Source organism: Strix uralensis, chromosome Z (genome assembly GCF_047716275.1).
Source record: "Strix uralensis isolate ZFMK-TIS-50842 chromosome Z, bStrUra1, whole genome shotgun sequence".
Classification (NCBI taxonomy): domain Eukaryota; kingdom Metazoa; phylum Chordata; class Aves; order Strigiformes; family Strigidae; genus Strix; species Strix uralensis.
This window is the reverse complement of record NC_134012.1, coordinates 52764238-52828160: the sequence shown is the minus strand read 5'-3', so window position 1 is coordinate 52828160 and position 63923 is coordinate 52764238. Positions and strand designations below refer to the sequence as shown.

At 37.8% G+C, this 63923-nt stretch overlaps 1 protein-coding gene across 4 annotated transcripts; it reads left to right on the top strand.

The window, feature by feature from the left end:
• The first annotated feature begins 3375 nt into the window (after window positions 1-3375).
• Window positions 3376-51224, top strand: CEP120 (centrosomal protein 120). 4 transcript variants are annotated; one of them, XM_074855247.1, is made up of 21 exons: window positions 3376-3568; window positions 5021-5177; window positions 6090-6204; window positions 6962-7103; window positions 9226-9374; window positions 10579-10776; window positions 12850-13077; window positions 13339-13546; window positions 14572-14685; window positions 15905-16082; window positions 18834-18983; window positions 22184-22366; window positions 24678-24774; window positions 24865-25017; window positions 25670-25759; window positions 26251-26343; window positions 27955-28116; window positions 31275-31397; window positions 33184-33282; window positions 40761-40906; window positions 41597-43735. In XM_074855247.1, exons 1-21 carry the CDS (start codon window positions 3517-3519, stop codon window positions 41832-41834), a joined length of 3075 nt encoding a protein of 1024 aa, XP_074711348.1. In that variant the 5' UTR covers window positions 3376-3516; the 3' UTR covers window positions 41835-43735. The 4 variants fall into 4 exon arrangements, with proteins under 4 accessions (XP_074711348.1, XP_074711350.1, XP_074711349.1 ...); XM_074855249.1 differs by lacking the exons at window positions 40761-40906; window positions 41597-43735 and adding an exon at window positions 51151-51224; XM_074855248.1 differs by lacking the exon at window positions 14572-14685.
• The last annotated feature ends 12699 nt before the right edge of the window (window positions 51225-63923 follow it).

Here is a 63923-nt window from a genome sequence, read left to right as displayed (position 1 = left end):
AACATTGGCGTGCAACCCCCAGGCTTATCTCTAAGCAAGCCTGATTTTATGCCTTTCCCCCTTGAAATCTAATTTAAAACTTCTTCAATGAGCTGTGCTAACTCCTGCACAAAGTTCTTTTTCCCCCTTTCAGAAAGGTGTACCCCATCTGTTGCCAGCAGGCCTGGTGTCATGTAGACTGATCCATGATCAAAAACCACCAAATTTTGCCAGTGACATCAGTCTCAGAGCCAGGTATTGATATGACGGATCTTCCTGTTTCTTCCTTTATCATTCTCTGCAACTGGTAGCATAGAAGAGAACACTACTTTTGCTCCTGATACCTTAACCAGTGGCCCCAAGGCCCTGAAATCTGATTGCACTTGGACTTCTTATTGCAATTTAATTGCTGCCTACATGAGAAATCAATAATGGATAATCATCCAAGGGCCGTACCATGGTAGGAAGTTTCCTTGTCACATCTTTAACCCTGGCCCCAGGGAGTCAGCAGACTTCTCTGAGAAGTGGGTTCAGCTGGCATATTGGACCTTCTGTTCCTATCAGAAGTGAGTCTCCCATGACAATGACCCATCTTTTTTCTATATGGAAGCAGTTTTGACGCAGGGCGTAGGCCTCAGCGACACCTCCAACCTAGATGAACCATTGTCCTTGTCATTGTTCGGTTCCACTTGCAGAGCCTCATACCTGTTACGCAAGGGCAGCTGCAAAGGTGGCGTGGTCACAGAAGAGATGTGCCTGCTGTGCTGGGCAGGAACTTGTCACCATTGCCCCTATCCCTTAAGTCACCACATTCTGCTGGGTGAAGAGAGGATAGGGAAGTCTCCATACCATACATCCTGTCTGACTGACAGGTCAGTCCCAGGGAAGGTAGGATGCAGTTTCAATAGTCTCTCTCTCTCTAGCACTCTCTAATACTCCTTGATCTACTCACCTCCTCCTGCAGCTCTGTCACTAAGCAGGGGCGTTCCTCTACCTGAGCATACCTTCCACAGGTGTGCTCACTCCTGGTGTCTGGTACTGGCAAAAGAGCAGGGCATAACCTGCAGTCTGGCACCTGGGCAGGCAAATGCACAAGATGAGATACAGCTAGGCAAGACTATGAAAGCATAAGAAAAAGCCTTTGGTGGTGATTAAGAAGATTAGACAAAGATGGTGTACTGCAAAACAAATGAAGCTGATAAGACCAAGGAGGTCCTAATGTCTTCTTACTGTCTTTCCCCCTCTGCTTTTTTTTTAAAGTCTTTACTGGAAAAGGTTAATGGTGATGAGGCTCTTGGCACAGTTAATACCTGTAACATAAAAATACAAGTCAGGCTAGGGCTGGAAGAGAATGTCTAAGGATAAAGTTTCATAAGGTAGGTGACCTGATTTAATGGCTTGCTGTTGCCAAAAGGGGAGATCCCACATGCTTTCCCATGCGCAGACACAAAGACCCATAAACCAGTGTTGTTAGCCACATGCTGTCATTCTTTTGTGCTGGCTCTGGCATTTGTCTGACCCCATACTGAACCAGTTCAGCTTGCTAAATGGTCAAAAAGCAAATGCAGTAACAGTTACAAGAAGTGATTGTTTTTCCATCCGTAGTTCACAAGAAGAAAGTGGAGAACGTGCAGGAAAACACACAGTAATTCTGCTGTAGAAAACACTAAGGTGGCCTTCCCTGATACAGTTTATCCATCTACAGGCACTGTCAACAAAGAAGGGTGAGGGCTAATTAAGAGTTCAGAGAAGGGCAACAGAAATTAATAAAATCACAGAAAAATATGACTAACAGAAGGAATTTTGGGACTTGAGATTATTTTTTCCAAGAAAGACAGCTGAGAAAAACGACAACAGTCTTTATTCAGGTAAGCAGTACATAATAAAGCAAAGGAATTAAAAAGGAAAGAACCTGACTATGAAGACTGTCCCCAGAGGAAGATACCAGTCTGGGGTGCTGGTCTGCAGAGGAGGTAAGAATGAAAGTGGAAAAATCTTTCATGGGATTAGGAAGGTTAGAGAAACAAAATATGGGAACATACAAAGTGAGGAAAAGCCAAAAATAGAAGGGAACAAAAAGTGATGAAATATAGCTGACTGTTGTAAGGTAAAGGAGATGCCCAACTGAGGGATAATTTTTAATTAGTTTTTTTCAGACAGAAAGCATTACTTTCTAGAATAAACAATTTATTTTTTTAGATCTTTATTTACTGATATAGTAGTTTCTTCTGATTACAAACTGCAGGACTGTGATATAGAATAAACCCATTTAAGTCACCAGAAGAAGACATTATTTCCAGTAAGCACACCAAAAGAAATCAATTTTCAAATAAAAAAGCTGCCAGGTAAATTGTATATTTTTATCATCTGTGATTGTGTTCCATCCCAGCCAAAATTACTCACTTTTCAGAGGTCTGCCTCCATGTGTTCTTTAAAAAGTATATAGAACCTGGTTTGCAGAAGCTGTCAGTGATGAAAATTTAAGAACCCAGACTGTAAATGTAGAGAGTTGTCATGCCAAATGCAGTGTTATACAATAGAAGATGCCACAACAAAAAGCACCAGCCAGAACTCTACTCAGGCAGATTCAACTCAGAAATAAGGAAAACGCATTTACAGTGTTTCAGAACCAGAATAAACTGCAAAAAGAAAGTGGTTTCCCTCTCCTGATGTTTGTAAACTGTGACTTGGTATCTTTCTGGAATTTGTTACTAAAACACAAGGATTTTATGTCAGTGCAAAGTTTTCGACAGGCTATCTAATAAAATGGTAAACATAAAAATGGTTATTACTTCATATGGAAGACAGAATACCTTAAAAAATTATCTAAGCATGACAAAGCTGCATTTTGCTAGAACTAGATTCAAATTGCCCCGCACTGCCACTCATCACGGTGGGAAAAAAATAATGAAACTTCGCTGGTTTTGGACAGGATGTCTTTACAGCGGCCGGTATTTGTCGACTGCCAATGCAAAGTTCTTGTGAAAACTACAATGTCGTATTTGTATTTTTATTTATGTGTAAGAGGTTTTCGACTACTTTTTCTTCAGTCGATACTGCGCACAACGCTGGTTTCTCGCCGCGCGTGCGCCGGCACCGCCGGTGGCGAGGTAGTTAAGGGGCTGAGTTACGGCAAAGAGCAGCTGCTTAGCTGTACCTCCGCCCTCTCCTGAAACGCCCCATTTCCAAGCCAGAAAACAGACGGATGACGCGAGGCAGCCCGACATGCCCTCGGGGGTAGCTGCGCGCCACAACCAGATGCCGCCGGCAGCGTCCGGCAGGGCGGGGGGGGGGGGCGGGGGGGGGGGGCGGGGCGGGCCCACAGCGCTCCGCGCCGGAAGTGGCGCGCGGTGCGGCGGGCGGGGCCACCGTTGCTAGGCGGAAGTGCGGCGGCAGGCGGCGGTTGGCGTTTAAAGGCTCCGAGGCGGTAAAAGGGTGGCAAGTGGCGGCGGGGGTTTTGGTCTGCTTTTCGTCGTGCCTCCTGAGCGGCTGCGATTCCCCGTCCCCGCCCCAGCAGCCCCCGGGCAGAGCGGGGAGATGGTCTCCAGGGTCGCCGATCGGCTGCTGATCGTCGTCTCAGTCCTGGAAGGTAAATGGGGGGTGGTCGCTACCTCCGAATGTGTCTTCTTAGATGGAGCGAGCGGGGTAAGCCAAGCTGTACTTAATGAGCTGTCTACGTTAATAAAGCTATGGGCGGACATCTCTTACAGCCGGGACATACTGTCCTCAGTTTGTTTGTGGAGGTATTTACCCAGAGTATTATTTAAAATGAATGATGAAAGTATTCTTTCTCTCCTGAAAATAATTCTCTCTTTTTCATTGAAAATTCGCCTGGCCTGTGTTGTTGTTTAAACCCCATATCGCTGCTGTTCCCAGTGGGTGCGGAGGGCCGTCTGCCGCTGTTCCCTCAGAACCGAGCCCGTGGGCAGCCGAAGGCAGCCCTGCACCGCATCGTCCTCTTTCTCCGGCTACGGACCGCGGCGTCGCTAGCCCGACCCCGCGGGCTGCGGAGGCGCCGTAATCGCTGCCGAGTCCTGGGGTCTCTAGCTGCGCCACGCTGCAGGAAAGCTTTGGGCCCAAACGTTGGGTGTCTTACGATGATCGGGGTCGTTTCAAGTGTCTACCACTTTTTTTTAAGTAGCATTCTGGTGTTTCTATCCCCTATTAGCAGTCTGCAGTAAGCGGTTTTTTTAGTGTTTAGTACTTAGCTAATCGTTCTTCATCTTGTATTTCTAGAGATTATACACTTACTGAGGTGTTATTAGTGTGTGAGTATGAGGTTTTTGCTTGTTCAGTTGTTTTTTCCTGTTTTGGGTTGTTTGGGGTTTTTTTTGGCTGAGTGCCTTCTCTTTGTCAAGTAAATTCTGTTATGTCTGTCCATTTGTAGTTTGTCAAGGTAGCTTTAAAATAAGATCCTGTCTTATGACATGCATATAGCCCCTCCTCACATTGTGATATATGTAAATTTTAGAAGTGTTGGCTTCATTTTGTCATTTTTTAATCAGAATATGGGATGATGCTGAACCCAGGACAAATTCTGTACAACTCTGGGCACTCTCCTAATCTAGTAGTGTTTTGGTTATTTTGTTGTTTTTTTTTTTTCCAGCAACGATTAGTTGGAAAAACACCTTTCAGTGCTTTCATTAGATCGTGTTTTGCTGCTTTGATATGGGACAGTGATAAAATCTGCAGTAGAGGCAAAACATTCAATCTGTGTCTCTCACCTGTTCATGTGATCTATTCCCAATCATAGATTTAATAAAATTAAATCATACTAGTTGCCTAGTTTCTTTCTCTCTTTATTCTTTTTTACTTAAATGTCTCCTGTTTGAGGATGCTTCATAAATAGTCTGTTTCATGTTATGTTCGTCTTTCTTCTGCATAGTAGGAAGACATTTTTTTTGTATGAAGAACATAGCTTTAGAGGAAGCACAGGAAAGATGATGTGGGAAATGTACTTTCATGTAATTGGTTTATGGCACAAATCTGAGCTCTCACTTCTTTTTTAGTGATGGCACGTCACAATTACACTCTTTTACAGGACGCTATTTTCCAAAACGACCCAAGCATGTGCTTATAGTTGAAGCAAAGTTTGATGGTGAACAGTTGGCTACTGATCCTGTAGAGCATACTGATCAGCCAGAATTTGCTACGGAATTAGCTTGGGAACTTGATAGGAAAGCACTTCATCAACACAGGTAACATTGGAAAGTTAAGTCTAATTTGGAGATAAAATTTCATTTTCTTGTGCTTACAGCTACTGAAATATAATCTTGGTGTTAACGTCGTCTGATTTTTTTTATAAACTTTGTTTTAGCTGTACACTGATCTACTATAATGTTGCCACAGCAAACAAAAGTAGTATGTGTCAAGATAAGTGATATTAAAGAAATTCTAAAGGATATGTTTTTATGCTACTGAAAAAACCCCCAAGAGCTTAAAGCAAATTAACAGTGCTTTAGTTCAAGCCTTGGATTCAAGCTTTCTTATGTATAGTGACATAGAATTAACTTCAAGCCTAAAAAGCCTACATAAAGTATTTTTGAAAATGTCAAATAGAAGGGCTGAGAAATTGGATGTTTCCATAGCTGTCGTTTGGTTTTGACATTATATTATTACCTCTGCGTTTTCAAAGACATTAAAAAGGCCGTATTGTCATTGATGTTTGACAAAAGAAAAACACCTAAATGTACCTTGTGCTAAACATCTTATCTCTATTTCTAAGTATGGTTAGGTGCTTTGCACAAAAATCTTTTGCATAAGTCCTATATTTAAGGTACTGTCACAAGTGAAATTCCAGTTTCACGTGTGGTGCAATGCTTAGTTCTTGTGCGTGGATGAGATTGAATTTATTTGTCACTAATGTCTTTTTAACGGCACTTGAGGCTCCGTGAGACTCCAATATGGTCCTTTTACAAAATTTATCAACTTGTTCATTCTCTTACTTAAGTACAAATTTTCAGATGTTCAATATAAACTCAGTTTCTGACCTACTAAAACTAGTTATGTAACTATTGTAGCATTGGTATGCTTGAAACATGAATTATTTTTGTGAACTAATTGGAGAGTTAACTTTTACATTCTGTATTTCAACTGATTTATTCTTTCAGGCTGCAGCGTACACCCATCAAACTCCAGTGTTTTGCACTGGATTCTGTATCTTCAGCTAAAGAGAATATAGGCTATATTGTACTTGATTTAAGGGCTGTGCAGGAAAAGAAACAGGTATGTTATGGGGTATAAAGCTTTAAAAATTTATGTTTTGACACAGAACATGGTCAAATGAAAATACTTTTGTAGCAATCTTGCAGTTATGAATTTGAGAATTGGAACACTTGTAAGCGATACTTTTAAGCAATTCCATAATTTAATTGCCTGGAAAAATTTATCAAAGCAACTGACACTGAGCAATTGTATTGAGTGTCCATCATCAAATCAAGTCTTAAGTTTTTCTAATGGGCCTCTACGAAGATGTGTTAGGTGATCAGAAGTTCTAGCCCTTTAACACAGCATAGAGTAAACATGATATAATTGTTTATAAAAATGTAATTAATGAAAATTCTGTGTTGTGCTTGACGAAAATGTAACTCTGATATGGGTCATAACAGGACCCTGGTGTCTTATTTCGACATCATGCCTCTTAAGGATTTGTGACCCTCATAACTTACTGTGTACTTTTCAGTTGTGAACTTGAAGATTTTCTCTTCTAATTAAAGATTTATGACATTTTTCTTGCTAATGTGTTAACTGAATAAATCGGTGGAAAAGAGTATGTTCAGCTTGTCTTCCAGGAGTCATTCTATATAATCTTTTCATATAATAGCATACTCAAAACAGACCAAATGTTTGGAAATAAAAACCAAGATATATTTCTGTAGATGATGAATTAGAAATGCTAGAGCAAGTCTATTTTTTCTGTAACAATATTATATTATTTTCATGGTTTTTTAAATGCTTTTGGTTTTTGTTTTTTATCATGTAGGCAGCAAAATGGTATCCTCTGCTTAGTAACAAGTACACTAAATTTAAATCTGAAATACAAGTAGGTGTTGTGTTGGAGACTGATTCAAAAGCACTGGTTGATGGTTTTAAAGCAAAGGAGGCACCCCTTAGACAAGGGAGGGGTAAGTAACTTAATAAGAATATCACTCACTTTGGATTAAAAATGTTCCTGTGCCAGATGAACATATCACTTGTTGCAAATGCATTGTTTTAAGTCTCAATAGTATTTTAATTTCATAGCGTTTCCAATACAAATAATTTACAGCTGAATAGTGTACCTTGTGGTAATAACTTTACAAGGATGATTTACTGTGATAATTGTGTGATTGCAAACCAACTGATCTTTAAAATAAGGATGAGGAACCCAATTTACTCCCATGGGCATTTTACTTTTATTTCAGGCCTTTAGAAAGTTCTGTAATGAAAGAAATGAGAAGAGCTTCTGTACAGAATGCAGCTTCAGTAGTTTGGGCTTGGAATTATAAATCAGTGCAATATTTCATTTGCCGGGTAGGCTGCTTCTCTCTTCTGATGGGTTTTTCATCTAATCTAAATCATGCAGTACTTAAGTTATGTTGTATAAATTATTGGAGTAACATCTACCTTAAATGAACTGTTGGGACTCATTCCTCTTCTGGATTCCCTTGTACATTCCTCTCAAAAGTGATGAGTAAAATCTGTCAAAAATCTAATAGAACTCAAATATTAACACTAGTATAAGTCTTTTATATGTGGTGCTTTTCAGTCATTTTTTTAATCTGGGATTTTTTTAATGCAATTTATTAAAAAAAAGGTAAAACAAATCCTTAGAAACTTGATTTAAAAACCGGAAAAGGCACCCAAAGCAAACAGATTTACCTCCCCCTTCATCCCCTGCCCCAAAGCCTATCTACTTCACTTCTAAAAACTGAACCTCTTGTTACAACAAATTTTCTCCTATTTATTTTACAATACTTCATATTCATGCTCTGAAGGTAACTTTTTCCTAATTCTAAATTCATCATCTACTTACGATCTGTTGCTGTGGTTTTGTAAAAGCAAAGTGGTCAGTGGCAGTGTTTTAAAAGGTTTCTGGCCCAGACATTGACAACTTGACGGCACTGCAAGAGTCGTTAAGACAATATTGGAAGTTCCAGTGTAATCACTTAGTTTACTCAATCCTTTTAGGTTCACAGCAAAGCACAGGGAGTTATGCATTCTGTAAAGTTTGCAAAGGAGGCAAGGCATTACGTAAATGATTTGGTAATCTGCACTTCCCTTGTGATCTTTCTGCCTGCAGGCTCTCCTACCACTCATGACACTGGCAAAAATACAAGAAATCCCTTCTGTGTTCACCCAGCACTGACTTGCACTTGATGCTTTCTGTTGAATAATTGATACAAACAAGTCTGCCAGCTTTTCCCTTTCTTCTGTCATCTCAAAATTAGTCAATATCATATTTAGGCAATGGAGGAAAACAAATGTGTAGATTTTCACAAGTTTAAAGTTAATGTTCCAAGCATTGGGTATGGCAAAACTAGACTACCTGGTTCTAGTCTAGTCAGATAGTTAAGGAGATGTTTTCCTTTTAGGATTCCTAGAATTTGATTTTTTTGTTGTTGTTCTTCACTGACCTAAGGGGTCTAAAGTTTCCAGTGTTTGAAACAGAGCCTTTTGGTTCACAACCAAAAGTGCTGTGCGATTATTACTATTTGGCATGACCTGAGGTGCTTTGAAATGTATTTAATTACTGGCACTATAAAGTAGATACCAATAAACAGTGTTTTATGCACTGAAGGCTTCAGATGAAAAATCTTTAAACGAAACGTTCCAAAAGTCTGTGGAATGAGACATCATACTTCTTTCAACAATTGAACAAGTTGTTATATGCAGTTATTTTCTTGCATTTCCTTTAATGAGTAAAATAAACACCGTGGTAGACTCTAACATAATGAAATAAACTTCTAGTCACTGTAATGTTACTCACTATAACATTAAATAAAAATATGCGCTAGCATTCTATCTAGTGTTCAAAGTAACATCTGTACCCACTGAATAGAAATTAAATTTAGAATTTTTTTGTAGTTATACCTAAGTATAATTAGGGATCTTTTTATGTTGATATGCTTTGGAACCAAGCATCAAGGTCTTTATTTGTACTTTTTCTTTCCACATTTGCAATAATTAGAATTACAGTTATATATAAGATTCCTGCAGCAATTAATAAGGTCACAAATTACTTAATATTTTATTCTTCTCTCTTAGCATCTGTCCTTCGTTCCGGGCTAGACCCTAAAAGTATTGTACCAATCTTGAATGAAGAAGAGGGCTATCATCAAATTGGACCAGCAGAGTATTGCAGAGACTACTTTGTCTTGTCTGTAACCATTGCATTTGCCACACAGTTGGAACAGGTTTGTTTCCTTGCTATGTGTAGTTATTAAGAAGTACTATCCTACGTTTGTATTTTTGCCCTCCCATGCCTTATTTCTAGTTAGAATTTTTTGGTTGTCTTGGAAGTTTCTTGCAATACATAGCCTTGTACTATATTGATACAATATGCATTAATATGAATTTCAAAACTTTGTGCAGTGTATACATATAAAATTACAGATGAAAGATGAGAATTTTTTTGGAGCACTAGAATTGCATTTACTTTAAATTATGCACTTGTATGAAATGCATACATTTATATTACAAAATAGTATAAAAAGTATGTGTATGGATATCATCAGTCTTCAATGTGGTGCCCATGTGCTGAAGTTCAAACAAGACAAAATAGCTTTCAGATCCATAAGATACATGAAATGGTAGAGTTTATATGTTGCGTAAGGGAAGGACTTATTAGCTTGGATGAAGTGCCATGCTAATGTGATTATTTCAAGTTTAGACCTCAGCTGCTGTGTTTATGCTGTACTGTACCACACTGATACACGTTGTCTGATTTAGAAACGTAGCTATGGCCAAGTTACTGTGAAAGTCACTACTCCAAGCCATTGTGATTTTAACTGATCCATAACTCATAGTGTATGATAAACTCTCCTCAGTCTTGTTACCTTTTTTCAGACAAAATAAATTTCCATGTCAGAATTATAGAGCCTTGTGAAGTAAATTTACTGTGGTCACTTGGGTAGCTTGTGCCTTTTTAGGTATTGAACTCACAGCTGCAGTGGCTACAGGATGAAGTAGCTGTTTCTGGCAGTCCAGTCTTTTATTCAATCACATAAATTCTTACATAACTCAGTATCTAATCTGCATTGTGTATTGACACTATAAATATTTTGTGGAGGCATTGCTTATTTCTGAATATTTGTGCAGTGCATCATTGAATCTATGATGTCAGTTACCTTTGGTGCCAGTAAATCTTAAAGGTGATGCAAAATGGATCATTTTGCAAATTATTGGTATGCTTGTAAAGTAAGATTTTTTTTTTTAATTCAGTTTGAGTGTTAATATAAAAGCTTTTACTTTATGTGTGTAGTACAAGCTAGGATTTAGGTCAGCTGCTCAGTAATTTGAGATCATTGTAAGGTCTTTAATTTCCAGGCTAATTCTTAAGGATTACTGTAACTGTACATTAGTGAAAGATACATTCTTCTTTTCTGCATCTTTTTTTAGTTAGTTCCTAGTACTATGAAGCTTCCTGAACGACAGCCTGAGTTTTTTTTCTATTACTCATTACTGGGAAATGATGTCACAAATGAACCTTTTACTGATTTAATTAATCCAAACTTTGAGCCAGAAAGAGCTTCAGTTCGAATACGTAGTACAGCTGATGTCCTTCAAGTTTATCTTTCTGCACAGTCAAAATTGCAGGTAAGCTGTTTCTTTTCAAATGTGAACAAAAATAAATGAAAATAAAAAATCGACATGGCTCAGGCTGAAACTTGAAAGCATCTGTCTTTCCAAAACTAGGTTGTATTACAGTATTTTGGCTCAGATGTAAGTTGGTTCCTGATAGGAGGGGAAACCTAGCAGCAAGTTTCTCAGCTCAGATGGAGTGAAGTCTCTTTATTACAGTCGCTGCAATAAGCTGGGTTACATATCATGATAAAAGGTATTGCTGAAACATGATATTCCCAGTGAAATAATGTGGCATTCTCAAGAGCTCTGAGACCTGCTCTGCAGTCAGACCACCTGTAACCCATAGTCCTGCTTTGTGCTGCCTATGATAAAGTCACCACCACCAGCTGCTCAGGTTGTTCTTGCCTAAGTTCTAAAATCACTGTCCTCAGCACTCTGTGAATAGTAAGGGAGGTCTGGCTTTTTTCCCTACTCCTTAGCCAGATACTATTTTTAAATACATTACAGCCATATTTGGGCTGTTACAGGATATTGCTTATCTTTAGTTACCCCTTGAAATGGGGGACATGGTTTAGTGGTGCAGATGGAGTGTTAGGTTTACGGTTGGACGCCAGTGATCTTAAGGGTCTTTTCCAACCTAAATGATTCTATGATTATAAATACTGGGTACTATTGAAAGTGTTTATGCTAATCTGTGTCTGGCTCACACTTAACTCTTGAAGAAGCAAGAGACTGTTTGGTTGAGGGTAGGGTTTCTAATAACAAAGCAGGTAAATAAGACAGTGTTAGCTATACAGACTCTTGGATCTGGACCCTTTTATTTTTCTTTGAACTTCTACAGATCCTTCTAGCTTTGTTATCCGGGTTAATTTAAGAATGCTTCTGTTTAAACCTTGCATTGTTTCAGATTTTTTTGTTTCAACTTCAAATATTTTTCTAATGACAGTTCTTGAAGAAACATATGCACTGATGTATTTGGAACTTCATCATAGTCTATGGTCTTGAAATAAAGTATTTAATATAGCATATATTATATATATGTACACATACAGAGAATTATGAGTGTTTTCATCATGTTAAAAACAAGTTTTTGAACAAGAGTTGTTGTGAAGTTAGATCCACATCTTGATTTACAGTTTTCTTTCTCTGACTTCCTACTCAGCTTCTTAAAATTTAGGATATAGGATCAGAGCACTGTATTCCAATCCTTAATACTTAACATTTTTTTCTGAAAATGGGGACTTGAGTTGTAAAAGGTGCTAGCTGCTAGACTGGGGGTTGTATGTGTGTATGTATGTTGTGTGTGATTGATTGTATTTGTATATATGTGTGTATGTACATATATATACACACCTAAGTGTGTATATTGGCAGCTGACACCTTTTAGCATTGAAGTATATATTAAGTGTAATAAATATTAAGGATCAGAATACAGTGTTCTGATGTGCTAAAACAAAACTGAAGTGACACTTATTTGGGAAAGAGTAAGTTGGTATGTAAGTTTCAAAGAGTAACTTTGAGGAAGATAAATTACCTTAGAGTGTTGTTTAAGTTCCATCTTCCCTTCACAGCGTAATTTATATATGTAAGAAAGAAAGAGTTGAGTCAAGTTTTGAGAAAGGAATAATAATTCTTAGCAGGAATTAAGAACACAGTTCCCTAATTCCAAAAATCCTTACTATCTAAGCGGTGTCTAAATATATGTGTGAAGACTGAGCTTTCAAATAACTTTTTCCTTTAACTTAGTCATGCATTCTATATGCCTGTACATTAAGAGCAAGAATCTGTGCTGTGTTTAGAAGCTGCAGACTATTGAATTCGTCCTCCAGAAGGGATGATGTAACAGGTCCTCAGAGGGGCAGCGCAGTCATCTGCTAGTATGCTAGCACTGGGCAAATCCTACCTGCTTAATACTGAAATTTCATAGCTGCTGTTTTAGTGCTCAAAACCCTTCTCAGCATACAGGGACTAGACTAGGGACAATGGTTTTAATTTGTCATGTTTATGCTACTTTCAGTAGAGGATGGACAGTTCAAGTGGAAATGCACATGCCAGTTATTTTCTAGCACTTTTGTATGTATACAGATTCATCTTTGCTGTGGGGACCAGTCTCTTGGAAGTGCTGAAATACCCCTGTCTGGACTGCTGAAGAAAGGAAATGTGGAGATTGATCAATACCCTGTGACAATAGAAGGAGCATTTGTCCTTGTTCCACCAAATAGAGCTAAACAGAAACTGCCACAGTTGCCTTCGAATATGGCTCCTACTGTTGGGGTATCTGTAGCTCTGCAAAGCGAGAGCCTGAGTGTCCAGGTAGAGCTTACTTGTTTGTTGTTGGTTTAGACACTATTGCATAGTTTCATGTTAAAAAAAAAAAAAAAGGTATTCCTAAGTCCTATTTGACAGTTCCATATGTAAAAGAAAACCTGAAAGAATAAGTTGCTTTCTATGAATAATCCTTTAATTGCATATTTTTTCTATGTCAGAAAAATAATCTCAAACTTTAAAACATTGTAGACAGAGTTTTTCAATGCGAGCCATGATCAATAAAAAAATCTGTATCATTTCATTCAGCCTTTGATTCCCTTAAATGCTCCAGCTGAACCTAAACAGCCACAGGAGAAAGTTCTTTCACATACTAGTGGAAGAACAGAGGCCCTGCAGCAGAGATCCCAGAATGTCCTGTCTCAAGCTAACCGGTCTTCTTCGACAGAAGATGACGCAACAGAAAGTGAAGTGGAAAGTCTGAAGTTTGAAAAAGGGACAAAAATAAAGAAAAAGGGTATGTGGTATATAATTTTTTCCTCAGTTGTCAAGTGTGGTCTTGGATCATGTGCTACTCATTTGTGGTGATAGATTTCAGGCAATTAAGATTTATGTGTAACAAATAACAGGAGGAGCATGAATGTTGTAATTTGTACATGGTGGTTGTTGAAAACACATGGAAGGGCCAGACTGGGGATATGGTGGTATGTAGATTAGAAGTGATGTGGATGGTCATCAGCTTGAAAAATAATACCAGAAGTGTTTGGAATTCCCTGAATTTGAGAGTGGGAATGTTCAGTACAGTACCCATGAAGAAACTGACTTGCTCAATGAGAAGATGAAGTGGCTTAATGTTGACATTTATTAAATAGAAGGTCAGGGGATATGTAGGATTTTAAAGATTTCTAATGAATTTACTCTGTGGATAACAAATTGTGAAAACAAACATTCATACTGTACAGATCCATGGACAAAACCAAGCAACTGGGGGGTTTTTTGTTTGTTTTTACATTATCCTTTTATAGGGACTTAATAGTTCACATCACCTTCTAAGACTTCCCTTGTTTTGTTTTTGATTTGAGGACTGGTTGGGGAGAAGTCAAAGAGGAACAGAGATGAGAGAGGAAGAAACATTATAATAATAGAGTAAAGCTCAGAAGAAAGAATTTTAGTTTGCTAAACATTACTGAACATGTGTCTTGAGATGATTTATGAATAAAGCCAAATGATTATTTTTCTAATGATACTTGTATTACTGTTCTTTTGGGATTGGTCCTAAAGACACCCAGTTCTGCAGAGGAGTATCTGTGTCCTAGAACATGCTCTCAGGATTTGTCTGCTAATTCAGCTGAATTTTTCTTCTAGTCCTAACTGGTCTTCTCTAAGCAAGGGTTGGAACGTATCAAGAAAATTTATTGTGAACCAGGCAGAACATGCGGTTAAGAAATCAAGGATTGTGCTTTTTTATTAATAGTAATAATAATTTTATAACTCCCTGTGTTGGTAAGATGTAAAACATGTAATTTCACACTTATCTTTCAGGGGTGACAGCTGAGTCTTGCCAGGAGATTAACAATCAGTATACTGAAGAGCTTCCAGATTTCAAATCACAGAGCAGAGCAAAGTCACCTCTATTGTCAGATCTGCAAAATTCCAGTAATGCAAAATTCATCGAATTTAGTACATTGAATGAAATTTGAATCTAGTAGCAGCTTAAATGAATTTTAACAGTAGGCTGTATGCAACTTTTGTTCTTTTGTCTGTGACAGCCTTAAAGTTTTATTCAGCCATTTCATTGCACCAAGCAATCTAGTGACATTTTAGCAGAACCACTGAAAACTATTTCCTTCCTATGTTGCGCTAATTAGCTCATGTTGAAGTATTACTGAATTTTTCTTTTTTGTATTATTGTTAATGCAAATAAAACACTCAAAACCAAGCAGGAAGAAATGCTAGGAATGATGTGTTTCTTTAAAAATTAGAAAAATGGAAACATTTTAGGTAGTTATAAAGAAAGAGGATCAAAACAACTACCACTTAAAGACAATTGAGTGTTTATCTGACAGTTTCTTTGCCTCTCTTTGCTTTACTATCTTAAACATTTTTTGAGGATACCTTTTGGAGACCCTGTCTGTAAAACTTGTAGTTTGACCTTTTTACTCTTTGAGGGTAGTATTGGGTCCCAGTGCAAAGACTTGAGAAGCCTGGATGCATTTAGACAGGCACTCACTGCAACTTCTGCTTCCTAAATTATAAAATGGATGTCACAGTAGGTGGGTTCTGATCAGAGGACATAAGCAGGTGTGCTTTTACAGACCTAGCTAGAGCATTTTAGTTTATTTAATAGTTAAACTTCTGCTTCGGACCAATACTTGATGCTGCCTTACATGAGCACTGTAATTGACCTGGTACTCTTGTCTTTTTCAGTCCCAAGCTAAAGAGGTTAGTTAATTCAAAGCAAATTAAGTTACTACAAAAGTCTGTTTTTTTTTTTTGTAAGCCCACCTCTTATGCATGCCTATCAAGTTGGCTTGGAACAGTTATGTAAACTGTTGAAACTGAAGTCTTATAGCATTCTTCTAAAGAATTTAATATCTTGTATCTTAGTCTAAACTTTTCTGCAGTGAGATACTTACATAGCTTTGAAGACTCATTAAAAAAAGGAAAAAAGTTACAGAGTCTTTTAGGAGGATTTCCAGTATATTGGGTTTTGGTGCTTTTTCTTTGGAAGCAGTAACACAAATACAGTGGCTAATTTTTATAGCATTAGCTTATATTACAAGGAATTGAAATCTCTTGGGGAAGCAAGCTCTCTATACTTGCATTTAACAAATAAATTATTAAAAATGTGCACAAATTCTCTCTGTGTTTTCAGCTGGTAGTGCTCCAGTAGCTGCATCTCAACCCCATCCTGTGGATGCATCCAGTTCTTCTGAGCCTGTGTCAGCACAGAAAATTGTCATTCCAGCAGCCTCTCATCATTTTTGCTTTTCAATAGACTTACGAAGTATACATGGTCTGGAAGTTGGTTTTCCAATAAATTGCATTTTAAGGTACAGTTTTTTTTGTTGATCTTATTCTTTGCAATAACAGTATCTTTCCTTTCAATACAAAGCCTTCATAATCTGAATGATTGCTGGCAGTATGCCACCGGATGCCTTTTATGTAGCTGATTTTCAGTAGTGAAATATTTTGGAATGTTCATGTGGCTCATCACTAAATTTCTGAGCATTAAAGATAGTATGTAACACATCACCTGCACTGTAAATTGAGCTTGAATATCTGAGCTCGGACAATACAGATCCTCATTCAGTCTGTAGAGGAAAAGAAGGGTTACTTGTCTTTTTACTTTCTACCTGCCTTTCCAGCTGATCAAAGGAGTGATTTCTGTAGCTTTCCATGTCTTCATCAAGAACTCCTTATAGTGTTTCAGTAAGAGACAGATCACCTGGTTTCTGTGTGACACTGAATCTAAAGGAAGCACATTCTAGAACCAATGTAGTAAATGCATTATTATTTTGAGAGGTAGTATCAGGGTTTATTGATAGTCATTGCATGCAAGAAGCAAGGATTAGTAGGGAGAAGTAGTACCTTTTCTTACATTAACTTGTGGAGTTATAAAAAAGACAAGCTTTTTGTAATGCATGAGTTTTGTGCCTGAAGCAAAAGTAGAGAACTACCAGTGCTAATCGGGAACAATTGCTTAGAGATTAGTTTGTTACTGCTGTCAACATGAAAGTATGGGAGCACTTGTGGAGAATAAGCAGATGTTAGTTGGGACGTAAATGTGAAGTTGGAGGAATAAGAACTAAAAAGGTGCAGTACCAATTAAAAGGGTGTTGAAACCTGTATCTGTATGCAGGTTAGGGTTTGGTTGGTTTTTTTAACATTGCCAGTGATGAGTGAAACTTTCTTTTATCAACTTGTTTGTTTTGTTTTAGGTTTTCCTTAGAGTTTAGGATCAAGAGTTTGTAGATACAGGGATGATTTTATTGTTTAAAAAAATTAATAAATTCCTACTTGTGGAATATTAGTTACTGATGACATATGAGAATTCCGTGGTTTATAGACATTTTTAGTTTGCCTTCTAGTTTCCATTAGGGCCCTTCTGGTGCACATGATGAAGCATATTGCTGAATAGTGATTCGTTCTGAGAGGGTTGAATATTTGTGGCTGTGGAGGTGCACCTGCATTTGCTTTGTATTTGTTGTTCTGACAGAGTTTGGTATGATACAGCTTTAACTGATCAGCGGGAAGTCTATTCATGTTAATGATTCTTGGAGCTTAAGCTTTGTTTGAACTATGGTGAAAAGGGGTTGAGGTGTAGGGGTGGAATATTTTAAAACACAACTAATATTAGATTGCATCATTTAATAGTGTTATGTATAGACTATATTATTAAATGGTATGTGGCAAACAACATACAATGGATGAAAATTCATCACATAAAAGTTTTTTCACACATTCCAAAAATTAATATCACAGAATAATCTAGGTTGGAAAAGACCTTGAAGATCATCTAGTCCAACCGTTAACCTAACACTGACAGATCCCAACTACACCATATCCCTCAGCGCTATGTCGACCTGACTCTTAAACACCTCCAGGGATGGGGACTCCACCACCTCCCTGGGCAGCCCATTCCAACATATAACAACCCATTCTGGAAAGAAATGCTTCCTAATATCCAGTCTAAACCTTCCCTGGCGCATCTTGAGGCCATTCCCTCTTGTCCTATTGCTTGTTACTTGGTTAAAAAGACTCATCCCCAGCTCTCTGCAGCCTCCTTTCAGGTAGTTGTAGAGGGCGATGAGGTCTCCCCTCAGCCTCCTCCAGGCTGAACAACCCCAGGTCCCTCAGCCACTCCTCATAAGACAATTTGTTTCAGAACAGTGACAACAAATAAGTTCTGCTGTTTCATGCACTTCAGTTTTTACAGTCAGAAATGTATGTATGACAAACTGAAAAGGAGAAACATTCAAACAGATAAAAGCTAAGAGAAGTTGCAGGGTGGAAAATGGCCTTTTCAGTGTATATTTGGAGCATTATTTCATTGAGGTCTAAACAAGCTCTTTAAACTGTTCTGCACAAACAGTTGAAGTATGGAATTTTATAAGGGGCAGCATTGGATGCAGCATTTATTTTATTAGTATCTTAGCTGATAGCTGGCATCATCATTTTGAGCTAAGCAGAGTTCAAGAGTTTCTTGGCCTCCCCTTTGTTGTAATTTATCATATACTGAATCATGCCAGTAGAGTAGTTTCAGGCTACATTGTAAATCATATTGATAAAATGATTTAACCTTTGGTGAATTAAAATGTGGGAATTTAAATTCTTTAGATGTGACTGAAATTTTCAAATGGTTCTGACACTCTGTATAAAAGTATACTTAATTATCAGTTATTGTGTGGTAGACCAGTCTTAGCTGTAAATTCAGTTATAAATGTTCTCAAGTAGCAATCTGCTTCTGAATATAGTATTCCTTTCTCCTCTGCTCACTTTGTGTAATAACTTCAGAATTTCAATAAAATATTCATATGCTTGTGATCATACAGGTTATTACAGCTTTTTTGTCAACAGCAAATATCAATGAAGCTGGATCAGGGCTGAAGTAAATGAAAACACAAATATTTGAAAACTAAATTCTATTGTTGGACCTACTTGTGCAAGTTTTGCTAACTCTAATACAAGTCATGCCTCAGTAAAAGAGGTATAAACTGGTTTTCTTGTTGCAGAAGGTAAAAAAAAAAAAGTATGTATATCCTAAATCATTATTTGATTAATTTTGTTACTGTTTTTGTTAGGTACTCATATCCATTTTTTGGCAGTGCAGCACCTATTATGACAAGCCCACCTGTAGAAGTCAGAAAGAACATGGAAGTCTTTCTTCCACAGTCCTACTGTGCATTTGACTTTGCAACTATACCTCATCAGCTTCAAGATACATTCTTCAGGTGATAACTTGCATTCTTTTTATCTTAATTACACTTTTTCTAATTTTTGTTGTAAATGAAGTTGCAAGTTCAGATTTTTTCCACAGAATCATCTAGGTTGGAAAAATCCATGAAGATCATCTACTCCAAGTATTAACCTAACACTGACAGTTCCCAACTACACCATATCCCTAAGCACTATGTCGACTCTACTCTTAAACACCTCCAGGGATGGGGACTCCACCACCTCCCTGGGCAGCCCATTCCAATGCCTAACAACCCATTCTGAAAAGAAGTACTTCCTGATATCCAGTCTAAACCTTCCCTGATGCAGCTTGAGGCCATTCCCTCTTGTCCCTTCAGGTAGTTGTAGAGGACGATGAGGTCTCCCCTCAGCCTCCTCTTCTCCAGACTAAAGCCCCCTGTTCCCTCAGCCCATCCTCGTATGACATGTGCTCCAGACCCTTCACCAGCTTCGTTGCCCTTCTTTGGACACGCTCGAGTAATTCAATGTCCTTTTTGTAGTGAGGGGCCCAAAACTGAACACGGTAATCGAGGTGCGGCCTCACCAGTGCCGAGTACAGGGGCAAGATCCCTTCCCTGTCCCTGCTGGCCACGCTATTTCTGATCCAAGCCAGGATACCATTGGCCTTCTTGGCCGCCTGGGCACACTGTTGGCTCCTGTTCAGCCGGCTGTCAACCAACACCCCCAGGTCCCTCTCTGACTGGCAGCTCTCCAGCCACTCCTCCCCAAGCCTGTAGCGCTGCTGGGGGTTGTTGTGGCCCAAGTGCAGCACCCGGCATTTGGCCTTATTGAAACTCCTACAGTTGGCCTTAGCCCATGGCTCCAGCCTGTCCAGATCTCTCTGCAGAGCCTCCCTACCCTCGAGCAGATCAACACTCCCACCCAACTTGGTGTCATCTGCAACCTTAGTGAGGGTGCACTCGATCCCCTCGTCTAGATCATCAATAAAGATGTTAAACAGGAGTGGCCCCAAAAGCGAGCCCTGGGGGACACCACTTGTGAACCAGCCACCAACCGGATTTAACTCCGTTCACCACAACTCTTTGTGCCCGGCCATCCAGCCAGTTTTTTACCCAGCAAAGCGTGTGCCCATCCAAGCCACAAGCAGCCAGTTTTGCCAGGAGAATGCTGTGGGAAACGGTGTCAAAGGCCTCACTAAAGTCAAAGTAGACAACATCCACAGCCTTTCCCTCATCCAATAAGCAGGTCTCCCTGTCGTAGAAGGAGATCAGGTTTGTCAAGCAGGACCTGCCTTTCATAAACCCATGCTGACTGGGCCTGATCATTTGGTTGTCCCGCATGTGTTGTGTGATGGTACTCAGGATGAGCGGCTCCATCAGCTTCCTGGGCAGCAAAGTCAAGCTGAGAGGCCTGTAATTTCCCGGATCATCCTTCCGACTCCTCTTATATATGGGTGTCACATTGGCCAATTTCCAATCTGTCGGAACCTCCCCAGTCAGCCAGGACTGCTGGTAAATGATGGAAAGAGGCTTGGCGAGCACCCCAGCCAGCTCCTTCAGCACCCTTGGGTGTATCCCATCCGGTCCCATAGACTTGTGTGTGTCTGAGTGATGCAGTAGGTCACTGACTGTCTTCTCCTGGATTGTGGGGGGATTGTTCTCCCAGTCTCTGTCTTCTGGCTGAGGAGGCTGGATTCCCTCACTACAACTAGTCTTGTTATTAAAGTCTGAGGCAAAGAAGGCATTAAGCACCTCAGCCTTTTCCTCATCACTTGTTGCCATGTTTCCTCCTGCGTCTAGCAGGGGATGGAGGCTCTCCCTGTTCTTTCTTTTGCTGTTGACATACTTATAGAAACATTTCTTGTTATCCTTGACTGCTGGATAACATTAATCTGGCTATTAATTTCTAGCTGGGCTTTAGACCGCCTGATTTCCGCCCTGCATAGCCTCACAGCCTCTTTGTAATCATTGTGAGTCGCTAGCCCCTTCTTCCAAAGGCCGTAAACTCTCCTTTTCTCCCTGACTTGCAGCCAAAGCTCCCTGTTTAGCCAGGGTGGTCTTCTCTGTTGCCAGCTTCTCTTACAGCACCTGGGGACCACCTGCTCCTGTGCCATTAAGACTTCCTTCTTGAAGAGTGCCCAGTCTTCCTGAACTCCTGTACCGTTCAGGACCATCTCCCAAGGGATCCTTTCAAGCAGGTGACTAAACAAGTCAAAGTCAGCCCTTTGGAAGTCCAGCATCTCAGTTCTGCTGCCCCCTCTCCTGGCCTCTCTCAGAATAGAGAACTCTATTATTTCATGATCGCTGTGCCCTAGTCGGCCTCCAACCGCCACATCATCCACCAGTCCTTCTCTGTTCACAAAGAGGAGATCCAGCAGGGCACCTTCTCTGGTCGGTTTGCTCACCAGCTGTGTCAGGAAATTATCTTCCAGACATTCCAGGATCTACACATCTTTACTTAAGATCATCAGTTTCAGAAATTAGTAAAGAATCCAAGTGCTAATGTCCATGAATATTTAATAGACTGCTCTTCCAGTTTCCCTGTTACTTACATTTAAAGTGAGGGACTCTAAAATTCTTGCTTTTCTCTCTTGAGTATATATGAAGGGATCATTAGTTACAGAAACGTGCTGTTCCTGTAAATTATTAAATTAAAGGTTGATAGCATAGTTTTAACAAAGCATTACTTCAAATGAAATAGGTACGTTTTTTGTTTTTAATATATGATGACTATCTGATGTCTTTGAAAATACATCAGGTACCCAGGAAGCTGAGTACAGTTGAGCACTGTGGCACAATTTTCCCAGTAGTCCCACCAGCTTTCAATAACAGATTAAGATGTGGGATAAAGAATCATCAAATAGTGGCATTTTGAAAGAAGTGGAGTATTCTATAAGTGGCAGTGACTAAAATTTATTTATAAGTATTTATAAATGAAGATCATTTAGGTCTGTTAAGATTATTCAGTTAATCGCTTTCACTGCAGTATTGTTCTTTCTAATAATTGGAGAAAGGAATGAGACCAAATCTGACCAAAGTGAGTAAGTGGTAGAGAAGATACCAGTCAGTCAGTCTCATACCTCTCTGAGAGGCAGTAAACCAATGTCATTGACAATTGTGACCATCACTGGTTTGGGAAGTTACTTTTAGGACATGACATCCTTTTCACAAATGAATAGGAATGCTTTCTCTTTTTTGTGTTCATGCCTGACACGAAAATCACTTCTTTGTTTCAGATTACCTCTGCTGGTTGAATTGTGGCACAAGGATAAAACAGCTAAAGACTTACTTCTAGGGGTGGCCAGACTTCAGCTTTCAAATGTTTTGGCTTCAGAAAAAACTCGGTTCTTGGGTGGTAATGGTGAACAATGCTGGCGTCAGACTTGTAATGAAACAGTCAGTGTCACAGCAGCACAAGGGTAAAACTATTTTAAAAAAAAACCACTTTGTAGCAAGTTTTGAAGAATTGTTTGTTTAGTATTTCCCTGAAAAAGGGCAAGCTCTTTCTGTTTAACTTTTCAAAGAGGTAAACAGGCTGCTGAGTATTGCAATATGGCAGTGGGAATAGGCATCCAAGAGATTAAAAGTTAAATTGCCACAGGCATATTGTGCAACCCCACACCACTACCAGAGTCATTATAATAAACTGTTATATAATCATGATCTTGGGTAAGCTTCACAGACAAAGAAATAAATAATTGGCAAAAATGTTACTGAGGCACTTTCCGAAGTTACTTAACAATTACAAAAAGCTGAAAATACAGAAAATAGTTAAGACTGTTTGACTATAGTATGGTTTTAGATGCAGCTGAGTTCAGTGGAAGTTAGGGGGACAGATATACCTACAGAGTAGAGAGGTTTTGTGTTCCAGGATTATATACTGTGATAGTAGCAGGGATTTGAGCTTGTGTACATCAGAAAGAGCAGTGTTATTAGTTAATATTCTGTATGAAGGTAGATGTTCATTTACACAGAGGAGTGATGTTCTTTACATATATAAAGATACTTAATTTATAGTTAGTTCTGGCCTGTGTACTTGTTGAAGACGCTGAAACTGTGTTAGCATCAGTGTCTTAGACCCACATCTTTTTTTTGTGTGATAATGGAACTTGATTATGCCTTTAGAAATAAATATAATTGCTATTAAGACTGAGGTCAGTTTTAAAGGTCTAATCCTGTAGATAATTCAAACATGCTATATTTGACACACAGGAAACTTGAGGTTACTGACACAAAGACTGATAACTTCCTTCTCCCAAACTGACAGAAAAATGATCTCTGACTGTTTAAACTTTTTTGTGTGAAAGCCAGCGTGGCATGATTCTGTAGAGTTACTTTATGACCTTACTGTACATTAAGGTTCACAGTTTCACCAATAATAAGTTTGTTAAAATGAAACTTGATTTTGCACAAAATTTAATAACCACTAGATGGCATTCTCAAAATGTGATCAGGTCTCTGCATTTTGCTGTCCTGATACCTTTCTAGCTTTGCTCTTGTTGGTGTAACACTTTTTACACTGGTATGTTAAACTGACTTAATTACTCTGATTTCTGAGGTCCACTACCTTGAATCGTGTTTTTTCTAATCAGTGACTGATAGAAAGCTCTAAGAATTTAATGAAGTAATTTATGTTAACTTACATGAAGTACAAATGTTTGCTGTTTTTTTCCCCTTGCAAATAACTGTGTGGAAGATTGCACCTTTGTAAAAATATTGTAGTGTTTTCTTTTTATATTTGCTGAAAGAGAATTTATGTGAAAACTACAGCTATGGATAATTCCTGCAGCCTTTTGTTGCAGATTACTTGATACCTAATTCTGCAGCTTCCAGGCTTCAGGTGATTGTGTAGTTGCCTTTGCATCATTGAGTAATTATGACTGAAATGGTAGTTTTGTTTCTGACCAAGTACAGGCCTAAACCTCAGTGTACTTTCATGTTAGACTAGTGATGACTTTGAATTACATGATTTGTGCATATTCCTTCTCTTAATATTAAGTTTTTCTGTGCAGAAAACTACCTTTGTTTACTACATTTTGTCTGTGATTAGAGATGAGACAGCCAGAGACAAACTGTTCTATGTAGCAAAAACTGCAACTGATTTCAAATTAGTTTATTAAAATCTGTTATCTAGACAATTTTTAACTGTACAAGACCAGATAGATACTTTACCTGTAAGTGAATTAAAGGTGTCAGTTATCCGTGCTGAAGTTTCCAGAAATGTGTTTTTAGTGATCCAAGGATGGCTTACCACACATAATATGCTGAGTGACTTATTATACTGTGGATAACTAGAAAGTTACTGTTAACATTTAAAAAAGCAAGACTAATGAATTTCATTGAGTATCTTAGAACAAAGTCAGCAGAAATACCTCTATTCAACAGGTATATTTGTTAGAAAGATTTAAGACTGCAGGTACAATTTTGGATCATTCTCTTATTATAGGGATGTGTTGGTTATAGTAAGCTGTTAGTTAAATAGATTCCCAATGACAAGTTATCTGTTAAAGTCAGAAAGCTTACTGTAGATGTATAAATCAGTCCCTGAGTTAAAACAATATACATGGGAGAGCGTGTTTGGGCTCTCATCTAGGCAACTGTTTAAAGTCTCTGAGCTTACACAGAACCTTTTAGCACTTCAACTTTGTTGTTTTGTGTGTTCTCTTACAATTAATTTTCTATATTTTTAGGACAGTTTTCATTAAAATAACATTCTAATGCTATTTATAGGTCAGGCAACAGAATTGCAGATCTTTCGTATGCTATCACTTTGGAAGACTACGGGCTTGTGAAAATGCAAGAAGTTCTGGTGTCAGATTCTTCTCAAGTAAATTTTACATACATCTTAACCTTTTTCCTTGAACCCTTCATTGAAGAGTTGGATTTCCAGTTAAAAAATCCACTGTTACTATGTCAGTGTGTAGGTGCTGGTCAACAACGTCATGTTCCTCACACTCAGCCTCGTTGTGCCCCCGAAAACCATCCAGAACCTCGAGAAACTCTTGAATACAAAGCAGCACTGGAGTTAGAAATGTGGAAGGAAATGCAAGAGGACATTTTTGAAAATCAGGTTTTGCTCTTTCTGTTTCTTTTCTAAACTGCATGACTGCCAAAGAAACTTTATCAGAATTGATGAGATTTTTTTTTTAATTTTTCTTAAACTTTGCTTCTGTTTCAAATAAGAACTAAATGTTGCTTGTACAGAATATTAAAACTTCAGATGTATCTTCCATAATCTTAAGGAAGAAGGTTAATGCTTTTTCTGTTAGGTGACTGAAGTAGGTGGTAGGAAGTAAAATAGAATGCCCCCTTCACAATTTTCCCTTACTGTTTATGAAGTAGAGTAGATACTCAAGATTCAAATTATTATACGTGTATTTCTTTTATTCTCAGTCAAAATCCATTGCTGTGTTTCTACTCTTGAAGTCATTCTAGGTGTTCTTAGAGTCACATGCTTCTTTTCAAAAGTTACTGAGAATCTAGTGTCTGTTTCTTAGGATTTCTCAAACTTGGGCTTACTTTGTATTTTGTACTTAAGGGTAGGAAATATCTTTCACTATCAGAATCATACCTTGAGTTATTTAAGTCAATGTACAAAACTTAGTTTTTAATTCTTTTGCTTCAAGGCTTAGTTCCGTTAGAACTCTCTCCTTTAAAGTTGCACTTCCACCAATTTTGGTTTTCTGTTTTGGGGGTTTTGTTCCTTTTTTTGCTTTTAAAAGCTTAAAAAGAAGGAAATGGCCCATATGCAAGCACTTGCAGAAGAATGGAAGAAAAGAGATAGAGAGAGAGAAGCATTAGTGAAGAAAAAGGTAAGGAAATTTGTTCTTATACTTGCTGAAAGTTTCATTATAAGTCTCATATCACTATAAAATTTGACAAGGTATTGTGTAACTATAACGTAGAACAAAGGATCTATGATAAGTCTTCACACCTACTGGTAGGCATGCATCTGGTCTACAACAGTGCAAAAAATAAAAAGTAGTCCTTAATCATAGAATACTTGTTAGAAATCCTTTAGGTTAGCTTGCTTTCTTTGGGGGCTTTTTACCTTTAATTGCCTTGCACTTGCATGGTCAAAAAGCACTTGTACAGATCAGCTGTGCATGGTAACCTGTTAGCCTTTATTGTGTTGAAAAGAAAGGCTCTCCATTGTGATGTCTTCAATAAGAGCTGGAGATCTGTTTTATATGTAAATTTCCAAACAAAAGTTGATGTTTTAAACCATAGCAAGAGTAAATTCTTCACCTGCTTAAAACATTCTTTTTATTGAAAAAAAAAAAAAAAGCCTTCTTTTTTTTAGGTAGCAGAATATACTGTTTTGGAAGAACAACTTCAGAAAACGCTGAGAGATCTAGAGAAGCGAGAACGACAGCTTTTTAGTGCTGAATCAGAGGTAAAAAGGTTTTGGTCATTTTAAACAATGCAATTGCATGAGCTATTTCTGTAAGGTTTGTTGAGTTTTCATATAGAGACAATTGTGACCTGTGTATAAGAACTGAAATAGCCACATTCATACTGATACTTAGAGGAGCACTAATAATCTAAAGCAAGTTTTGTTAGAACTGCACTTCTTTACTGAAATGGCAATTCAGAGAACTTTTAAATGGGTTGCTAAAATCACAGAACTGTAAATTTTCTATTGTTAACAGAATTAGTGTTAGTGGAGACATTTATGTAACATTAGCATATCTCAATTTTAAGTTGAGTACTGTCAGGTGAACATTGTACGTGTTTACAAGAATGCCTTACTTCAGTAATTGCTAGGTTAACCATTGAAATAGGAGAAGATGACAAGGAGAAACTGCAATTGTCCAGGTTTTGTTATCCAACAATTTGATAGAGTTCCTATTTTGTATTTTTTCATAGTGACAGGGCCAAAGAAGATGCAGGAGAAACCAGTAGCTTACCACTGTTTCTAGATCTCACTGAACACCTCCAAGATGAGGAAATGGGGTGTGAGTCCTCAGGGAAGCTAGTCGTATGAAAAGAGAAAGAAAGAAAATAAACTGCCTTTTTTTGTACTTCAGAACAAACTCACAATTATATAGGTAAATTGCCATGGTGATTTAGCAGTCAGACAAACTCTCTTTCGTTCTGTAGCTCAGACTAATCTTTTTATCATATTAATCCCTCCTGTTTGTGAACAGAGTTAAAGCTCCCAACACAGGGACTGACTGGTTGAGCCTGTGTCCTGTTCTGAACTCAGGCTATCCATACCCCTCAAGATGCAGTTTGTGCTATAAATAGTGTCTGACTTTACCTTTAACATCTATGCAAAGAATCTTGTGATTAGGTTTGGCCAAATGCATTTCAGTCTGAGTAAAAGTATTTATTTTGCAAACATACATGTTTGTCTCAAAACTTTCTCTAAATTTAGTGAGATTCTGACCTGAGGGTTTAAAGATAAAAATCAGTGGGTTCCAAAAGTGTCTAGACAAAATGATGTAGGGTTCATTTAGCAATTACACGTTTGAGGAATGGGCTGTTTGGAGAGGTTTCTATTCATCTAGCAGTTATCTGGGCCAGTAACATCTTTCTAGAAAGTTCAAACATGTCAAGGGCTGTTTTCCTGTTTAGCTCAGTGAGAAATTCTCTCAATATGCTCAGTTTGAAGCATGCAGCCTTACTAATCTAAAGGCATCTTGATTGTAGCTGTGACTTCAGTTTCTGCAGTGAAGGGATTTTAGCTTTCTGGTTTGTAGTAGAAAGATGGATATAAAATTTGCCTGTAGCAATCCTGTAGAAAGTACAGTAGAAATACAGATAGCTCCATTTTTACAATAGAGTATATTTGTAGCCCAAATACAGTAATTTGCAGGACATTAGTTAAACTGAAAGGTAATAAAAGAGTATGTAGCAAACATAGAGAACAATAGAATTTCTGTTGTTTAATTTTTAAAATGGGTAACAATTTTTTTCTGTCATGAATAGTAGTAATAGTTGTAAGAAAGGTTCTTAAAGCTTTTGCACCTGTGGATTAATATAAATATGCCTCACTTTTAAGCTTCAGAGGGTAAAGAAGGAGTTGCAGTCAGAGCATGAACGAAATCTGCAGGAGCTACAGGATTCTGTGCGGCGAGCCGGGGAGGAATGTGCACACCAGGTTGAGCTAGAAAGGTCAAAAATCAAACAGCTGGAAGAAGACAAGCTTCGCTTACAGCAGCAGGTAAGTACACTTAAATTTTATGTCTCAACCATTTACTTAATTAAGCATTTTAAAAAATAGGTATACTAAGTTGAACAGTGGTTTTGAGGCAAGCGCATTCTGGCAACTTTTTAATAAACATTTTATCTCAGTTTTTCGGTGAGCTACATCCATCTCTGTCAGTCTTGCTCAGTAGTAGGGCCAGTTTGCAATGCATTGGTTGTATTTTTTTTTAAACACTGAGAATCAAACTGCAATTACAAGCATACATTACATGTATAACTTCAGTAGAAGTATACATTTCAGTAACTTAATAAATTGTTAGCAATTAACATCTAGCAAAACATCTAGGTAGCTTGACTATGCAGTTTGTTTTATTCTTTCATTGCAAAAGAATATTTGTTATCCTTATTGGGGCAGCTGGGGGAATCGTTACTGTGATCTTCTATTCTGAAAGTAGTCATTTCATTAAACCGAGAAAACTTAGACCACGTTCTTTTGTCCTGTAAGCTAGTTTTTGCACTAACAACAAGGCTAGTCTCGGTATTTTTCTTGATTGTTAAACTGTAAAATTTAAAAGTTAGTGCTAGCTTTTTTGAGCAGTTACAATATTAGACACTTTAAGTAGATGAAATCTTAGTAATGCCTAAGTGTTTTTCAAAGTGCTTAGTTTATGTAGATTAATTACTTGCTTCGGTGCTTTTCATTTCTAATATGTGATAGTGATAACGCCGAAATAGCTTTGGCTAATTGAAGAACTGTACCAGTCAAAGGCATATGTCTGTATTAGGAGGAGTTGTGCTGGGTTTTTGTGGGTGTTTTAGCTTCATGTTAAATACTAATGTTAACCTACTTCCTTTCACATCAGCATATGTTAACCACAGTACAGTGAACTTTTTAAATACGGCTAATACACAAAATGCTGCTAATCTTGGCTGTTCTACTGAACAATCATTGAATTGAGATGAGCAGTTCCAAACTGCAGAATGCAATCCACTTCAAAGTGATAAGTGTGGATCACTGCTGCATCATAGAAGTGTCGTTGGTAGCCACCAATGCTGTATCAGTCCAGACAAGATAGCCAATAGTTCTTCAGGCTCAAGCAGCCAAATACCACTACTTAGGAGTCCTTCCAAATTAATTATTTTGACCCCACTGACTTTTTTTAGCTAGGTTGCAGTACCATCACAATCGCTTTATTTTTCTTGTTCAGAACAGACGTACTGTATCTGACCAAAGGTCCAGTTAGCTCAGCATCCTGATGCACCAGTGGTTGGATGTAGAGGGCAAGAAAATGAGAAGTGGAACAATGAGAAAATACAATTTTGGTATATCCCAGCAATACCATCAAGAGTTACACGTACCCTCAGCCAGAGGCAGCATTTCATATTTACTAGCCATCAGTGAAAGTATTCTTCATGAACTCACCTGATCCCTGTTAAAAAGTATTTCTATTTCTAGAATTGCAACATCCTGTGGCAGTGAGTTCTAAAATTTAATTGTGTTGTATATTTAAAAACTTCTTTTTTGTTCATTTTACGCTCGTTGCCTAATAATTATGAAGAATCCTTTAGTGACTGCACCACATACCGTTCCCAATTGCTTAGGTGTCTGTCATACTGTCTTCCAAACATAAGTCCTGCTATGCTTTGTCTTGCTTTGTATGAAGGGCATTCCTTCCAGCTGATCGTCCTGGCTGTCTTTCCCTGTGTTGTTCCTGCTATGTTGAATGTCTCTCATGCTTCAATATGAGATGGTTGTTACCACATATTCTGCATAAAACAAGCTTTTTTGTTTGCTTTGCTGGGAGGGGTGGGGTTTTGTTTGTTTACTTCGGAGTCTCACTGTAGGTTGGTTCCCTGCAGAACCTGTTACTGTAGAAGTTCTAGGTAGAGCTGCCGTTTTTCACAGCTAAAGAAGGTAGTTACTGTCTTTGTCATTGGCATCATGTTTGCATGTCTGCTTTAAAAAGAAACTGGTAAAAATGGAAAAGTGATGAACAATAGTATCCTTTGTCAAAGTTGGCTATTGCAGTTATATCTGAAAAGTAACTGTGTTGAACTACATTTTTGTATGACTCGTTAAGAAGCATCTTTGCTTTCTTACATCAATTCTGTAAAACTAATAGATGCAGAAAGCAAAATTTTGGAACTAAAATAGAGGTGACCCAGTTAGGACATCCAAAGAATTAAAATATTGATGTACTAATAGAAGAAGCTGTAGTCTTTGAAACAGAAATTAATTCTCTGAAGCATTTTCACCCAGTGATCTAAGCTGTTGTGTACAATTCATGGAAATACTTTCATTAACTAGTTGGACATAAATACACATGCAGCATTTGGAATGATACTCTGTGATGGAATGCATCAATTCCATCAGGTGTAGTAAGGTGTTTACAGGTGAATAATATTTAGCTGAAGAAGAACATAAACTCTTAGAAAACATCTTCTAAAAATTCTTAATATTTTTAATATAGTATAATGAAAAAAAGCTGTTAAACATTTAACTTGCTTAGTTTCTTTGTAGCGAAGTAATTGTGTATTGGCATCATTTTTCAAATTACCCATTTTAAGATGAAAAGCAAAGTGCAGTCTCTTTATAAACATGAAACTGGAAGTACACAGTGAGGGCAGAGGTACATAGCATTAAGTCATTAGTCACTGAAGTCTTTCTACTTTGGCCTTTCTTCTAAATCATTATTTGTCTGTACAAAGTATTAGTTGTTTCCTTTTCCAGACATTCTTAAACAAGTTATGCTGGTGAAATTGAGTAAGTAATAAAACTTCATGTAGTAGATAACACTTTTTGGCTTTCTTTAAAAGATGTGTGTAAATCTTAATAGTTTTGTTTTCTGTGTTTCTTCTGCAAGTCCTTTTAGAAATGTGAACAGCAATGTTTATAAATCTTGCATCTTCTGTATATGAGGACAGACTTATTTTTTCTTTCCAGTACTGAGCAAAGATCCTCTTTAAAATTCTTCCTATTAAAACATTGATGTATGGCATCATCAAGAAATCATTAATTATGGATGTGTAGCTTTCAGTGTCTGTTTTATATCAGATAATTGACAGTAAGATGTTTGTCACAGGGACTAAGGAGTAACTTAAGTTCTGTAACCTAATTCTTTGGGAATGGGTTTTTCTGCTAACTTGTATTATGTCTTGATATCTTTAATGTAGCTTTATGAAGCAGAAAGTAAGCATAAAATTTTGGAGAAGGAGTTCCAGCAATACAAAGAACAGCAAAGTAGCAAACCAGAAATCCAGCTACAATCAGAAATAAATCTTCTTACCTTAGAAAAGGTATCTCGGATTTCTCTAGTTTTTAAAAACTGTCACAATGATCCATCCAGTGGTGTGGGAGATGTAGATTAATCTTGCATGACTGGTTAATTTGTCTTTTTATTTTACACTTTCCAGCAATTTCTTCGGACTTTAAATATTTAGACACAAATAAGGCCTACAGATTTTGTTACTTATCAGTGGAATGGAATCACTGCCATGAGCTGATTTCTTAGAAATCATACATGCCTACAGCAGATGATATTTTGCTTAATTAAAACCACAGATATGGCCATTTTATGCTTAGAATCATTGTGAGGTTTGTGTCAAATTGACTGAATAAGCTGAAAAAAATTGGACCAGGCTTCTTGGCACAAAATGCTCTCATGGTTATATGTCCTGTCTTCATGTTACTGTATGCTTGAGTAACTTATAATAATGCAAGCAAATGATTCAAAATATGTTTCTGTCTCTACAGACTTTTTAAACTCTCATCTTGAGTATTTTTAGACTTCCTTTTTTAAAAAAACAGTGGTTTAAGATCTTCATGGTTTAAACCCCGTTGACAGCCAAACACCACAGCTGCTTACTCACCCTCCCCAACCCCGGGGGATAGGAAGAAGAATTGGAGGGGTAAATGGAGACTTGTATGTTGAGATAAAAGCAGTTTAATAATTGAAATAAAATATAATAATAATGATAGAAAATACAATTGGGTAATACACAGTCCAGTTGCTCACCACCTGCCAACCAATGCCCAGCCCAATCCTGGAGAAGATCCCAAAACCCCAATCCCAGAAATGCAAACGTGAGCTTCTCAGCCAGCCCTCATCTATATGCTGAGCATGACGTTACATGATACAGAATATTTCATCACCCAATTTGTGTCCGGTGCTCTGGCCATGCTCCCTCCCAGCTTCTTGTACACCTGCACATGGGTAGGACATGGGAAGATGGAAATTCCTTGATTTCTTAGCAACAACTGAAAACTTCAATATATTATCAATGTTCTTCTCATACCACATCCCATAATGACTCCAAAACACAGCGCTATTCTAGCTACTAAGAAGAAAAATAAGCTCTATCCTAGCCAATACCAGGACAAATAATAAATTATTTTTGTCTGATTAAAAGAAAGTATCACTACCTCAGAGTAATTAAAAACGGTTCATTTTTCAGGTTACTGTGTTCTGTGTGCTTCATAACTGTTTTCGTTTGCCTTTTAATGCTAAATTTTCTTTGCGCAGAATGTAATGAGGTTTTTTTAGTGTGTAATATTTTTTAAAATATTTATTTAGGTAGTAAGATCAAAGATTCATACTAGATAAATAGGTTTTAAAGAATGGTTTGAACAAATGTCTGTTTCGGAGAAAAGTATGTAGCATGTATCTTCCATAGGCTGCAGGAAAAAAGAAAATCTACACACCTTTTAAAGGCAAGGTTTATCCATCAATGTTTCTGTTAAATTAGTGTTTATAATCTTACTTTGAAAAAAAAAAAAAAAAGGTGGAAGGGGTTGCTAATTTGAAAATCTTAAATTTAAAGGTTACATCAGCAGATTTAGTGCTAAAAACGAATCTTTTTCTTTTTGTGTAGATGGCTATCCAATAAAAATAAGGCTATATTTTAAACAAGAAAATGTTCATGTGCCATAATATTTATGTTATGTTACATAACAGCTTTAGAAGATGTTGTATGTTACACTACATAAACACTTTTCTTAAACCAGACCCTTTGTATATATACATCTTTCAGTGATTGTTACTGCTGTTATTGCTTCGGCTGATATGATTTTAATTGCCTTTAGGCTGAACTTGAAAGAAAGTTAGAGTCAGCTACCAAGTCAAAGCTCCACTACAAACAACAATGGACAAGGGCTTTGAAAGAACTTGCCAGGTTAAAACAGGTATGCAGGTTTCCTTTTATCATATGAGACAACTAAGTTAATGTAGTGATGGAAGCTAATTAAAATTACTGTTAACTGCTGGCAATTTTCAGTTCATTAGTGTTTGTCTTTGCAAAATTAAAAGATCTGAGCTGTGCTTTTTACAAAAATGAGAACAGCAAAACTGATTTGGGTTTGACTGTGAACTCAGGAAAGGCCAAGGCTGAGGTCTGCAAAGAAGGTTGGCATAGCTAAAAGCAGGCATGATTCAAAAAAGAAAAATTTTTATTAATCTAATTCCCAATAATGTGTAGTCAGCACTTCCAGAGAAAATATTTTGTTACTGTCGCAACGATCTTGGTCAGTTACAGTCTAACTGTTCTTTATTTTAATTGTAAAATGAATGAAGAGTAAAGATGAGAAACAAATCTTAGGTTTTAGAAGCAACGGCTTAAGATTTGCTGAATGCTATAAATGAAGTAAGCTTGCAGAAGATTTAAACTGGAAGTGAAACCTTCTCCTGCTTTTGGAAATCCTAATCTTATACTAATGTGGCGTGTTCTTCCTTACTACTGTGTTTTAACAGAGCTCGTATGTGTGTATATATATATATGTATCTAGTCATATGACTTGAAAATACTCTGTTCTAACTTGCAGGAGTAGCAGCTTCATCCTCACTGAACCCATATGCCTCTGTGTTTTTTGTCATTGGCTGTCTTTCATGAATTACAGTAAACATTAGCTAAACAGTATACTTCAGAATGGCAAGCGTTTCCATTGGCCTTGACAAACAAATTAGTAAATCATTAATCCCTGTTGCTGAACAAACCTTGACATAGACATAAAGCTTCAGAATTCAAGTTTAGTAAAATGTTATTACTGGTATGCACACCTACTTCCTGCTTAAGGAAAAGTGGTGGGTTTGGGTTTTTTAAAGATTATAGTTTCTACTTCATTCCTACTGCCTAGAGTATTGAGTTTTTGGAGAGTAAGAAGCTAAGCCCACCCTCTCCTGATTGATAATTACCTTTTTTTAATCTGTATTTCTCTTTAAAGAGAGTGAATGTGCTGCATAATCACTATTAGTAATTAAAAACTCATCTTTATATGTTGTCTCCAAATTGGACGTTTTTTGCCTAATGTTAAAAGGAGTCATGAATTCTCATCTCCAATTTTTGAAACATCTATGCTTGACAAGATGATAAAAGGAAGAATATAAATGTAATATCTCTGATTAAGATTTCTGCAGCAGTAATAAAATGTCCAGGCTATTTTTTTCTTACTGCCATATTTAAAAATTCATGTAGAATAAGAGAAGATTGCTGCTTGCCATCTTAACACTAGTGGGTTTTTATTATAAATTTCATCACCGTAGACCTGATGATCTGACTTTAGTAACATAAATAGATGATTTCAGCTGACCCTCTTGCTGAAAGTCTGAACCATAAACTAAGTTGGTGTGTACAGTGAATTATGCTACTTAAAACTTTTCTACTACAGAACAAATACTTTCAAAGTAGTTTCTTGTGGTTTTTATACTCCTGTGTTTCATCTTATGCTTAGTCTATTGATAAGGGATTTAAGTGATTTTAAAGAACCAACTAACAGTTGAAGCGGAGATGATCAAAAACCATTTACTGTGTTTTAAATATAAATTTGGAAACTGTTGCTTCAGGAATTCTAGATTTGCTTTAGCTCAGATGATTTGTGCAATTGTGCATAGTTTGACCAATTTCTTGTTTAAATTGGATTAGTACCATGTTAATTTTGCATTGCCTCTGGTGAATAGCCACAGGGCTGTAATCTATGCCAGTAATTTGTCACACCAAAGCTCTCTAGAGAACTATACAAAACATTTGTGTAGTGAGGATTAGACGCTGAAAGCCATATCTTAGATTGTTAATAAATGTTAATGACAAAACCCAGCTGGTAAGTCTTGGAAATGAGATCTAATGCTTTGTGTCCATTGCCAAAAAAATGTTTAAACAGAGATTTCCATTACTCAGAGGTGACCTAGTACAGTTAATTTGTGAATTAAAGAAGCATAATCTACAGGCTGAGCATTTAGTAAAATGCTCTTCTGATTTGTAACCATAAAAGTCAATGTTTCCTTAATTAAAAAGTTTCCTTTTACTTTGGAACTAGTTCTTAGCACACATCTGTGATGGTTTTATGTTTTGCAGAATATGATATGCAGTACGTAATTTAGAAAAGTATGGAACTGTTAATAGAAAATGCTCTAAACTTCTCCATGTCTAGGATTTTGAATGCTAAACACACTGCCAGTAGTAACAAAAAAAAGAGCGGAAGTCATGAGGACACATATACATCATGCTTACCTGTGCTTAACAAAATACAGAAGTTAGCTGAATTTAAACACAGTTTTTAGAGCTGAGTGAAAATAGACTTCACCCAGATTACTTTTCTTCTCTCTTTGTTATTCAGTGCAAGTCTGTATTAGTAGTTCATTTATTATACCGCTGTTCAGCTTTAGGAAGACAAAAATGTCAACAAGTTAGCTACATATCTGTGTACCCAGGTAGCTTTTATCATTTCCAGAGGTTTCAAAAACTGTCTTTCAGAGTTTGCTGACTGGGAGATCTCAATACTACACAAATGAGACTTCCATAGTTTTTATGTATGTGAGCATTATTTCTGAGAGCAGCCAGACCATTTACGCAAAATTGCGTACATGCTTACAGAGATCTTAGATGCTAAATCCAGTATCTGTTTGAGGGTAAGAAACTGTATCAAAACAAAAATCAAAGCTGACAAATACAGTTTTCAGCAGTTGGTTATCTCTGATATAATCGAGAAACCCAAAATTTCAAAATGTACATGCATACATTATTCAGTGTTCTGGGAGAAATATTTTTAAACTCTTCTAATGTGTTTGTGTCCTACAGAACTGTTAAAATCAGAACTGATGCATTTGTTTAAAATAGCATAGACTGTATTGGCTGGCTGACATTCACTATATCTTGTCCAGTATCTTGATTATCCACTCGGTAATTAATTTGATTAATTTATAAGTAATTTAGCCAAGGATGGGATGTAAATCTTTGGGGGTTTTTTTATGCCTTTTTAAAAAAAAAAAAAAACACCAAAAACAAACAAAAACCAAAAAAACAGTTGGGAGGTCCAAGTCTTGGTTAAAAACTGTGTCTTGAAACCATCCAGGCCCTCCTACTGACTTGTCAGCTCTGGGTTATTTTCAGAAAACTTCACTTGAGTTCCTTAGCTTCAATAGTAAGTTTTTCCCACAGACTTGCATGGTATGTGTGAGTGGGAGAGTGAATAGCGGCTGCTATTTAGCCATTGTTTAGTCTAGTGTATGTATGTTTACATCTCCCTTTTGGATTTATAGGCAGCTATGGCAAAATAAAGATTCTGCTCCCTTGATTGAAGAGCCTCTTAACTAGAGCACCTGGTGGCATATAGGGATTCTTTTATGATCTGATTATAATTGAAATTTTGAGGGTTTTTTATTACTGGTTAATCTTTATTTAATGCTGATATTCCTGTAGTACTACAGGTTTCAAAACATGATTGAAGTTCCCACCATGCAAGCTCCTAAGACTGTGTTCCATGTCTCAAGCACTACATGAGATGCAAACTAATGAAGAAAAGTAGTAAAATATTGAAGTAAATGATCTGATAACTAGTATGTGGCTTTGTTGGATTGGTTTTGTTGTATTTATGGGTATGTAAGAGGAGGATGGCAAAATAACAAAATAATAAGAGAAGGGAGTATTGGTGCTGTTTTTCACACTGGGGAGAAAAGGAAAGAAAACGAGCAAAAGGAATAGTGTGACTAGCAGTGCTGAGAAAGTAGTGGAGGAGAAGGTACCTGGGCCAACTAAAAGTATATGGCAAAAATAATTTACAGAGTAATATGCACACGATATTCTTGGTTCATCTGTGGCTGCCTTACTATGGATAGTGGCTGATGATAATTAGGTGGTAATGCGTGAGTAAAGTTTCCAAGTGTTCTGAGTTTTTAGTGGGTCTTACCTTCTATCGACAAAGTTGCCTTTAGTCTATCAGCTGATGATTCTGGAGTGTTCCCTTACCTGAATTTTAAAAATGCAAAATTCTAAAGTTTAAAATTTAAAATTCTAATAGTTCTTGCTGAGGCTTGAAACAGCCTGACTGGCTACAATAAGTATGTCAGAAAGTCTTGACTGAGAATTTTAAATTGTGACTATGTATGTATATAGGTGTGTGCACTGAGGTACACTCAAAAAATACTTTGTATTTAAATTATAACTTACTTTTTAAGTATACACAGAATAAAATGGAGATGTTACAAGCGAGTTTAGAAACGCTGGACTTTATTAGTACGATAAACGTGCAGAAATGTTTTATTGTTTTTTCATTTTGGAAGATCTTACAATAGATTCTGCTACATTTCAAGTACTACTGTGCAGTAGAGATTGGTTCCTTCTCTGTTTTTTAGAAAAAAAGTGCTTCTTGTCCAATGGATTATTAAAATGTGATGGAAAAAATGGATTTAATACCCGAATGTCTCTGATAAAGTGGCACCAGTTTCATCATTGTGATGAATAAGAAATCCTTTGTGTTCTCTCACCATAACAAAAGACAGTCTTTTTATGGTCCCTCAACATAAGAAAACTATATAAATTAATTCAAAATCAGCATGCCTCACTTATCAAACAACTGTTGTAAATTCTCTGCCCTCTTCTTGTATTGATGGATTATTAGAAAATGGGTTTCTGTTGCTTTGCTATGAATGGTGTACATAGAGCAAGATTGCTGTTGTGCACCCTACAAATTGTTATGACAGACTTTTAAAGGAGTCAAAGACTAATGTTGGGAAAGACATTTGAAAATCGGAGCACAACGTGTGTAACTTAAATTACACACAGGATCCGTCATAAAAGAATCTGCAAAATCCCTTCTCACCTGCTTTCATGTCTTTTTTTTTCCAAGCTGGGCTGTCTTAAACTGAATGGTAGGGAAATCTTGCCTCAGAAAATGTTGATTATTATATTTTTGTATTAATATTGTGCTTAAATTCATTCAGGGTCATGACATGGCATGCTACACAAATTCTTGACTTTCACTGTTACAGAACTGAAATTAATATCATCTTTTCACTCAACCCTCCCAAATGGGAAATGCTTAATATTTGTCATGCTTACATCACAATTAGTAATCAAATTAAATTTCTAGTCACATTTATCTGAAAGGAAGTCCTAATCAATATTAACTTGGAGATAAAATGTACTGATAAAAGTTTTTCTCCTCTATTGAGAAAACAATTCAGCACACTCTATATTCAAACTTACTTCCCTACAAGTCTTAGGGGTATTATCCTGAGCAACAAGCATGCTCATTAGTGACACTGATTTTTAAAAAAAATTTTTTGTAATAGACATTGTCCCAGAGAAAAACATCAAAAGGAACAGGAACTGAGAGGATTTTTCAGGAAAGCCTTGCTTTTCCTACATCTCTTCTTGGCTTTTGTGTCATTCTCTCTTTTGTCCTTTTCTTGGTTTTATTAAATACCACTAAAGATTTTTCTTAATCAAAAAAACTTAGGGTTCTGAAACTAACTAAAGGAGTGAGGGCATAAAGGAGCAAGATATTAAATGAGATCCCTTCTGATCAATAGGAAAGCATTAGGAATATTCCGTCTTCCTGGTCTGATTGAGCTTTGGACTTTGTTCTAAACCTTCATTGTATGTACTTCTGATGTATACTTTTTCTTTGAGTTTGTTTAAAATGCCTTTTTTGCTATTGGATTGCCATTGTGAGCATGTTGCTGAACAGCAGAAACCTCTGGATCATTGAACTTTTCTGCCTCCAATAGTAACATCTCAACTTGTCATGAAACTTGTAGTCCCATATGCTTCTTATGGCACACAGTTATGTCTTGCCTATGTCTTTCCACTGGCTGCAGTGACTTGGTAATATTTGCTATATGTATGTGTAGAATCCTATTCTACTTCAGTCTGAGACTGTTCTTCAAACCTGGCCCACATAAAAAAGGGTGCTTCTCTCATGGGAATGTTCTTCTGCAATGAACTCTTGATGGGTAAGAAAGGACTTATGGCCCTGTCTTCCACAAGTGCTTTTTTATGCTTCAGTCATCTATCAGCTGTAGACTCTGGCAGGGTTCCTGTTTCTGCTTTTAGTATATAACCCTTTAGCAAGTTGTTCTTCAGGCTTTCTGGCCTGTCTCACTGCAGTTCTAATGTTTAATTTGCCTGGCTGCTGTATTGTATTTAGTACAAAAATAAAGTATTTTGGGGTTACATACATGCTATAATTTCTTGTCAAGTAGTTCTCTATTGCATGGCCTGTTCACATTAACAATTAGAGTCTTTGTTTATACCAATTCCTTGTGAAATTCAGATTTTCGTATCACTTCTTGATCATCAACAGGGACTGCATAAGATGCTGGGAACTGAGATTCAGGAAACTGACTGACTAGACTCTTCCAGATATTGTTAGGTTGACTGTATAATGAATACACTCACACATATCAAACAAAATTATCTTTTTTTACCCCTATAGTAAATATAAAACTGATTATATTGCCAATCAAATATTTCGGATGAAAGCAATATCAAAATTACAAAGGTAACCTTGCACTTCACAGTATGTCTAGATCCAGGATGTTTGTGTAACCTCCTGCCTTATTTTTTAACTTCAGGAAGAAACGCCATTTTACCTCAGATCTACTGTCTCAGAGTGTAAGACTGACTGCATTGAGTTAGTGCACAAGGTCATATTGAAAATGGCTGTGAGGAAAACATGTGGAGAGAGGACTGCACTTCTCATTAAGACACTTTAATGTCACAAAGTGGTCAAACCCTAATTTTCTTACACTGTCTGTATAGAGCTTAAAAAAAAAACCCTAAATTTTTAGAATGGATTAATTGAATTAAATCTACAAAATTACCTAAGGTTTTGTGTAGGGCTAGACAAATGTAAAAGGAAACCTCACCAGAGTTTTGTTTTCAAGGCTTATTTTTAACCACAAATTGCAACTGAAGCTTTGACACTAGGCACTATGAGGCTGATGATGGAAGTTTCCTGCAGCTATTTAACATTTTTCTGTTTTTGATTTCTCAAAAAAGTTCTGATTTAAAATACCATGTAGGAAAGGAATAAATCTCAGGATCATGAACAGCTCCACAACTGTCAGTTTTATGTTTACCGGCTTAAGCTAGAGTTTGTAAAAGGGTTTGTAACATTTTTGCTGTTTTGTTAATGGGAAGATATCTGTGACTGGGATTCAGTTTATCCAGCCTGGACAGATTGGTTTACTGCAGTTTTGATAGTGACTGGTCTTGCTGCATTATAGAGATCAACAACTAAGACATTCTGTTTAATTTCTTCATTTCTAATACTGCTGGAGTCTTAATTGTCATGACTTCATCCCTAAAGTTATGCTTGTCACTCTAATTAGCACTTTTACATGTAATCACATAGTGAACTGAGTTGTGTCTTACCCCTTCCCATATTAGCGTGAACAAGAAAATGCAATGGCTCACCTTAAAAAGCAACAACAAGAATTGGAGCACATGAGGTTGCGCTATTTGGCAGCAGAAGAAAAAGAGCTGGGGAAAACAGAGCGACAAGAACTGGAGGATATCAGAAATGAACTTAACAGGTATTTCTAAGATTAGGGTTGGGGTTTTTTTTTTCCCCTCATCCCCTCTCTTTTCTTGCCATTTGCCTCAAAATAGGAGAAGATTCAGTTAAACCAACATTATAATTGGTTGTCAGTGAAGTGAAAGAACACAGTTTAGTGTCCCTTAGGTAAAGATTGCACATTTATAAAATTCAACAGTACTGCATCATAGAAAATCTTATGTTTAAGGCCACTGTTTTTTGTGTTATGGTCATAGTTGTACAACACCAGGCTTTTTTCTATATTAAACCTTCAGTTCTAAGGATAGCTACTGCATTAAGGAAAGAGGCATGTACTGTTAATATTTTGAACACATTAAAATTTTAAATCTACCTAATGTTGTCCTTCAAAAACTGTCTGTAGTAATTCTCTGTTGAACCCTTTTAATTTGAGTACTGTTTGCATTATCAAAATAGGAGCCTTGGTAGCAAGTATTATAGTTACATACGCATATAGAAAAGTTACTGTTAAAATTTGAGTATTATATAAACATTTATTTTACTTATAGTTGTTTTTCCCTAGAGAGAGAATAATGTGTTACCTCTTACAGATTTCTGTATTTTACCAAGTACTTCAGTAGATAAACAACCTAAAGACTTAGTATGAAAATAATCAGAACAGTTTTTAATACGGCTGGTCTTCTGATTCTTTCCATTTTATCAACATCAGGCTAAAGCAACAAGAAGAGAGAAAGCAATTGCGGGATGTTAGAGATAATTCTGCTGGTAGAGTGGATAGTCTTCATTCTAGAAAATTAAATGAGAACATGGATAATTATCTCTCTCGTCTGATAGAAGAGAGGGATACCCTGCTGAGAACAGGAGTATATAATCATGAAGACCATATTGTAAGTGAACTCGATCGTCAAATCAAAGAAGCTATTGCAGAAAGGAACATTGCTAAATAAAAGCACAGAAAAAGTTAAGACTCAAAATTTGAACAGACTGAATGATTTTTATAAACCTGTACTACTTTGCAAAATATATAAGGTCATGCTTAATTTTGCACAGTATCGTTAGCTCTTTTCAAAGTCAGTGTAAATATTTGCAACATGTGAAGTGAAGCACATTTGTAAGTTTTACAGGGGTGATGGCTGTTTTTAAATGTTTTCATACTCGTGTATATATATGTAAATATATTTATCTTGTGTACTTCCTTCTGAAATGTTTTCCACTTCTTTTTGCATCACTCTGGCTAGGTTTATTTGTAATATTTTTCATACTCATTCTAAGATTTTTGGTCAATATCATCATAATTTCTTTCAATTTTTAAAAAGATCTCTTCAGCTATACTAGGGAAAACATCACATGTTTTCCCTGACATAACTTAATTCTGAACCAAATTGCAGCACCAACCAAATGTCCTTTTTTGCTAAATCACAAGGTGATCAATTTTTGCTTCTCCAACTGTAGCAAACATAACTAAATTCTGTAGTAAATAAGAGGCAAGGTTTTGAGCGTGGAGAGGAAAAACTCTCAAACCTTGTGAAACTGAAACAATTAAGTAACTAGCCTGATTGTGCAGGATGAGAATCCGTTTGTTACCTTAGCAGTTTTGCACATAGGTTTGTAAGGGTGAACGCAAGAGGGTAAAGACCTGATTCAGAAAGATAAATGCATTCTTACATCCATCCCTGATGAGGAAAGATACTTGAAGCACCAATTCAGTGACTTTATACACTTTATGTATACGCATGCATAAAACAAGAGCTTTTCTAAGTAAAGATGTTTGCATTGATCAAGACCTGTTTGCAGTTACTTAATATATATTTTGAAGCATGTTATCTCATTGCCACTTAAACTGTATGTAAGGTTTTGTTTGATTGTGGAAGTATGAACAGGGTCTAGTCTCAAGGTGTTAAATACCAGAAGAGAAATCCACAATAAATGTTAGTGTGTGCATAATCACAGGTGATAAAGTGTTGGTTTACAGCCTTCATTCTGTTTCAGTAATTTTAAATTCATTTGTGTGGATCTAGCTAATAACATTAACTTACCACACTGTCCTTTCAGTAGGCATTTTTGTCTTTGCTGTAGGCACAAGTGTTTCTCTGAATGTCAAGTACTGAAAACATCTTAGGATTTGTTACTTTTAGAATGAACAAAGATACCAATGCAAATATTCCTTTTTTTTTTACACAAATTCAGTGAACTTCCATGCATGTGGCTGTATACATGTGACCTTCTTGTTTTGTATGGCATTAATTAGAAAATGGTTTTTTTCTATATGTATCTAGGTGCATTGTTTTTCCTCCTCCCTTCCATGGCATATATCCTGTTAAGTAAACTATTTCTTTAGGCTCCTTAGAGAAGTTTTAAACAAGCTATTTAAATAGAGAGATCATATTCTGTGAGGAATTATCACTTAATCAATACCAGACTTTGTAAGAAATGGTTTTGTAATACTTTGCACACTCTACTGTATTTTCCAAATTAGTGTGTTTAAAGAGACCCCTCTCCACCTTCATAAATCCAATACAAATCCATGAAAAGCAATTTTACAATTTTTTTACATCATGGTGTTCTCATGTCACTAATGAATGATTGTATGCAATTGTTGTAAATGAATCAGGGAGCCTCTATTTTGACAGGAAGACTTGCTCATGTCATTTTTCTTCAAATGCTTGCTCACTTGCTGGAAGTGTAGTTTCTTCTTCAAACGCTGGAGGGTGCTTTAGACTTAAAGATCACAAAGATTGTGTTGACTAAAGTTGTAACTGGTGATTTTTTTGATATTCTATTCTAATTTTGGTATTCTATGACTTTTCAGGTCTGTTATTTTATTAAATAAAATTCAAATTTCAAGTAACTATTAAGGATTTTTTGTTTAAATACATAGTCGAAAAAATAAGCACATATTTGTTTACAATTTCCAGTAATATGTCAGTCTTTAGTGCTTGAATAAAACAGAGAAGTTCACTTTCAAAGTTGATTTCCCTTTTTAACTTCTAATTGAGTCTCTTCTGTGGCATGTAAAGAAAACAGCAGTCGTGTCGCTGTGGGGTTTAAAAGGAAGCTACTCGGGTGAGTTTTCTTTCCAGTAAATCAAAGAATTGAATATTTATAAGCCCGATTATTTAAGCTATTTGGGTCCATTTTGTCATTTGAAAGATCACTACTTAAAAGGTGAGAAGCATGAATTTTGTGATTATTAAAAAACTTATTTAGTGTTTTTCTGTTACATAATCATTACTCTTAGGGTTCGTTGTTTGTACTAGAATGAGAACATGAATGATACTTTAATGTTTCAGTTTCCTTTTTCTTCCAGCACAATTTGTCCGTGCTTCCATCTGAAGTACTCTAGAAACAAAATCTATAATTATAATAGATATCTATAGCAGAGATTAGCTCAATATTACTCTTTTTTAAATAATATTTTTATGTTGGATTCCGTTTACCTTTTTGTTACCTCAAAACAATTTTAAAGGTTATAGCTATTCAGTAGAAAGACCAAATACCATTTTTTAATAAAAAATATCTTGACATTTTTATCTTAATCTCTCTTCATAGTAAAAGAAATGCCATTTGAAACAGATGTATGAGACAAGGACCTTATCTTAATTTACCCAGCATAAAAAGACTGTTGGAAACAGTCCTGGTTCTGTACACTTTAGAAAAGGGGGTGGGAAGAGGAGAAACAGCTAGGCCCTCCCTCACATTCTGGCAAACTCCTGCTATTGATTTTAGTGCACCCAGATTTCACTAGGGATGTTCATGGAATTATTTCAAAACAAGTACTCTTACCAATACATTTCTGTGAACCCTAATGTCCATAAAAAATAGTAAATGGAAGGGGAAGGCCTGTTCTATGTCAGTTCTGTGCCAAATCAGTTCCAGCTTTCATCTGCCTTACGATTCAGGCCCAGAACTTGCAGTTGGCTTTGGACAAGGAAACTTCAATTATATCCTGTATCTGTCCAATCCAGTCTAAATGCCCATCTAAAAATGAGGGCATTTAGAAACACTAGAGTTCTTTTCTGATAATCTTTAGATAGAGGATTCCCTCCTGTCTCTATATGTGCTTATTATTTTTACAGTGACGGGGACTTGCTATTACTGAACCAAAGAGTTGCCTCAGATTAATTAGTACAGGTTTAAAAGTAAGGCAGCAAATCTGGGTGTAATTTATTTATACACCTTGATATGAAGCATTAGCTAAGATTTTGAGAACTGTTATGTAAAAAGGGACCTTTTTTACCTTCTAATTGTTAGACTGTTTATCAGAAAAATTGTCTCTAAATTCTTATTTACTTAAGCAGCAGAATGCATTATGAAAAAATAAGACAATTATTTTTAAAAATAAGATGGCACTGTTTTGCTTTGAAGCTGGATTATTTAAATACATAGTTACATTATTGATCTTTCCAGTATATTGTTTTTTGGGGTGAAGCTATAACCACTGTTTCTATAATGTTTTAGCAGTTATCCAACACATTTAACACTAATACACACCCAAAACTGCTGTTACAGAAAAGAAACAATGTTATGTCTGGCCCTGAGCTTTCAAGTATTCGATCCATAGTTCTCCTTCACTGTGGTTTAAATGCTTCTCCCTTCCATTCACCAAGATAAACCTTAATGCACAACTAAAGACGGAAGTCCTTTATCATATCTTTTAAGTGCTACTGAAGTATTTATACCAGTTATTACATATTTACACAATTATTTATTTTGCTACTACTGTGCCTAAATGATCGTGACCTGTGTCAAGGCTTGGATAGGAAGCACTAGCCCTGCTGTTGTTAAAGACAGAACTGTAGAAAGGTGGCTGCCTACTTAGATCTCATTTCATTTGTTTCTCCAGGGGGTTATATTAGTGGTGTTTTCATTAGAAATGTTTTTACAGATGTCGGCTATCCAGATATGAAGTCTCTGTGGTGGAGAAGCAGTCAGGAGTTTGGCATTCAGAACAGAAAGGAAAAAAAAGTCAACTTTGAGAGACTATAGAAAAATAATTTACTGACTTTCTGATGTATAATTGTACAGTAACCCCATGGCAACTTTAATGCAGAGTAATTGAATTCTTGCAAGTACAGTTATTTTCTATTCTTAACTTGAAGAAACGCTACAGCCTGTCTTTCCCCATCACTGAGGACTAAAATAGTCTCCATTAATAATGCTTCTGGAAAAGTGACACGCACTACTTTGTAGTCCAGTACTCTTTTTATTCCAAGTGAAATACTTGTAGCAGTTTGACAGCATTTTAAACAATTTACATTTTACTACAAAAAGTTTTGTTCTAACAATATACATAGAGAGTAGATGATTATGGAAGTGTAGTGTTACTGAATGTTTGACCAGAGAGTTTTGATGCAGTTACTGAGACATAACCGCATTGACAAAATAATATGGCATCAAAATTTAGAGTGGGTTTACTGGGGCAGATAGAGTGTAGTAGAACAGTTCACAGCCTAATACTGTTTCAACAGTTACAGTACACTCACTGCTTGTAGCTTTAACTGTACTATGAAAAAAAAAATGTAAAAAGTGTTGGAGGACTATGATTTACTATGACTATTGTAAGTTTTGTTTACAAGTACAAATGTAAATAGGGCAGCAAAATCATTGGGTTTTGAGTTGATCAGGCAATCAAGCTAATGTTTTGTAGAATTTAGGTTTAACTGGTAATGGTAAGTCTTCAACATTTTTGTATTTGCTTAATAGCTTGGCATAAGTGAGGGGTTTTTTTGTTTTTCACTTCTGGATGTACAGAAAATAATTTTATTGATCTCACGTTAAGAAGTGTTGGTTATACAGGACACCAGACCATTTGCGTGTTTGCCTGAGAAGGCTATTTTTGGCGACAAGATTAATATTGTAAACAATAGGTCATCTAGATCAGGGCTGAAAGGCACTGTAAGCTGCTATTTGCTTTATAATCAGACACGAACACATGAAGGTTGAGTCCCATTCATACCAGGCATGAAGTTGATATGATACTTCTCATCCAAATAAATAAGACAGCTTAATAGTTTGTTCTTATAGCCAGCACTTTAAGCCAATACTGTGGGTATGTTTTCATGAATATCAATGCATATTTAGTATAAACCACAGAACCTACCTGCTTCTTCAGAAACCACTCAGGCAATGTAGAAGATATGTTGTTTGGACTATATAACACTTTTGATGCTTGCATATCAATAATGTTTTTTTACTACAGTTTTCCTGAATGTGGAGCCATGTGATGTTTTAAATACTCTAGCTTATTGATTTTTCCTGACTTTTCAGATAATAATCCAATTATTGCAGTGAAGAAATGGGGTTAACTCAAAATAAATGAAAAAAATAAGCAGCATGTCAAAAAGCAGGACTACACCACTACCACAAGGAAATGGCAGGTATATCTCCATGAGAGGGCACTGCTATTTGTGGAAGATCTTGCACGCCACAGCAACATGCTTATGTGCCTCTACAGTGAGTTTTACCTGTCCGATCCTACATCATCTGCAGAATAGATGGATTTTTTTTTTTTACTCCATGACTGTATCTTCTCATTGCATATATACAGCAAATCATTAAAATGGTCTTAAAGTTTTACCTGAGAATAAACATTTTCATGCTACTGATTCCTATTTCATTAACATACATCGTCATCAATCAGGTGACTTGTAATAGCCTAAGTAGAAATAGGTAGGCTTAGAAGGCATTATCTCTCTAATGCTGTGTAAGGGAAAAGGATTTCTTTGCCATCCGTACTAAAAGCTTGTGTTGCAGTACTTGGTGCAACATGGCAAAATCTCTCCTGAATCACTCATGAAGGGGCTCCTACTGGTAGGCTGAGTGTTGGGCACAAAGTCTGTGGCTTTTCTGCCCATCTTGGTTATCGGGGTGTTGAGTGATCTTGAACAGGACTCTGGGCCTCCACTTCCTATCAGCAAAATGAGAATAATGTAGGAAACACTTTCTGTGTAAGTGGTTCACAAACTGCTTCAAACTCGAGACTATCTGTGCTGGACACGGTTGTCTTAATGCCCTAAAAGGGGTAGTTACTAGCTTCTACTGGGATACTTCTGCAGCAAATGAGTACAAGCTATTTGCTCTTTTTTAGTAGATAAATCAGTATCTTATTTCACTCTTCTGGCTAGTTACAAATTCATCCAAAAGCTTTAGAAAAAAGCAAAAATACTTCAATCATTGTGAATAACTAATTTCTAGGGAAATAAAGGGAGTCCAAGGCTGCAACCTTCAAAGAAAGGCTAAGTTAATCTTCTTGTTAAGAGATGAATTACATAAAATGACTTGGCAAAGGCAGAAAAAAGGCAAAATATGGAAGTTTTAGGCCTGCCCCAAGCAAGGCTGTATGTGGCATGAGGCAGTACTGTTTACTTTTGTCTCTTCTTGATAAGATGAAGGTGATTCCTCATTATACTGATACTTTGATGAATAGCTAGTTAATGCCTGGTTGTTACAGCTGTTTGGAAAAGAAAAGGTCAAGCATTGTTTGCCATATCGCATATATTGAGCAAATAAGTAATTGCAAGGTTTTTAGTGAAAACTTTTATGGGAAAATCATTTTGTTACTTATTAGTATTGAAATACTAATAAAAGCAAATCCCTATTATCCTAATAAACGTGTTAGGAAATTAGTCTCAAAGAAACTGTTGGAAATTATTCTCAAAGGTGGGGGGAGGCCAACTCAGTGAAGTAACTCTCAAATGCTGTGAAACCAATTGGCTGCTGCTGAGCAGGGTGCCCACACCCCCATGCCAAACATGGCTGTGCCCACGACATGGTCACAAATTCTTCACCCAAGTCTCAAGATCAGCACAAAAACTCAGTGGCTGCCAGGCCACAGAGAGCAGCAGGAGAGGAAGGAGGAGGAAGCAGCAGCTTTGCTCTACTGCACTTGCTATCACAGGGAAAAGACACCACTGCTGCTGCCCACAAATCCTAAACCTAAACTTCTTCCTGTGTAGCAACAAATTCCCATTTTTTTACTAGAGAGAATTCTTTCCCCACTTCCCTCACCTTTTTTCTTTTCCTTTTCTTTTTATCACATGTACACATGATGAAGAGAATAGCAGATTTCACCAATAAACCAATAAATTGGGGTGATTTGTTTACAATGAATAACAAAAAAATATTTGGTAATTAAATATGCAGGGAAATTGCATGTTGCTTTACATACTTTATACTGAAAGCAATCTTGATCACATAATTCTTTTAAAAAAGGCAGCATCTACAGAAAATAAGCTTAGGGTTTTTTTTAAGATAGTTTTTATGCATACTCAAGCAGTCTTTCACAAAGAGCTGTGAGTTTTTTTGAGTTTTCTGCCTTTCCTTTCATGCTCATTGAATAAGCCATTCACAACATCTGCACCATTACTCCTGGAAATATCCCACCACTATAAAAGGAGGAAAGTATCTTAGCTAAAATAAATGCTTGTAGAATATATATATATATATATATATATATATATATAAAAAGACTACCTCTGTCTTTATTTTATTTGCTGCTTATTTTACCACTCAAGTTTCAGATAAAAATGCATTTCATGCTTTATGGAATGCAATCTGTTACAGAGCACAGACAACATACCAACTTGTGTACCACAAAATAACAAGCTTGTATGAGTACAGGCAGGGCTGCTGTTTATACTGCCAAATTCAAACTTTTAGTTAGATAATTTTTGGCAATGAAAGCGCCTAGTCTGTTACTTCTACACCAGTTAATCCTGACTTAATAAAAAATGAAAGTCCATTTAGGGCCTCTGAAATCTTAGCTTAACTTTTATACTGTGGTAAGAGATGATTTAGGGTATGTCACATTAAAGACTATAATTCTTAAAATCTTTCTTCTGTGTCAAGCATTAGGTCTCTGAATGCTGTGTTTTTACACAAAAAATTAAGAATGAGTGCTGAGTTGAACTACAAAGCAACTTTCAGTGGGCTTAGCTCAAAATTTGTTCTATTTAAGCTCCCAAAAGAAGAGAAAACAGGCATTTAGTGTTGTCTGCTTTTTTAATAAAGGAACAAGGGCTATGATGAAGAATAGCAGTATGAAGTAAACAGACTACCCCGATGTGGTTTGAACGTATATATATGTATTGAAATATACTGATGAAAGAAGGAACATGGTAAACAGAATCCACATGGGTTTTCTTAAGGCAGAGAGACTTGCTTTATCTTACAGCACTTTCTTAATTTTCTTTTATAGCACAGAGCAGTGTTTCAGTGGCTTGGCATCCAGATTGTGTAATGTCATTTTAGTAAGAAGAAACAAAATTGTCTTTGGGGACATGACAGGCAATGTGTAGTCTGGTTCACAATGTCTTCCATTTCTGATTCTCTTATCCTTATGAAATAAAAACCAACCAAACAAAATCCCACCATCATTTGAAGGTTTCCTTATGGAGATTTCTGAAGTCTTGCATTTATTCATCTAAGTCTCATAAATACATATTTTAAAATACCACAACCTCAACTCCCTTTTCTAGCTCCATTTTTGTTATCACAGTATCTATTTTAATGGCTATTAAGCTACAAGGTCCGTACCTTATCTTTGTCAGTTAATGTATCTAATTCCACCATCCCAGAGGGAATAAACCTGAAGTTAAAGCCTGCAATATATTAAAGAATCAAGAACGCTTATGCAGAACAAACAGAGGATTTAGCTTGGATAAACAGCAGAGAGCTCAGTGTCTTTTATGTCCAGAGCTCAGGACTGGAAGAAGAAAATGACTATAAATCATCCCTGTGAAACAACATAACATAAATGTTGTATGTTTATTTAAAACTTTATACAATCATTTATCTGGGCTATAGCTCAGTTTCAAAAAGTACTCTGCTGTAATGAGGTACTGAGACTAGCAGTGATCAAGAGTAAAATGATATATAGTCTTCAACCAGAATTTGCTTATGGGAAGAATGGAAAGCACTTAAGCAGACACCAAGTATCTATATCTAGTAGATCAAAAACTTTGATAAATTTTTTCCTGTTTCTCTTCAAAATATCACATTTCTTGTAATGTGACATTGTTTTCAGAGCTAAGCAGCCAGCAATTTATGCCTTAATTTTCACACTTGAATAAAGGCTGATTTGTTGTCAATGTCCGAGGTATGACATGTTGCTCCACTAGACTTAAATTAAAAAAACAGGCTAAATCTTTGTCTCGTCTTGCATTCCAGGGGGAAGCACTCTTTAAAATATGCTGCTGTTTTTTCTCACTTATATCAAGCACTCCTGTGAATTCATAGCTAGTAATTGCTGATTTTTTTACACAGGGAAGTTGAAGAGCCACTGATGATATATTTGCTGCCTAAGGAGAAAAGCAAAAAATGTAATGCAACTTTTACTGGAGAAGGAGTATTTTTCCCCAAGTACTTTGAAACCTGGAGTGTCCAGAGGGGAACCTGAAGTCTCCCAGAAGATGCCAGCATTTGGCCCCAGGGGTGCCCAAGCACCCATCAGGTGCAGAAACAGGGTTTAGCCAGGACGTCTCAACTGCAAAAGTGCCCAGCCAGGACTGATTCATCTTTCACTGTGTGTGGGCATGCTCTTGAACACAGCAATTCCCACCACAGTATTTTTTACCAAGTGTTTCCATGTCATTCAGGCAGATCTTCCTCTGTGGAAACACATGCTGTAACACAGGAGATCCCCCCCCAACACTTGGGAAAGTGTCTTTGCCAGTGGCAGCTTCTGATGTGGCTGCAGGCAGTGTCCTTCTCCCCAGCAGCTGCATGCAAGGAATTTCAGTGTTGCCTGACAAATCTCTCGTCATTTTGACAGTGTATTTAGGTCCCAAGCTCTCTAATTTTTTATGACTTCCAGAGCTGATCTGGTGGCAACTTAAAGCCTAAGCTTCTCTGTGTTACCAAAAGCAGTATTATTTCACTTTGCAGGACTGCATGTGGTGGTTCATGAATTAACCATTTAAAAAATAGTAAATCCATCTGCACCATTTGCACCTTGATATTTTTTTTAAATTTTATTTTGTGGCACATGAAGACAAGGGCCTATAGAGATAGGGATGACTGAAGCACTGTATCTGCTGAGAAGAACATCAGAGATGAAACCTTCTTCCCTCTCTTTCTGTTTCCTCTCTGCAGTTGACAGCGCCCTGTAAAACAGTACTGTAAAGAGCACAGGCTCATAAATACTTCTATGCCTATGCAGCTCCGGATGTTTTCAAGCAAATATATTTATTATGTCAATAACAATAAAAAAAAGATGACTTACTCAATAATTCATAATGGTTTCAGAGCTGCTGGAGGCTAGTATGGCTCACTTTACTTTAGATAACTTATAAATGTAGATTATTTCCATGGCAGACTGAAATTACTTTCTGGTGAATATTTATTTCAGCTTTAACCTTCTTATTAACCCAGTGTGTTCTAGAAAAGAAGGTGACGGTGCTGCTGTCTTCCTCATGCTGCTTTCCTGGATGCAAGTAACAATATCTCTGAGAAACATTTTGTGGAAGCAAGGTCTTAAACATTTCTCCATACCATCAACACCAGAGCAAACTCTTGTCATTTTTTTTGGTAGCTGAAACCATTTTGTCAGTCCAGCACCAGGGTGTAAACAAAGACCTCTACAAGGAATAGGGAGGGCTGTGTTTCTTCCCTCTCCATGGAAGCTGCTGCCCAAACCCCACACCAGCCCTTGCAAAATGCACCCCGGGTGCCCAGGATGGCCCTGGCACAGCTGGAGCATCCTTGGAGGCTGAGGCACCTGAAGGAGGGATGGCAAGAGGCTCCCCTCCTTGGGGCGGTTGGGAGACAAGATGATGTGATAGATGTTGGGGGTGCAGGGGAGCCCCATCCCTTCTCCCTGTGAGCTGCCGCCATCAGACCTCTGCAACCTTCTTCCCACACATGGTTTATCTTCATGGGGCAATGGACCAATCCTGCTCTGCCCTTTGCCAACACATGGCACATACTGAAACAGAAACTGTGTCAATTTTCTTGAAAATAGTTCAAATTGCCTCTGGAATTTTCCCCTCAGGGTAGGGGAATATCTTCCGGAGAGCAAAAGCCAGGTATCGAGAGCCTGGGAGAAGGGGCAGGAGGCAGCAGACGGAGGAGGGACCCCCACATACAAAATCTGGGCCCATGTCCCTAAAGCAGGCTGGTTTCCTTCTCTTTCCCTAGGTAAAATATCAAATTCAAGATATTCTGTTAAGCACATATCCGTATTCCATCAACCCCAACATTTTAAGTGAGCGGTGTTGTGATGGCGCTTGAACACTGAAGAAAGCATTTATTGTTCATGCAAAGAAACATACAGGAAGCAAGTTTAGGATAGCTTTTCTAGGTTATTGTCATTTAAAGTTATTTTTTACAAGCTAATAGGTTTTCAGTTTATTAACAAGTGTTTATATTGAACAGGAAGCATATATTCTATAATTCTATAATGCTTCATTAGTTTAATTTTGCACATGCAAAAAATATGCAACTGTAGGAACCCATAAATACAGGCCCGGTTAAAAATAAACCCTGCACTAACACCAATAAAAGCTAGCAACAAGTATTTGAAAACTTGAACTCTGTACAACTATGCAAAAAAGCCACGTGGACCCTGGAGCCAGTTTCTAGGCAGAGACGGGTGACAGCAGAGCGTGCCCGAAGCCACGCACCCCTGGCTGAAGTGGAGCTTGTCCCCGAGCGGCACAGCTGCACCTCTGAGCCCCAGGACCCAGCACCACCAGTGCACGGAGGCTGCCGTGGGCATCCTCCCTTCCCGCACCCTCACACTGTGCCAAGGGCTCGCCTCACTCTCCTGCCACACTGTTCACCTCAACAACCCGGCTCCCCGCGCCAAGTGCGGACAGAGAGCACCCTCTCGCTTTATCGCTTAAGAAGTTACTTATGATACGCAACTAAATATTTAGTTGTGCAGAGGACAGCTTGTCACAGACAGCTTTGTTGCTAATGTATACAAATGCTGGTATGGCGCTGGCTTCCTCCTTGCATACACAGAGCTACACACACACTGACCACAGCCTAAATAAGCTGATTTATTTGTTTCAGTTATTTGATAAGTGCATCATACCTCAAACCCTAGGAAACCACTTTAGGAGGATTATAAGTTTTATGATGTGAAAAGATTACCCTGAGTGTGCTGAGCAAAGTTTATACTCAGAGACTGTGCAGGAGGTGAGGCATTCACAGAGGCTGGGGAAAGGGCTTATAGGTACAAGAGGGATTTTCTTTGTTGCTGCACCTCTTGTTCGAATTTTTTCTCTTTTCTTCTGTTACAAGAGTGGCCCCGGTGAGCCCCCAAGTTGTTAATCCTGTGATTCTCCTCTGCCTTCCACTCAGCAATGGGAATTTCAGGATCTGCACTTTTTTAAAATAAGGAGCAATCTGTTCACTGGCAAATGAAGGGAGGGGAGATGCTCGGGGTTACCTGCAAGGGGGACCTGTGAGGCCCCTCCCAAAGTGGGGGGTCCAGGGACAGCAGCTCAGCTCAGCTTTCCGAAGGGCTCCATGAGGACATGACCCAGAAACATATTACCTCAGGGAGGCTGGTGCAAATATGGCACCTGCAGAGGTGCCGGCTGCTCACCCAGTCTTTGGGAGGACTGTCCCATCACCCTGCCGCAGGGTGGGTACCAGCATCCACCATCCCCAGTGCAGCTGAAGGTCCAGAGGGGTCAGCAGAGAATTACAGATCTGTGACTATGGCTTTGCTCATGGCCTTGAACTAATGCTGCTGTCCTCATAGCATGTGGCTTTGCTGGGCTTGACACTTGTGTTATGAGGTGGCAGAGAGAGGAAAATAATTTAGCCTTTTTACCCTTATTGTTTAATGTTTGACACATGCTGAGGGAATAATCATAAATAGGAGGAAGGTTAACCGAGCAAAATACCTGATATATGTTTCCACCCATCCTTTTTAAAGGAATAGACTTAAACAGTGAATGTTTGATATTATACTCTAATAATGTTTTCATATTAACAGGGCAATGTGGAGCTAATAAAGAAAAGAAAACAGCAACAGCCAGTGGAGACAGCGCACAGAGTCTCAGAGATGTGCTGATCTCGGAGGGGTTTGCTCAGGTTCTGGGTCAGCACCCAGGAAGGGTGCCTGGGGGTTTTGCTTTTCCACAAAGTGCTCCAGGACCTGCCTAACCCTGTCCCCCCACCACGGCCGCAGCACAGCAGAGTCCCTAGCCCCAGGGCCCTCATTGCCCCCTCCCCTGCCTCCCACCACCACGTGCTTGGGCTCTGCTGTCCCACAGAGCTCCATTAAATAATACACTCACACCTGGTGCCACAGAGCCCACGGTACTCTGCTGTTACTAGAAAGGCATTTATATTATATTCTGTCTCCTGAGTCTTTCATAAGGGAGTTTTTATGTGTCACCAGAAAATACTGGGTAACACACTTTATTAGCCTCATGATACTGCGGCCCATCAATACTTGTCGAGGCCTGATGAGATCATGCTACGATTGTTAATCAGAGCGAAGGAAGGAGATGGAGGAGTGGGAAATACCTTTAGGAAAGAATCAATTAGAGAGAACAGTACTGCAGGTAAGCATGCAATCTGTTTTTCAGTATAAAACAGTGGGCAGCCAGTCAGCCCATCACTGAAGTTTAAACCTAATTTTCATGTAATATTAGACATGCCTTTTTTCAAGGAGAAAAGAAATACTGCATTAGCAGAACATGCTTGTGATCAGCGAGTGAATCTTTCAACCACTATCAGCCTCCTTAAGATCCGTTATTTAGGAAACCACTTAAGTGCACAGCTGGTTTTAAACATATGAAGTGTTGCTGGGACAGTCTCATTTATTCTTTGTTAGGCTAAAAGGTTTTGGCTTTAAGAGATTGCCCGACATGGCTCAGCATTGATTACTCATATGGAAGAGTGCTCTTGCCTTGGGTCTTATCTCTTCAGTGAGGAACTATTTGCTAGAGAGGAAAGTTATTAGTTTTGAATTCTTTGCATCTTCTCCTTAAAATTCAGAGCAAGGGCTGACCCTGCTGCTGAAGCAATGCTGGGCATCGCACAGGTGAGGTGAGGGATGCAATGAGAGCAATACCACCACACAACAATCACTGGGATACATTTAGCAGCATGGCTCCAGCCGACATTTGGCTTTCAAAGCCCACTGCTGTTGATTTGTGCTGATAGTATGCAGTTTCTCTCTGCTATATTTTTGCATCCTGACTAGGGTCAGAGGAGGGTAAGCTTTTTATGACAGAGAAGTGGAGGTCGAGTGGTTAAATTACTTTCCCTCAGACCTCAGCAGAAGTCTATAGCTCAAGTGCCAATGCCTCATCCCCCCAGACACTTGTTTGAGTTCCTAGGAGGCCCCTTTATACTGTGGTCAGTGACAAAAGCCCAAGATACTTGGTGACACCCTGGGTGAAAACCATATCATTTACAGAACCTGTTTTACACACCAAGCTAGACATGAAACAAAATGTTCAGTGGTTTACATTCCTCAAAGTAACACAGCCCAGGGTGATGACAGATGCCGGGCTGTTTGCTCAGTGCTACCAGCCTAGGTAGAACTTTCTTTGCTTTAAGAAGCACAAATATCTGCACCTTAGACTCTCCTTTCTGGTTTGGTGCCATGTGGATAATTTCAGGAAAAAAATGAGGAAAGAATGGGATAAGACCCTGGTAGCTCATACTGGCAGAGTGTTTGCAGGACATCTCCATATACACATCCATGGATACAAATAGGACTTCATTTTGCATGGCTGAGACCAGCAGCTGGTTTTCATTGGTGCAATGTTCAGTCTTTTCAATAGGAAAAAAACTAGAAACCCTCTTCCATTGTTGAGAGTACAACAAGGTCCTCCTCTATTAATTTGGGTCCTACGGACATCACACTGGGAAGCAAATGAGTGCTAAGAGGCCTAGCAGAACAAACACAGAGGAGAGAAATAAGCCATATACAATACTTCCTGATATGATAGCTCTCGCAGCCAAAGGAACCCAACTGAATTATTTCAGGGAGTCCCCAGAGTTATTTTAAGAAATTTTCATAGAAAAACCTTGATTCGAGCTATATCAGCACTTCTGAGAGATTCCCTAGGGACTTCTGGCAGGAGATAGCTCATCTGCATTTAATAAGGTCTCTATCTTCATGGCACAGTGAATGTACTCTTACAAATGTTAGATACAGCACCAAACTCAAGACTTTCATTAGAGGGGAGGAGTAGGTTTTGAAAAGTCCCTTTCCCCCCATTTAAACGAAATGCATGAGCTCAGTGAGTATAAAGAGAAGCAGGAAATCTCAAAAAGCTTCCAAGTGAAAAAAACAAATAGAAAGCAACAATCACGAATCAGGAGATGCTGCTACAAAACAAACGTAATTAGTTTCACTAAAAAGCACTTGCCTGTATTCCTGAGTGAGGGAATAGAAGTAAGTGCATTTCAACGAGATGCAAATATGTTTCCCTGTGACCCCTAGGAGCTGCTTATCTTGCTGGATATCTGTGTTTCTGTTCTGCTCTGAAATGAACTTGGACTATACCTTTAACAATAGCAACCTACTTCCAGGGCTTTTCTGAAACTGAATATCAAAACCACTGCTGTGCAAGCCCTCACATAAGCGATGACTGCACTGGGTATGGGGACAACAAAACTGTTTAAAAGCAGAAATTTACTGCCCATTGATTAGCACAATTCCTGCAGGCCCCATGAAATTCTTTTAAATGGATATCAGATACAAGAACAAAGCTTAGAAATCAAGTACAAACCTGCTTTGCTCTGGGCAAAATCCTGTGTTCATAATTTATTCCTACTCTTTGTAGAAATATTCCACTTATCAGTGCATCCGATAAACAGGAAAAAAAGCACTAAATATGCCAATTTTTGTGGAATATTTGATTCCAGAAGGGACCTTTAGATCATGCAACCTCATTTTTGTCTATCAGAGAGTTTTACATATTATCCAGCTGTGCTTGGATTGGGCCCAGTAGCCTCTTTGTCTGGAGAACACTTGTCTTAGCTAAAGTACACCTTCCAGAAAGACTCTCAAGCTTAATTTGAGGACATCAGTTTGGGCACTAAGCATCCTGCCTGTCCACATGTGGATTGTACATATCTCCACCAGAATGACAGGAGGAGAGCTCTTCAGCTCTTCTGACAAGGCCAGATCCTTAAGCAGCCAGCAAGAGGCAGAGGATTTTTCTAAACCATTTGCATGCAATTTTTGCTTAAATACTTCCGTAAACCTTCTGGGCTCTGTAATTCAACGCTGGCTCTGAGCTCCAGCCTTTTTCTGGCAATATATCTTGGCTTGATCTCATGCTTCCAATACTGGAAGCCAAGTTTTGAAAATTAAACTGTTAGGCTGACTATGGGTTAGATACACTCTTGATCCAAGTACAGCAGTTCTTGAATCTGTTTGTACTGATTTACAGTGAAAACAATCTTTCAATGGCTCTTTGCAGTTTTTCAGTTTTTCCTCTTTTTCTACCAGAAAAAGAAATAAAACCAGTTCCTTTAAACTGCTGCCTTTCTATTGAATTCTGGAGTCCTTATGGACATAAATGACTGACTATTGTAAGACTGATGTTTCCAGAGCTTTTAGGTAATTCCCCCCAACCCTCCCTTGCAATCAGTCTCATGGCAAAAGAGTATTTCATATGAATAGAGTAAAAGGTGATGGAAAAACCTGAGACTGTGCAATGGTCATAAAGAAATAGGATTACATGCAACAAAAGCGATAGGCATTCTCCTAAATCAGATAATGATGAAAAGAGTAAGGAGCAAAGACTTCCTCCATATTTGTAAGAAGCTATGCCTCCTAATCAGGACAGTAGAAGATATGACACAGTTTTTTATTTAAAACTTGCGATTTACCTTTATCTTTAGTTTATCTTTGATTTTAATACACAGGAATCTTCACACAATTTTGTTTTATTATCTCTAGACCTCATGTGAAACCTTCCTCAGGTGTCTACATGTGTTCTGTCATTGTCATACAGTGACATTCACTTTTCATTTTGTCCTTCTCTTAGCCAAGAGGCCACCACTTTGCTCCCAGCCCTTGAGGCTGCTGAGTGTACTGGCAACAAATTCAGCAAATGGGACTTCCTGTGCCCTTAAAATAAAATGCAGACAAGAGACAAATGATGAAAGATTTGCCACCTGTATCATGGGGTAAAACTAATTTAAGTCAAATAAAAGATATATGTATGTACAAACTATGTATACGCTTTTCTGTTTTTTTTACTGGCTTGTGTTACTCTCTTCGTTTTTGCCTGTCTAATAATACAACAGCGTGTTAGTTTAAAGCTAACTTAGGAAACTATGTAGCATCAGGGACTCATAACTTTTATACTTCTGGGAACTTGCTGGGGCACTCAGTGTTCCCACAATAAGGTGGACAAAGTGTTTGCTGATGAGACATCACATGGCAACTTTGAGATGCCTATCACTCATCATGCAGGTTTTCTATTTTTTGCTAACGATTCGCTATATCTCTTGGGAAAGTTACTGTACTTTAGAAAACTGGTGTGAGGGTAGAATGAGATGATTTGATCTGGTAAATGGAAACATGATGTTTTGAACACTTTCCCCACCTGAAATACCAAAGCAGCTCAGCACAGCTCCCCACAGTCAATCATGTTCATCAGTCAGACAGATGCTGCTCTGCTTCGCACTCACTTAAACCAGGATGTGTTTGCATTTCTCATTAATTTGTCAGCTTCCATTTGGTATGCATTCTTGTACAATCGGTGGAAGTCAGTAGGTAAACCTAAATATAGCAGAGGCTATACCTAATGAGATCATTCAGGCAGCTCTTGACAGTAGGTGTCACAGGGACAGGAATCCACCCTTGGAAAAAACAGATGCAAGTACGTGCACAAACGTACACACCTTCCTCACACACTCATACACCCATTCTCAATTCCATTCTGCAGAAATCCTGTACCTACATGGGCACACATGGACACAATGGATGTGCAATGCAAGAATTATGCTGAAGATAAAATTTAACTTCTACATATGAATAAAACTAATGGTACTATTTAAATACAATAAAAACATGCAGAGTGCATTGCCAAGTTGTGCAAGGTCACATAGCAATGTATTGTCTGTAAAAATTTCTAAGGAGACTGGTTTTTTGAGTAATAGCAGTTGGAGAAATGCACTTCTCTGAAGAATGAGGCTGTTATAGGTTTCTGTAAATAAAACTTTAGCCAGAGTAGTTCCTTAATATCCATTTTCCACTTCAGCACTTTGACTATGGCACACATACAGGGCTAAATTCTGCTCAGCTCACATAAGTAGCACACTCAAATCAATGCTGGAACAACTGGTGCTGTGTAAATGCAGAAGATAGGTTGAGTGACTCCATGCAAATAGGAGCAGGAGGGTTTGCTGTTTTCTGCACACAAATATTGGTATTGGTGTGCCTGGGCACATGAGAGAGAAGAGCCAATTTTTGCGATGGGTCCTACTAATTGCAAATTTCTCTGCTGGATGGGCTTGAGCTGTGCAGGGTTGTTGTCAAACCAAGCTGATAGGAGGCGATGTAAAGCTGATGGATTAAAGCGTAAAAAGTGGTGGGTTCACAACTAACCACCTTTTGGGGTTTTATTACCTCTCCTACACACTCAGGCAATGTACAGCATTAACAGGTGTCCTTGTGTTTAATAGTCACCCAGGGGTGATCACTGAAAGCCCTTCAAGGTACTTTTGAGATGCATGGAAGTTTTTTTCCCTTAAACTTTTCACTCACGGTTGTCAAGACCAGGGAAACAAGGTTCCCATCCAGCACAGCTTCTTGCCACAGGTGCGCATGAAGCTGGCTCAGTTTCCTTCAGTTTGGGGAATACTGGGGCATGTTAAACACAGCTGCTTCAGGACCCCCCACCCTGTACAGAGCTACTGCAAGAAGAGGTGGCTGGGCAGTTGTGCAGTGGGGTCTGACCAGAGCCCCCGCAGCCAGGAGGTTGCACAGGGAGTGGGAGCTGGCTCCCAGAACCTAACGCCTGTGCCACTACATGTGGGGCTGCCTTTAGTGACTGCCTAGATGGCCTGCCTCTAGGCTAGAGAGCAACATGGGCATCTGTAAAGTGTTTTTTACAGATTCTATTAAATGCTGTTATTCACAGGAAGCCTTAGAAAAATCTAACGCTACATTCACTTCTAAGATATAATAGATGTAAAGTCTTTTTTTTAAATCATTTTAATGCGATCATTTGTTGGCCCTTAGGGTAAAATTACATTTCACAGCTCCCTTGTTCCCATGCTATGGTAAAAAAGAGATTGATGTCTGAAATTTCAACTGTATTTGTCTTACAAATTTGTCCGACTCCCTGGAGAATAATTGTCTCATATCATTTGAAGGCTGGTAATTCCTTTGGAATGACCTCTGTGTTATAATTACAGCAAGAGTACTAGCATGTAGCTAGGCAAAGTGAAAGTTAATGTTCTTGGTTTCTAGCTTTGTTATTTTTATTAAACTGTTCCCCTTTAAAAGAAATACCTGGAGATATGGACACTTACTCAAGAGGGCTTTTTGCAGATAACACAAAATGTCATTTTTCCTGTAGAACACTTACATGCATTAACAATTATCTGAAGGTTGCAATGTATTCTTAAAGTCATTGTGCATTTCTGGAATATATTAGCAGAATTGGAGACTTTAGTATGTTATTTGCCTCAAGATCATTTATTTTATCCCACCTCAAATGTTTTGAAATTTTCTGAATATATATTCAGCCATGACTTATGTCCTTTTTCTATCATGATATGGGATTGAACTGAGAATAACCTAAATATGCCTTCTCCTTAGGAAATTAAATCCTGCAGAGCCGGGAAGAAACCTAGAGAAAATAGTGAGCAGATCAAAAGGCACAGAAAATTAGATGTGCACTTGCAGAAGTAACGAAAAAGGCAATGCAATCTGACATACCACTTTGTCCTATTTGTGCTGGTCTCTGCTGACCATGGGAAAGTGTGCTTCCCAGCCCTCAGTCTGAGCAGTGCCAGGGCTGCATGAAGAGGAGCAGAGAGAAAACCCTCCCCACAGCAGCGGGCACACTCTCACTGCCGCGCAGGCATGGGGGTGCAGAATTACTGTTACAATTGTAACAATTGATATGCTCAAATCCTGTCTGCCTTAGCAAAGTGATAAATACCTCGAAATATTATACATTATAGGGTCTATTCTCTTCTTGGTTTACAAGGTTGATCACCTGTACTAACCTCTGTTAATATTGGTGGGAATTTATTTTATAAATCTTCAGTGCACCCAGAAAGGACATGGGAGTTAATCTGACATGATTCTTCTCTCTAGGGGCATGACCAGCATCTTACTTCCTTCAACTATGTTTCTTATATAAATTTTTTGGGTGATATTTAAAGGTAAAAATGCAGTTTGGTGAGTCAGATGGGGCTCTATGCTTCATTTAAAAAGTAAGCAGACTCTGCTTAATATGTTTACTGCCTTATACTTCTAAAATGGGAACATTTATCAATTGTTATAATAATATCTGAGATATTATTGGTATTAATTTTTTAGCTTCTGCCCACTGTGAAACTGTGATATCTTGTAGTGGACATTCATTATTCACTAGTGAATAGGTTTTCATACGCATTATAGCCTTAAATCAGCCCAGTTACAACACTGTCAGTGCTCTGAACATCAGAGCTCTCAAACACTAGACTCGCCCATCTTCAGTATTAAATGGCACATATCTGTGACTGTTTAATAATGACCAAAAAAAAATTAACACTCCATCTATTTTTCCTCTGTACTTTCTTGAACAATGTCCTGTTCAATGTCCTTGAACAATGTCTTCCTTTGTTCAATGAGGAAAAATTCAGAATTGAGACTTCTGAAACAGGCTGATGAATCTTTAGGTATAGATCACACAACCCTATGCATGTAGGCAGCAAGAAAGTTCATCTCTATTTTTTTCTGTGTATTTTCTGATGATCCTAGAGGGTTATGCCTAGTTTCCAAGCTAGTAAGAGCAATATATAATTTTACATTTTTTGGCTGATTTAAAGCATACATGGTTTTTGTTAATTTAGGACAGGAGGGGCTTAAATTTGTGTCATAAATGGCCTAGAACATTCACAAATTTATAGGCACAAAGTCACTAAAAATAAAGCTTCCCAAAGTTCTTTTAGTTAAATGACTTGATATATTTGTAAAGCAGTCTTGCATGGAGGCAGTCTGGTGACAGAATTAGAGGAAAATGAGAAACTTTGTTGAAGCATAATGAGAATTAATGTTTTGGCCATTGCACTTGATGGATATGTTGGAAAAATAGTTAAAGTGCTTGCTGTGTTAATGTCAGCTGACATAACAATTGTTTCCAGAGAACCAGACTTCTGAATCCTCATATAAAGCACTGGGGAACTTGAACAACGCAAAAGAATGTAAAGTTTGGAGGGAATGGGGGCAGGGGAAGGAAAGAAAAACATTATACAAGTTTAGCTACTTTCAGCTCATTTTTCCCCATTGAAATAATGTACATAAAGGTGTCTCAGCAGCAACCCAAGCCAAGTTTGGAGAGAGTTTCAAGACTGCTATCTTGAGCATAAGAACCATCCTGTGCACTTATCAAGCCGCACCAAAAGAGTCTTAAATCCATGCCTACAGTCCTACATGAAAATGAAAACTACTTTATAGGGTGAAAGGTAATAAAAGCCTTGGGAAAAAATGAATCCCTTGACTAGCTGAAGACTGTTCCCTTCACTGAGCTCAGAGCAGCCAAAAACAGTGTGAAGAGGCTGGTGCTGTGCATGCACAACAGGGAGGCAGAAAGGCAGCCCTGACCTTTTTCTGCAGCACAAGCCCACTGCTGTCCTGCTCAGTGGAGATGAACAAGAGAAGTAGTATCCCTCAGTGGTTACATCCTCGGGGCCAAACACCCCATTACCCTGAAATTTTCTGTCCTTATCTGTGCTGGAGTGTGCTTCAGCCCCCTGGCACCAGCCATGCCCCAGGGGCCCCAAAGGGCTCCCAGAAATCTCATACCCTTTGTAAACTCCTTTCTGAAATGAAATGTGTCTTTTTTCTCTAAATGCATCATATAGTTCAAGATGCTACAGAACAACTT

Bases quoted from the DNA above. Each gene is read 5' to 3' on its own strand.
- CEP120 (XM_074855247.1), top strand. From the start codon at position 3,517: ATGGTCTCCAGGGTCGCCGATCGGCTGCTGATCGTCGTCTCAGTCCTG. The intron at 13,078-13,338 runs GTAGAGCTTACT...CATTTCATTCAG, and splicing joins GCGAGAGCCTGAGTGTCCAG to CCTTTGATTCCCTTAAATGC. The intron at 22,367-24,677 runs GTAAAACTATTT...TGCTATTTATAG, and splicing joins AGTGTCACAGCAGCACAAGG to GTCAGGCAACAGAATTGCAG.